Consider the following 58,145-nt stretch of genomic DNA (forward strand, 5'->3'; position numbering starts at 1 on the left):
GACCTCCCCTTATGTACCCGAGAACTCCAATGGGACAGTGAAGACTTGATCAGTCCCCGAATCCCAAGGATGGCAAGATGAGGCTGACCCAAGTAACTGGACTCTGGGTTGACTCAAACAATCAGATGAGTGCATGTTATTTAAACACTGTACCATAAAAATAGAAGCATAAATATATATCGATGTGTTCAGTAGAAAGTAGACATATATTTGAAACAAAAACGTAATTTTCTGATCACAGAAAACTTGATCATACACATATATTTACATGAACAGTGTACGGAAACAATAATGAAAACACACCACCAACCCTCACAGCTCATGCATGTGGTAATAGCTTGAATAGTTCTCTATATACAAACACTGTTGTGTTGAATTTTGCTGTGTCAAAGTTACGATTGTTTTAAAGTAACAGTTCCATCCCAGTGTATTAGTTCTTTATTCATCCTATTTGGTTGTGTCGAACCTTTGATAACTTGAAGTATTCAACTTCAACTTCAACACAGTGGTGTTTGACTGTATACATAAAGTTGGGATTAATGCGGCTGTGAACAATATTCCAGTTACCATGGTTACATCACAGCAACACAGAGACATGGAAAAACATTGCTTGTCTATAAGTATAAATTTTGCAAATAAATAATAAATGCTCTGTTCAATAAAAATGTGCTCATTTTGAAAAATATTTATCAGTATCTTTTCTTTAAATAACTATTTTTATAGCAATTTTTACGAAATAAAAGCAAACAAAACCAACAGGCATTTGAAAAAAATGCTCATTAACTCATATGTTACTTACTCAATGTTACTGTTTGTTGTTCTTTATCGTTGTACTTAATCTCTAATTGGGGTGATAAGGTCTTCAGCAACCCATTCTTGTGGTAAAAGGCGACTATGCTTGTCGTAAGAGAAGACTAACGGGATCGGGTGGTCAGGCTCGCTGTCTTGGTTGATGCATGTCATCGATCCCAATTTCGTGGATTGATGCTAATGATATCAACCACTGGATTTTCTGGTCCAGACTTGATTATTTACAGACCACGTCATATAGTTCGAATATTGCTGAGTGCTGCGTTTAACCCAAAAAAACAAATAATCTCTAATTATCCCTGAATGTATCATTTTTTTCTTTCCACCATTTTAAAATATTGGTAAAAAAATATAAAAACATATGATCTGACTTTTAACAGGCTTAGAATGAGGCAGTGGTGATATAAGTCTTGAGGTAACTGGGCAGAGGAAGCTGTTTGACATCTCTAGCTGCACACGTAACTTGTTTCAAGATTGTAACTTTACAAAGATGTCTCAGTGATCTTATCCTTAGCTTTTCAAACAGTTGCACAACCCCATATGCAAAGTCTACTTCCTTAGGCTTGTTAGAATACATGAGCGGGGGCAGGAATCTCTGCTGGACAGTCATCATGGCATGATGCAGATGCTCTATGTCCATCAGACTACCAATCAGCTCCACCACATTCAGAGAAGTCTGTTTCTCTACAGCTGCCACCAATGGGTAGCACCCGTTCATATATGGACGGTCGAAGTCGGTACCATACAAACTAAACAGGTGAATAAATTTGTGTTTCATATTTTTATCTTCTATATCATTGAGATGGTTCATGATGAAGTAGGTGAAGATCGGCAGGTCTGAGCATCTGCTGGGAATATTGGGGTTGGCGCCGTTGGACAATAGTAGTTCCACTGCCCGATATACAAGCAGTGGACTGTTCCACAGGGTGGTCTGGGTGTAAGGAAGGGAACTGTACTGCAGTAGGACTTCCAACACTGTCTCGTTGAACGCTGACATGGTGGTTACTTTGTTTGGGTTCATGCCCTTCTCTAGAAGCAGTTCCAGACAGGTGATGAGATCGCTCTGGTAGGTGCTCATAGAATAATTATCCCCTTCTGGGTTGCACTTCGAGGACGTCATTTCACCGATCGCATTGGATGCTTTCTTCCAGTACCGCATCACATCAGTTCGACTGATGCCAATTTCCTCAGCAAGGATATGAAGTGCAGATTTACCATTTTTGTCTGTGATGTGTACATTGACGCCAAATTGTATGAGCAGCTTTGTGTTGGCAATGTAGTTGTATGGGTGGAGTTTGGATCGGTACAGGATGTGAAGACAACCTTTCGATTCTGTAAGAGCATTGACCGATGCTCCACATTCCAGAAGGTGGTGGATTGTGTCAGTGTCGCCATTCCATACCGCCACATGAAGTGGGGTCTTGCCATTCTTATCACTAAGGCTGATGACGTCACGGAAAGAGTTCTTCAGCAGCAACTCAACCAAAGGACCACATCCTATAGAACATGCCTTGTGGAGCATGGAGGATGGTTCTCGGACTCCGGCATACAAAAACCTCAGAGCTAGACACTGAATAATGATATTGTTCAGGAAATAAAAGGCAAAATCAACATGGCCACCAGAGACGCAAAATTCAAATGGCTTTCCTCTCTTGCTCTGTGTCAAGGGCAAGGAATAGTACATGCTGCTTGTCTTTGATTCCCCAGTCCTTACAGCTATAGACACATAGGCAACTTCATTCAACGAAAAGGAACTTGGTTTTTCTAAGAGATACTTGATACTATCGATACAACCAACCATGCATGCAAGATGTAGGGGTGGGTTAATGATCATGTCACTGTTGCCGTCTTGATCAGTGGACAGATCTTCCTGAGTAATATCTGGTTTATCAGAAAGGCTGCAGCTTCTTACTGATGAGGATGTGTTTATTATCTGCTTGTGTCTGTTTCCTGAAGCTTCATCTTCACATGTTTCCTCAGCTATGTTGAGTACCTGCCCAACCGAATCTCCAGAGTCCTTTATATCTCGATCCTCAGTTGTTTGGCATCTTCTGCAGACACACAAGGCTTTGTCAGTGTCGCAAACAATCTGTTTCTTATACAAGGATCTGTCAGACAAGAAGAAGGGGCTAATTGTTCCAAGAGACTGGACCAGATCAGCTCGTTTATACAAAATGGCAAGTTGGAATACATTGATGGCCAGAAGCGGATGCCTCCATCTTGTGAGATCTTCCAGTGACATGCCACTGTTGTGGAATGCGGCCATGACATCTCTATCACTTGCACCACTGATGATGGCCTCAGAGATCATCTCCATGGAGACACATGCTGCAGGTGCCATCATCATGACCAGTGCTGGAATATAAATTAATGTGTAGTTTGATAGTGTTAACTGATATACTACCACAGACAATGGGTTGATGAAACTTAACATCATAATTTACCCACTAACTTGATGACAGACCCTTTAAGACTAACAGACTGTTTTGGGTGCAACTATATAATTACTCTGAATGCTGCAGATAATATTAAAATTAAATCGCTATCAATCTCAACGTTCCCAGGAACAATGAGTGAGTGAGTGAGTGAGTATAGTTTTACACCACTTTTAGCAATATTCCAGCAATATCACGGCGGGGGACCCCAGAAATGCGCTTCACACATTGTACCCATGTCGGGAATCGAACCCAGGTCTTCGGCGTGACAAGCGAACGCTTTAACCACTAGGCTACCCGACCGCCCCCCAGGAACAATGAAATATATCTAGTAACATCATCTTCAAAATGTTACATGTACAATGTGACCAAATAAGCAAGATGAAAGCATGATCATATCTTTGTGCAAAGATTAAATAACAACAGGGCCAGAGAAACAGACAAACAAGAGGTCAATAGTATGAGCATACATCCATGTTACATTTTGACTTCATGTTTCAAATGAGTATATTTTCATCCCTCTATCATGATAAGGCTCCGTGATAAAATAATAATTAGATTTCCATCCAATGTTCTTAAGACCCGAGAGGTAGGAGGCCATTTATTTTACATATTTCCGAAAATGCTTATGATTAAAGGGGAAGTGTACATGCAAAAATCACTTTCTTTCTTTTTCTAAACAAAACACAATTTTAGAATTAGTTAGTATCTGTGTTTGAAAATATACACTCAATTTTTTTCAGTGAAAGTAGGAAGCTCACAATAGTGTGAAAATGATTACCGTTATGAGGCCTTCGTTTTTCGAGCTAAACAGGCCTGAGTTATACCCCTTAGATTATGACGTAATTGGTGCCAATTCAACTGGGTCCCTGTCTATTCTCAACGCAAAAGATATCAAGTACCAGTTTGCGGTAAAACAACATGGCCTACGACACACTCCTGCGCAGTGGTGACTCAGCATAACACTATGCTGGCTGGCATCTGAGACGCTAGGATCACACACCTGTACCTACACCACGTGAAGCGGCTCTAACAGAGCATGATGACATCATAATGTTTATCAATTGGCACCAATGACGTCATATTGCAAGGGGCATAAGCCATGGTGTTTTTGTTATGGAAATAGAATCGTGTTCATCTGTGGTCACCTCACCTCGTATTTATTTTAAAAGAACCATCAAATCTCAACCATAAGCTTCGCCGCAGAGGTAAACAAGAAAAAGGTGGCCGGAAATTACGGCGCTACACGGGCTTGAACTCGCCAAACGTTTCTGATTGGCTAAAATATATAATAGTGGATATAAATATAAGCACACAGTGAAGGGAGGGAAAATTCAAAACCGTCAAAGGTAAGCCTGCTTGCAAAACGTTTGGGTTGACAAGGAAATCTACAGCATAATTAAGCATTTTGAAGCAGATTATCATTGAAAGTCTTGAATTTCCCTCCCCTCACTGTGCTGATATTATGATACACATTTTAACCAATCAGAAACGTTAGGTTAGTTCAAACCCCACACTCCGTCGCAGTGGTGACTCAGCATAACACCACTGCCACAGGCTAATTTGCATATCACGTGATCAGACTTTTCTCTTGTTTGTAAACAAACACGCTTTTTCAGAAATCAGTATAGAACGGACCAATGCAAGTATTTGGGGGCGCTTTACATATTGTTTTGCATAACTGTATATAGATATGCTACTACAACTGCGACAGTGAGTTGCATGACAATATATATATTTATGCATCAAAGTTACCGTGTCGCTAGCTCTCCGTTGGGCTTCGATGACAGCACGTGGAGCCGTACAACCAATGTAAACATAGGATAACTACGCAAAAGCAAGTAGATTTTTACGTATTTGCATACTTTCTCAATGAAAGTTAACCATTCTTTGACATTTGTTTATGAAAATGTGTAGACTTGTCAAACATGAAACGGATGAAAAGCATATGCAATATCTTGAATGGACTGTGAAAGATGTGACGAATCGTCACATGGCGCTGGCCTGTGGCAGAGGTACTATGCTAGCTGGCTGTCGACAGCATGGAACTCTAGGTAGGAGAGTGTTCAAACCCGTGTTGCGCTGTAATTCCTTGTTTACCTCGACAGTGAAGCTTATGGTTGAGATTTGATGGTTGTTTTAAAATAAATACGAGGTGAGGTGACCACAGATAAACATGATTGTGTAGCTTATGGTTTGTTTAGCAAGTTCCAATAGGTTGAAATAAGTGACATTCATATTTCATGTTATATATCGAGCTGTGATTCGAACCGAGTGCGAAATCTTGAATAAGAACCAAGATGGCGGGTGTCACCCCTTGTCTATATGATAGAGGGGTGTGAATTTTTTTCTGTACGAATATATTATGCTATACACGCTATCTTCGAGTTCCTGTGGTCCGTGTCATGTTCGCTTCAAATCTGAATACTGATCTTTGATCAACAGGTAGCCTACTACTGCGATCAAGTTTCAAAAGGAATTCCATTGTTGTCATTTATTTAACTTCATGGTATGCTATTTCCCAAACATGTGTACAAATGGCGGGATATGCTAAATAACTACTGCAACCAAGAACTCTTACCTTGAATAATATGAGGGAAAGAGGCGACTGGCAGCTGTTCTCTCGCTCGCAGCTGGTTAGACAGAGTTACCTCCCTTGGTTAAACCACTAATAATACAAGATTTGCAGGAACACAATGGAAGGGATTCTAATGTCGAGTTAATTGGAACAAACGTTGGCATTATTTATACATATTGTCTATCTCACTGTTCTTGCTCAGACATGTAGCGTGTATTGTTTAAATTATCAGGTTATGATAACATAGGGTAACACGAAAATGTATCACAGCGAAACGAAGGTTAAAAGAATGTGAATCATGAGTTGAACATCGTTCACAATACACATTACTATATAGAAATACGTTATCATAATGATTTGTAAGGAATTTGAAAGGATTATTTAGCGTGATGGGAATGACTGCACACTAAACCGAAGTGCATATTAACATTATTGTCTTCACTTCTACTTTTTGATCAACCCGATGTTAAAGGGACGTAATCCAGAAGCGTGTTTGTGTTTGTATGCCCAAAATGCAAATATTGGTAAGATTCATACGATTTTCTACGGTTACGAAAACACTGATACCTAACGAAAGTTGATGGTGATTGTTTAAGGTTGTTGGTTTGCCCTTGATCGTAGTTTTTCTCGATGAATACGTCTGACAATCGCCAATTAGGCCTAGATCGCCTGAGATAGAGAAGTTCTTGAAACATTGGCTAAAAACTTCATCAAAGATCTGCTCACAATATTTGTCGTATTTGATTAAGCATTAACGGCTATATAATGAATTCACCATTACTGAGATTGATCCACGAGCCTCTGTCTTTCCGATTGTCCACATTCCTTTGAGATCTTTGCAATAATTATCGGCCCCATATCAACAGCAAAGTGCCAGTTGAAATTCCCGGCAAGACTGAAGGTTCCGCTCCACAACGCGATTTTAGCACTACGCCTACCGTAAGCCTATGTGTAAGTATTTGAGTTATAATCAGCTTAGCTCTTAGATCGCTTTGTGGCAAGGGGAACTGTGTAGTTTGTTGGGTGCAGCTTATGCTGCTATAATATTGACTCCATCTGCAGGCTGATCTCCACTTGGAGAGTAGAGGCTACTGCACTTCTACAGTAGGGCTACAAATTTACGGATTTTAATTTGCATTGTGTGGAGGATGGAACTGATGTTGCCTGATTAATGCTGTGCTTATTGATCAAATGAGCCAACACTTTTCCACAGGACCATTGGCATTATCACAGATAATTAGTGCTCATTTACCAAGTGATCAGCACCTGATTGTTTGCCTTTATGTACAGTAGCCTTTTTTCTGTTAAATTCAAAACTTGATAAAATTGTACATATTTTCATCAAATTACTTTTGATTAATTTGCTAAAAGGGGTTATTTAACTAATCCAGAAAGAGGGATATAACTCCTATGATCATAAAGCCTAGCTTGATCACAAAGGGCTCCAAGGGCTCCAAGGGCTAGGAGTAGGTTTGGGGTAACCTACAGTCTCTGCAGTGGTTGGTCAAACTCGCCTTGCTAGCTTGAACATTCTTGAAGCTTGGTTAGGCTAATGTCCTTTTCTTATGTAAAATATTTTCTCCAAACAATTTTGGGAAAGACTGGTCACAACTATATTTGTAGATAGTGCTATTTAAGTTTGATGGATCACACTTCATGATCTTGTGCGCCTCTTCAATCCATAGGTGGGGTAGCCTAGTGGTTAAAGCGTTTGCTCGTCACGCCGAAGACCCGGGTTCGATTCCCGACATGGGTACAATGTGTGAAGCCCATTTCTGGTGTTCCCCGCCATGATATTGCTGGAATATTGCTAAAAGCGGCGTAAAACCATACTCACTCACTCAATCCATAGGGTTGGAATCGGTTACTCCCAACTCCTTCACGCTTGGATCCCGCTGCTTATCACTATCAAACATCACTCCTAATATTTCTGCAAGTACTTGCCTGAAAACTACTTGCTAGCTTTTCCATTGTTCATGTTTTTCTCCAGTCACAAAACATAATGCTAAATATGTTTTCATTATGCTATTAGAACAAACCTATATTAACCAATTGGGAAAAATAAGCCCAAACTGGTTGATAGCAGTGACCTTTTGTCAGATGATTGTCAGATGGATTGTTTGGATCATGGAGAACATGGATCAAGCTGTTTGTAAAAATGTCTCCCAGTGTGCACTGTAGGCATTGTGTTTCACTTATACATTTTAAATTGGCTTCCAATAGTGTAATTTTTTTAAAGACAATCTTTTCCATTATCACTCCTCAAAATGTGGACAAAGATTTATTGTCATCAAAAGTGAACAAAAGTGAACTTTGATTAAGAATTCCACCTTAAAAATGAAAACCAAGACCGTATTCGCCATATTAACATGATTAAGCACCCTTTTCCAATACGCATAATATAAGTAGTGCCTGACCAACTTCAAGACCAATCTCTAAGTAATCATAATGTGTGCCCCCTACTGAGGCTGAACATGTACATGACAGTCTGTATTTTTTGTTTATGTTAAAACTTTTGTGAAAAAAAAAGAGGTCAGAATAGGTATATAATTGCCTTGTAAGTATTATCAAACACATTTTAGTTTTGTTGACGTTTTGTTGAGTTTGTTCACTACTGTTCTATCTCTGAAGTCAAATTTAACTTGTGTGTAGTTTCAATAAAGCACCCTTGGCACATATTACAGCAAATACGGTACAAATGTTTTGTTGGTTTTTTTTTTTAAAAAGATGGTGGACTCCAATTACGGGGTTGTTGCTGAGTATCAGTGTATTTTCTCAGCCTTAATCATGCTAATGCTGGTTGTCATAACTATTTCAGATGTATTAGGATCATACACAGATTTATTTAAAGGAAGTGGACAGCATCAATAATGGAGTTTCCTGGCATGCCCCCAACATTCCCTCGGCCTGATGGAATACAAGGGGAGATAATCCCACCCCCTCCCATGAACCCCAACATGATGGGGGGTGAAGGCTACCAGGACAACATGGAACACATGTACCCCCACCCTGGGGGAGAGAGGTCCGAGTACACTCACCATCACAGCGTGTTCATGGACGGGGGAAGTCCGTATGGGGTGTCATGTATGACCTTTGACACACAGGAACTACTTTGGGCAGGAACACAGAGTGTAAGTTTGCTTTTGTTAATGACCTTTTGTTTGCTGTCATATAGCTGAAAAATTGCTAAGTGCAACGTTAAAAAACAAACAAATGTAACAAAGTCTGATGCTTTTGGGCTGTTTGTCAAACAATGAAGTTATCTCATTATACAGTTCATGACATTTTCTCAGTCATGTTAATGATCTTCGTAATGTTTTATGTTCTAACTCTGAAAGCATTGAGGCAGACCGAGAGTTTGTCTGATAAAATGAGTTATTTCACACAAACATGCTGAGCATTCTGAGTGAAAAACTGATTTTATGTTTTTAGATTAACATATTGTACATCATCACTAAATGCATTATAAAATGAATAATTGTCACCATTCTTTAACTCCCTTCTTTGGTAATGTATTGTTCATTGACAGCGTACTTGTTCATTTGGAGATTCTGTTAGGGTCCCGTTCCACAAATACGACTTAGCACTAACGTAACTGGCTAACTGCCATTCTTTTACGTTAGCTTATGACAGTTGTAGTGCTACGATCACTTTGTGGAGCGGGGCCCAGGTCCTTCATACATGTGGTATCTCACCTGCTTGTCATAGCAGCTGACTGAAGTGGGGATGTGATGGTTAGGTGTTTAGACTTGACTCACTATATGTCCTTGTACCTCAGTGATGTTGGACTTGATCATGTTATCAACCACTAGGTATGAGTATTAGCCTGGCTTTCGAATTGCAGTTTATTGGAATAATGATTAATTTTTCAATCACAGGAATCAGTTGTTAATTTCTGAATTTCATAATTTCAATTCGACTTGTCACTTTTGTAAATGTTGCCAATAAGATGAAAATATGCATGATATGTGAAAAAAACGCCAAATTTCCAAATATTGTCATTTGTATTTCAAATCATGGTTTATCATGTTTATATACTGCTCTCCTCTGTCAAGACAGGTTTACCTGGCCTAAGTTTGATTTTTGACAAACCACCATGATATCCCTGTAATTGCTGACGTAAAACAACATTCAGTCATTGTAAGTTCAGTAGGGAGAAACGATGCAGCAAGGTCACGATAGGATATGTATCACGATACGCATATTCACATCAAATCACATGGAAACTTCTTGACTTTTAATATTTCAGGGCAGGTTCCAAAGGAAGAGCTAGTGGTAGACACATGTTCAAAGTGGCTATATTCAGTAGTGAACTTGAAAAGCTAATCACAACACATTTTGCAATATTTGACTGACAATAACACTTAAGTGGGGGTTATTAAAGTGTATCGTCTTGTATGAATACAGAAAAAGACGTATCATGTTTTGTATCATCGCATGTAAACTAGGGGTGTCACGATAAATCGAAATATCGATATATTGCTATTGGTAAGCACATAAAGTCAATAAATCGATTGTTAAATCAGTTTCCAATCAATAGTATTGTTTTCAGTTAGGAATATCGATAGTTTTGATTGTATTTACCATATCAATAAAATACATGCAATGCTGTTCAAATTTGTTTTTCTTTTGATCATGACTGGTAGTAATTTACACATGGTAATGTGGTAAAAACAAATTTCTTAAATTATTAGGGAAAGAAAAAACAAATCAGTCATATCTCAAACTTTACTTTTTATTTGTTGTTATGGTTATCACATTCAAAGGAAACTTCAGTTCTAAGGTTCAATTCAACTCTAAAATCCATCTAAAATGATACACTGAAAACTATAGATATTTATCGCAATAGTTACCGCAGTGGTTTCTTTCAATATCAATAGTTATCGCAATAGAGATTTCCAGACCATAGTCACCCCTAATGAAAACCCACGCTGCATCGGTGCACCGATGTATTGTTTCACCCCTGTAGTCTTGTACTCACTATCCCGTGTCATTTGTTGCCACTTCTGTTTACAGGGCCATGTGACCTCCTACTATGGGTCTGACATGCAGAAATACACCTCATTCCACGTCCACGCATCCAATGACATCCGACAGATTCTGACCTTGGAGAATGGCATCCTGTCTCTCACCAAGAACAGCATGCGTCTGTCAGTTCGGCGGGGCTTCTCCATCATGAACTACATGTAAGTCCAGAGAGGGACCAGTCATTGCCGGGATTGTGAACATGAGTGTGTGTTCCTGTTTTGTCCCCCCCAAACACGGGGCTGGCAGGGGTGTGGAGACTCAATGTCGGCCATATTGACTCATGTGAGATTGTCTGACTGACTGAGTTGTGGGGTTTTATATCGTGCACAGGCCAGCCAGGCCATTAGTGGATTGGTCGAAAAAGATTTGTCAAAAAAGTTAAGGCAACCTGGGGGAGAGCTTTTAGGGTTGCTTAATTACATTTGGATAATAATTTGGAATTTTGAAAAATGCCATGCCAAAAATGGGGAGGATAGGGATGTGATTGTCATTCAGACAGACAGATATATATATAGTAGGAGTTAAATTTTAAGATAGAAACTCTAGTTTGGGTCACGCTGCGATATAACTGGAATAATGTTAAAAGCGGTGTTAAGCCCAACTCACTCACTCTAGTTTGGGTTAATAATCTACTGTTAATCTTGAAATTATTGTGAAAAATGTGAGTGATCTTGCTCACGTTATTAAAGTGACACATTTTGACCTGGAGCATATTGTCATTTCGGCAGGGTTGGTTTGTTGATTTACGCCACACTCAGCAATATTCAAGCTATATGACGGTGGTTCACTTCGGCATGGACGGAAACAATGACATATATAACAATACTCACAGTAATGTAAATGAGCTACTAGATTTTGACAGTACTTCTCATGTGGTAGTACATGTTCATCAAGCAGTTATGAGAGTCACCAACTGTGTATGACAGTGTCTTTTTCCTTGATAACTTTGTCAAATAATTTTATTATTACAAGCAAAACAGTGCTTACAGATGTAGAGAAAATGTCCAGTACAATAACAGCGGTCGGGGTGAATGCATTTCACGGCTCATTTATGTTCAAAGGTTAGAAGCTGTGACAGACGACTTTTTAGGTTGTATAGGGTGTAAAGTAGACCCTGCTAATGTCATGTAACTTTTGTGGTAATTTGTCTGGACTTCTGTTCAACAGAGGTGATGGGAATCTTCAGGACATGCAGTGTATGATGGCAACCGGCCCTCACTCAGTGCTCATGGGGGGACACCAGACCAAGGTCATTGAGGTCGACCTCAACAAGGGCATAGAAGTGAACCAGGTAACGTTACAGGGTGAACATGTATCTTCAGTAACTGAGATTTGTATAAACTTGTGTGTTTACTGTTTGAACATGTTGAAGGCGAGGTGAGATGAAGTGGTGTTTAATGTCGCGTTTGAGGTTATTGCACTGATATCATGTATAACAACATGTCCTTGTTCTAACGTTATGAGGGGGCACGGGTGGCCCAGTCGTCTAAGGCGCCGCGATTCGCTGTGCAGAGTTGCGTCCCTTGGGTACGCCAGAAACCTAGGATTGTGGGTTCGAATCCCGGTTCGCCCCGATTATGTTTCTAGGTTTGTCAGCACCATACCCGTGCTCGTGGGTTTCACCGAAGTGGTAAACGTCTGAGACCTGCATCACTTGGGGCTTTCCTCCCACATTAAGCTGACACGCCGTGATATAACTGTAATACTGTTAAAAGCGGCGTTAAACACAACTCACTCACTCACTCTAACGTTATGAGATACCATGCTGCATTTGCACACAGTTATCTAACTCTGTGCCAACCAGTCCTTGCTTTTTTCCCCTTAATGCCGAGGGCCAGGCAGAGAAACAACAGGTTTAATGTCTTTTGGTAATGTCTATGCTCTGCGGGCAGATGATCTATCCACTATACCATAGAGGCTGTCTTTGTGGGGAGTGAAGCAGATTAATGGAACAGTGTTTAGATGAGCACATCAGAAATGGTCAACTCTAACAGGTCTCTTTTTTGTGGTTTGCCTGCAAATTTACAGAAACCTTGTCGATCGGGACAAAGCAGTCTCACTGATGTCACCAAGCTTCCAGATTGAAACAATATTGTCTCAGGTTTTTCAAAAACATACGTCCTCTGCAAATAATGTGTCGTGAAAAGAATACTTGTTTTGTAATTACTAATTTGATGAGTGTTGCTCTTTCAGTTTGAAGTGAAGGAGCCTGGATGTGCTATCTTCCGTCATTCCAGCAAGTACATCTGTGCAGGGGACACCAGTGGACGGGTGAGTGTGTGTGTGTGTGTGTGTGTGTGTGTGTGTGTGTGTGTGTGTGTGTGTCTGTGTCTGTGTCTGTGTCTGTGTGTTGGGGGAGTGGAGAGTCACACTCACAAGCAGGAGGTGACTAGTCAGACTCGACTCAGGTAAGGTATATGCAGGAAATGTGGATACACGTGATAGTCAGTCTTTACTGTACATGACTTTGACCCTTTTGTTGCAGGTGACCTTGTATGACCCCCAGTCAATGAAGGCTGAGCATGTTTTGGAAGCTCACACAGGCACGCTGTCAGACTTCGATCTCCATGATCACCTCCTTGTCACCTGTGGCTTCTCTAACAGGTAGGCACAAGAAAACATCCATGCAAGTCATACACTGCAGTTAATAAGACCAAATAGGCTCTTTCTGTGACTAAGCCTCTGCTAGTCCTGAAGCATCTTCCAGAGGCAAGAGCACCCACTAGCCTTTTTATTAAAGTCTTGTTCCTACCCTTGCCACATCAGGCCCACTTTCCTTAACATCCACGACTGGTACCAGTTTATATCAAAGTGATTTACCGCTGTCTATCTTTGTTGAAACAAATATGTCTTTTTCATCTTTTTAACCCCCCCCCCCCCCCCAAATGATTGCCTATGTTTTCGTGTCAGGGATGAAATTCCGAATGTTTTCGTTATATGGTGGACTAGGTCTTCGCCACCTTTGTAAAGCTATATGAGATAAGAACAGCGATTTGATTGGATATCACGTTTTCATTACAAGGGGCACAACTAGTGATTGGTTATGGTGTGGCAATGGGAGAAAGGGGCTTTGATATGGGCTGGTGGACACACTTGCCTCAGGAAGATGGTCCTGGAGTAACACTTCCGTTTTGCATGTGGTTGCACAGTTTTTCTCACACCAGTGAGAATTTACCAGTTAGAATAGCTCCCTAACATCCTATGCTGGTCATAAGAGACGACTTAATGGATTGGGATGTGAGACTGGTGATTTGGTTGATAGCATGTACTTGAACCTCAATGACGTGGATCATCTCCCACGTGGATCATATTAATCGCTGGAATAAGTGGTCCAGACTTGCTATTTTACAGGCATGAGATGGGTTGTGACAGAGATGGGTGCGACAGATGGGTATGACAGATGGGTGTGACAGATGGTTGTGACAAATGGTTGTGACAGATGGGTGTGACAGAGATGGGTGTGACAGAGATGGGTTGTGGGATGGGATGGCATGTAGCTGGAATATCACTGAGAGTGGCATTAAACAACTAACACAGAGTTTTCTCCAAACTTCATCATTGTTCGTTAATCACAATAAGTTTTGCGAAATGATATTTCTTTGAAGACTAAAAGAAGGTGTGATTCTTGTCTGAGAATACTCAGAACTTTCTTGTCAGGCAGACAGACTAACACAGAGTTTTCTCCAAACTTCATCATTGTTCGTTAATCACAATAAGTTTTGCGAAATGATATTTCTTTGAAGACTAAAAGAAGGTGTGATTCTTGTCTGAGAATACTCAGAACTTTCTTGTCAGGCAGACAGACTAACACAGAGTTTTCTCTAAACTTCATCATTGTTCGTTAATCACAATAAGTTTTGCGAAATGATATTTCTTTGAAGACTAAAAGAAGGTGTGATTCTTGTCTGAGAATACTCAGAACTGTCTTGTCAGGCAGACAGCCTAACACAGAGTTTTCTCTAAACTTCATCATTGTTCGTTAATCACAATAAGTTTTGCGAAATGATATTTCTTTGAAGACTAAAAGAAGGTGTGATTCTTGTCTGAGAATACTCAGAACTTTCTTGTCAGGCAGACAGACTAACACAGAGTTTTCTCTAAACTTCATCATTGTTCGTTAATCACAATAAGTTTTGCGAAATGATATTTCTTTGAAGACTAAAAGAAGGTGTGATTCTTGTCTGAGAATACTCAGAACTGTCTTGTCTGTATTACAGGATGGGTAACCTCCAGGCTGACCGGTTCCTCAAGGTGTATGACATGCGGGTGATGCGAGCAGTGGCACCCATCCAGGTGTCAATCGACCCCACGTTTCTCCGCTTCGTCCCCAACTACTCCAACAAGCTGGCTGTGGTGTCCCAGGTGGGTCACTTCCAGCTGGTGGACCCCAACAACACCATGTCCAACTCCAGCATGTTCTACCAGGTCAACACAGGTGGCGCTGTACTCACCAGCTTCGACATCTCGTCCTCATGCAACGCCCTGTCCTTTGGAGACTCATCAGGTAAAGCAGCCAGCCATCTTCTGTTTGGATGTTATTTCCTACTTATCCTGCATTATGTGTTATACAGGAAAAGTATACACATGTAAAATGTTTTTAGATTTAACTAATTATTTTGCTTAATATCCTGCATTACTCCTTAATGCATTTACTACTTACCTAATGGAAAGTAGCGGATGCTTTAAGGAGTAATGCAGGATAAGTATGTACAAATGTAAAAAATATTTAGATTTTACTAAAATTGGACGTCAGACCCCTTTTTTACAAAGTGCAGCATTACCATGGTTACGATTGTTGTAAGACTGACTTCGCTTTGTTGAGATTTGGATCTCCATGGGGACCTGTGGTAATTGTAAGAGGAGTCTTAATTGGGTGCCGGTTCTGATTCCGAGTTAGAACTGATTCCTAGCAATCTATGCTGGTCGTAAGTGGCAACTTAATGGAATGGGTGGTCAGACTCAGTGACTTGGTTGATGGCGAGTCAACATACCATGGCGGCATGGATTTTTGCTCATTATATTGTTCACTGGATTGCCGTTTCCAGATTCAATTAATTATAAGCCACTATCATATATTGGGAATATTGCTGAATGCAGGGTTAAAAACTCACGGACACAAAGGAATTTCTTTCTTACATTTAACATGCTTAATATTTTGCTAAAAGTTCAGGGACTGATGGGACGGTCGTGTAGCCTAGTGGTTAAGGCATCCGCTCGTCACCCTGAAGACCTGGGTTCGATTCCCCACATGGGTACAATGTCCATTCTGGTGCCCCCGCCGTGATATTGGTAGAATATTGCTAAGAACGGTGTAAAACCATACTCACTCACTCAGGAGACTGATTGTTTTGATACTTAGAATTTGTGTGGCACCCCTGACTTCATCTGCTTTGCTTACTGCCACTGTTTCAGGCTACATCCATCTGTATACAAACAGGGACCACCCCACCTTCAACGCCTACTCACAGCCTACAGAGTTCCCTGATCCCGTAAGTATTGGATTATCTCCCTTGTCTGGATATGGTTTCAGTTGAATGTCCATCTATTTCATGAATGATGTTATGTGTTTCATGTGTTTATCAGCGGCCACCCCTTTGTGACCATATTCATGAAGTCATGAAAATTCATGTATAGTTCCTGAATGGTTCTGAATATCAGGAAAATAATTCATGAAGCATGTAATATTCAGCCCCTAGTGGCAGCAAATGTAGGCAAAGACTCCCAATTTGAATGATGGCTGTGACACAGATGGTTGTGACACAGATGGTTGCGACAGATGGTTGTGACAGAGATGGGTTGTGACAGATGGGTGTGACAGATGGGTTGTGACAGAGATGGGTTGTGACAGAGATGGTTTTGACAGAGATGGGTTGTGACAGAGATGGTTGTGACAGAGATGGGTTGTGACAGATGGGTTGTGACAGAGATGGGTTGTGACAGAGATGGTTTTGACAGAGATGGTTGTGACAGAGATGGGTTGTGACAGATGGGTTGTGACAGATGGGTGTGACAGATAGGTTGTGACAGATCGGTGTGACAGATGGGTGTGACAGAGATGGTTGTGACAGATGGGTTGTGACAGAGATGGGTTGTGACAGAGATGGGTTGTGACAGATGGGTTGTGACAGATGGGTGTGACAGATAGGTTGTGACAGATCGGTGTGACAGATGGGTGTGACAGAGATGGGTTGTGACAGATGGGTGTGACAGAGATGGGTTGTGACAGATGGGTTGTGACAGATGGTTGTGACAGATGGGTTGTGACAGATGGGTTGTGACAGATGGGTGTGACAGATAGGTTGTGACAGATCGGTGTGACAGATGGGTGTGACAGAGATGGGTTGTGACAGATGGTTGTGACAGAGATGGGTTGTGACAGATGGGTGTGACAGATGGTTGTGACAGAGATGGGTTGTGACAGAGATGGGTTGTGACAGATGGGTTGTGACAGATGGGTGTGACAGATAGGTTGTGACAGATCGGTGTGACAGATGGGTGTGACAGAGATGGGTTGTGACAGATGGTTGTGACAGATGGGTTGTGACAGATGGGTGTGACAGATAGGTTGTGACAGATCGGTGTGACAGATGGGTGTGACAGAGATGGGTTGTGACAGATGGGTTGTGACAGCGATGGGTTGTGACAGATGGGTGTGACAGAGATGGGTTGTGACAGAGATGGGTTGTGACAGAGATGGGTTGTGACAGAGATGGGTGTGACAGAGGTGGGTTGTGACAGATGGGTTGTGACAGAGATGGGTTGTGACAGATGAGTGTGACAGATGGGTGTGACAGAGATGGGTTGTGACAGATGGGTTGTGACAGATGGTTGTGACAGATGGTTGTGATAGATGGTTGTGACAGAGATGGGTTGTGACAGATGAGTGTGACAGATGGGTGTGACAGAGATGGGTTGTGACAGATGGGTGTGACAGAGATGGTTGTGACAGATGGGTTGTGACAGATGGGTTGTGACAGAGATGGGTTGTGACAGAGATGGGTTGTGACAGATGGGTTGTGACAGAGATGGGTTGTGACAGAGATGGGTTGTGACAGAGATGGGTTGTGACAGAGATGGTTGTGACAGATGGGTTGTGACAGATGGTTGTGACAGATGGGTTGTGACAGATGGGTGTGACAGAGATGGTTGTGACAGAGATGGGTTGTGACAGATGGGTTGTGACAGATGGTTGTGACAGATGGTTGTGACAGAGATGGTTGTGACAGAGATGGGTTGTGACAGATGGTTGTGACAGATGGGTTGTGACAGATGGGTGTGACAGAGATGGTTGTGACAGAGATGGGTTGTGACAGATGGGTTGTGACAGATGGTTGTGACAGATGGTTGTGACAGAGATGGGTTGTGACAGAGATGGGTTGTGACAGATGGGTGTGACAGAGATGGGTTGTGACAGATGGGTGTGACAGATGGTTGTGACAGATGGGCGTGACAGAGATGGGTTGTGACAGATGGTTGTGACAGAGATGGTTGTGACTAAGATGGGTTGTGACAGATGGGTGTGACAGATGGGTGTGACAGAGATGGGTTGTGACAGGTTGGTGTGACAGAGATGGGTTGTGACAGATGGGTGTGACAGAGATGGGTTGTGACAGATTGGTGTGACAGAGATGGGTTGTGACAGATGGGTGTGACAGAGATGGGTTGTGACAGATGGGTGTGACAGAGATGGTTGTGACAGATGGGTTTTGACAGATGGTTGTGACAGATGGGTTTTGACAGATGGTTGTGACAGAGATGGGTTTTGACAGAGATGGGTTGTGACAGAGATGGTTGTGACAGATGGGTGTGGCAGAGATGGGTTTTGACACAGATGGGTGTGACAGAGATGGTTGTGACAGATGGGTGTGACAGAGATGGTTGTGACAGAGATGAGTTGTTACAGAGATGGGTTGTGACAGATGGGTTTTGACAGATGGTTTTGACAGATGGTTGTGACAGAGATGGGTGTGACAGAGATGGGTTGTGACAGAGATGGTTTTGACAGAGATGGGTTGTGACAGATGGGTTGTGACAGATGGGTGTGACAGAGATGGGTTGTGACAGAGATGGGTTGTGACAAAGATGGTTTTGACAGAGATGGTTGTGACAGAGATGGGGTGTGACAGAGATGGTTGTGACAGATGGTTGTGACAGATGGGTGTGATAGAGATGGGTGTGACAGAGATGGGTTGTGACAGAGATGGGTTGTGACAGAGATGGGTGTGACAGAGATGGGTTGTGACAGATGGGTTGTGACAGAGATGGGTTGTGACAGAGATGGGTTGTGACAGATGGGTGTGATAGAGATGGGTGTGACAGAGATGGTTTTGACAGAGATGGGTTGTGACAAAGATGGGTGTGACAGAGATGGTTTTGACAGAGATGGGTTGTGACAGATGGGTGTGATAGAGATGGGTGTGACAGAGATGGGTTGTGACAAAGATGGGTGTGACAAAGATGGTTTTGACAGAGATGGGTGTGACAGAGATGGGTTGTGACAGAGATGGGTTGTGACAGATGGGTTGTGACAGATGGGTTGTGACAGAGATGGTTTTGACAGAGATGGGTTGTGACAGATGGGTGTGATAGAGATGGGTGTGACAGAGATGGGTTGTGACAAAGATGGGTGTGACAAAGATGGTTTTGACAGAGATGGGTGTGACAGAGATGGTTTTGACAGAGATGGGTTGTGACAGATGGGTTGTGACAGATGGGTTGTGACAGAGATGGTTTTGACAGAGATGGGTTGTGACAGATGGGTTGTGACAGAGATGGTTTTGACAGAGATGGGTTGTGACAGATGGGTTGTGACAGAGATGGTTGTGACTAAGATGGGTTGTGACAAAGATGGTTTTGACAGAGATGGGTTGTGACAGAGATGAATGTGACAGAGATGGTTGTGACAGAGATGGGTGTGACAGAGATGGTTTTGACAGAGATGGGTTGTGACAGAGATGGGTTGTGACAGAGATGGGTTGTGACAGAGATGGGTGTGACAGAGATGGGTGTGACAGAGATGGGTTGTGACAGAGATGGGTGTGACAGAGATGGGTTGTGACAGAGATGGGTGTGACAGAGATGGGTTGTGACAGAGATGGGTGTGACAGAGATGGGTGTGACAGAGATGGGTTGTGACAGAGATGGGTGTGACAGAGATGGGTTGTGACAGAGATGGGTTGTGACAGAGATGGTTGTGACTAAGATGGGTTGTGACAGAGATGAGTTGTGACAGAGATGGTTGTGACTAAGATGGGTTGTGACAGAGATGGTTGTGACAGATGGGTTGTGACAGAGATGGGTTGTGACAGAGATGGGTTGTGACAGAGATGGGTGTGACAGAGATGGGTTGTGACAGATGGGTTGTGACAGATGGGTTGTGACAGAGATGGGTTGTGACAGAGATGGTTGTGACAGAGATGGTTTTGACAGAGATGGGTTGTGACAGAGATGGGTTGTGACAGAAATGGGTTGTGACAGAGATGGTTGTGACAGATGGGTTGTGACAGATGGGTGTGACAGAGATGGGTGTGACAGAGATGGGTGTGACAGAGATGGGTTGTGACAGATGGGTTGTGACAAAGATGGTTGTGACAGATGGGTGTGACAGAGATCGGTGTGACTAAGATGGGTTTTGACAGAGATCGGTGTGACAGAGATGGTTGTGACAGAGATGGGTTGTGACAGAGATGGTTGTGACAGATGGGTGTGACAGAGATGGTTGTGACAGAGATGGGTGTGACAGAAATCGGTGTGACTAAGATGGGTTTTGACAGAGATCGGTGTGACAGAGATGGTTGTGACAGATGGGTGTGACAGAGATCGGTGTGACTAAGATGGGTTTTGACAGAGATGGTTGTGACTAAGATGGGTTGTGACAGAGATGGGTTGTGACAGATATGGTTGTGACAGAGATGGGTGTGACAGAGATGGGTGTGACAGAGATGGGTTGTGACAGAGATGGGTGTGACAGAGATTGGTGTGACAGAGATGGGTGTGACAGAGATGGGTTGTTACAGAGATGGGTTGTGACAGAGATGGTTGTGACAGATGGGTTGTGACAGAGATGGTTGTGACAGATGGGTTGTGACAGAGATGGGTGTGACAGAGATGGTTGTGACAGATGGGTTGTGACAGAGATGGGTTGTGACAGAGATGGTTGTGACAGATGGGTTGTGACAGAGATGGGTGTGACAGAGATGGGTGTGACAGAGATGGTTGTGACAGATGGGTTGTGACAGACATGGGTGTGACAGAGATGGGTGTGACAGAGATGGTTGTGACAGATGGGTTGTGACAGAGATGGGTGTGACAGAGATGGTTGTAACAGATGGGTGTGTCAGAGATGGTTGTGACAGATGGGTTGTGACAGAGATGGGTTGTGACAGAGATGGTTTTGACAGAGATGGGTTGTGACAGAGATGGGTGTGACAGAGATGGGTTGTGACAGAGATGGGTGTGACAGAGATGGGTTGTGACAGATGGGTGTGACAGAAAGTTGTAACAGATGGGTGTGACAGAGATGGTTGTGACTAAGATGGGTTGTGACAGATGGGTGTGACAGAGATGGGTTGTGACAGAGATGGGTTGTGACAGAGATGGGTTGTGACAGAGATGGGTGTTACAGAGATGGTTGTGACAGAGATGGGTGTGACAGATGGGTGTGACTGAGATGGGGTGTGACAGAGATGGGTGTGACAGATGGGTGTGACAGAGATGGGTGTGACAGATATGGTTTTGACTAAGATGGGTTGTGGCATTTCCCAATTCATGCTATTATAGACATAACTAACAATATGGCTTTGTGGAGGGGATTTGTATGTCACTGGTAACATGACTAGTACAGAGGAAGTGGTTCCAATGCATTGCTGCACATCATTGCTTTGAAGGCAGTGTAAAGGTTCATGAGTTAGTTGATTGTCATCATACTCTGAATGCCTGGATCATTGCTCATAAAATCAATCACTGGATACTCTGGTTCAGACTCCGTTATCTAAAGGCAGCTGTCTAATAGCTGTACATTGCTGAGTGCAACATCGAACAAACAGTATAATTTCTATGTATATAGGTTGAGCCTGTCCAGAGCATCCACATCAACGACGAGCTAGCTCCGGTATCCATGGTCCCCATGGTGTACCCCCCATCTGGTCAGCTGCTGTCTGATTGGCAGACCAACCTATCGGCCAGGAAGTATCGGTAGGTCACACCTCTCAGTGCCTCAACATTTTCATTTAAATCCCCCAGTTTATCCTTTCAACAGACAATATTTAAAACAGAATTCTTACTTTTCCCAGAACCTGCATGAGGCTTATCTAAACCAGGAAAACAGCTTGGACAGGTGTAAGAACACAAAATGAATGTATGTGGAGTTTGAACTCAAACCGATGTATTCTTACACACATTTTCAGTCTCATTGAACGATTGACCCTTGAAGACTGAAGTTAGGATTGGTCTTCAGCAACTCATGCTTGTCATAAGAGGCAACTACCAGGAAATGGGAGGAATGTGTGGTCGCTGACTTCGTTGATGCAGTCAACATATCCCAGCTGTGTAGATCGATGCTTATAATGTCAATGACTGGATTGTGTGGTCCAGACTTGATTATTTACAAAGTGCACTCATATGGCTCGCATATTGTGCAGCATTAAACAACAAACAAACAAATAAAATCTTTTAACACCTCTCTTCAGAATATGTTCAGCCAGTTTTGTAACATTGTTTCTCTACCCATGCAAGGCTAGTGTGTAAAGAATGTCACATCAACTTTCAGGAAGCCTAAGCCTATCGACCCCGAGATCCTTCGTACCATGAAAGTCTATCACAACGTTGGCTATGCTCCCAATTCTGGAAAGGAACGCAGGAACCAGATACCCTACAAGCTGCCGAAAGAAGTGCACATGCAGACAACTGGAGGAACAACTCACACTCGCAAGTCAAGTGTCCCAGAATCCCCTCTGGGGAGAGGTTAGTGACTGATCAATTCGTTCCAATCCTTGATTATGAGAATATTCTATGTCCATTCCGTTATATTCCATTCATACCTTAACACTCCTTGGGGATTCTTGGTTAGAATTGAACCCCAGCAATACATGCGACTCGTAAGAGAGAACCAAATGAATCAGATGGATAACTAGGTCAAGGTCGTTGATGTGCCCTGACAGCATGGATCGTTGCTCAGAAACCTATGATTGTGGGTTCGAATCCCGGTTCGCCACGATTATGTTTCTAGGTTTGTCAGCACCATACCCATGCTCGTTGGTTTCACGAAGTGGTAAACATCTGAGACCTGCATCACTTTGGGTTTTCCTCCCACATTAAGCTGACACAATATGAATCTCTGGATGTACACTGGTAGGAACTGAAAAGAAGAATTATAAATAACAAAATATATAAATATTTCTTTGTTTCATCAAATATGTTCAGATGACAATCAAGACTATCTTTTTTTTCAGGTGAAGATCCGTTTGTCACTGTACCAAAGAAATACAGACGAGTCGAGATGAAGTATTCTAAGCTTGGTTTGGAAGACTTTGACTTCCGACATTACAACAAAACTCACTTTGCTGGTCTGGAAACCCATATTCCTAATGCCTACTGTAACGCCATGTTGCAGGTGAGGTCAGGCTGGGGTGCCGCCCTTTCATACAGTCTTATTGATATAATCAGTTTCAGTGCAAAGCCTTTGGTTTCACCTCCACACCATGTAGTTATTCGCACTGTTTGCACTTTGGAATTCTGATATGAGGCGGGGGCACGGGTGGCCCAGTCGTCTAAGGCGCCGCGATTCGCTGTGCAGAGTTGCGTCCCTTGGGCACGCCAGAAACCTATGATTGTGGGTTCGAATCCCGGTTCGCCCCGATTATGTTTCTAGGTTTGTCAGCACCATACCCGTGCTCGTGGGTTTCACTGAAGTGGTAAACGTCTGAGACCTGCATCACTTGGGGCTTTCCTCCCACATTAAGCTGACACGCCGCGATATAACTGGAATATTGTTAAAAGCGGCGTAAAACCCAACTCACTCACTCACTCACTGATGTGAGGCAAAACGAAGGAGCTGTGTTGTCACACAAAGTTATTTTCAAAGTCAAATGGATAAATTTGTAACAAAGTTTTTCAGGTTGTATGATCATCAGATGTTCAGGTTCAGTGGCTGGGTTGACAGTGTGCTGTCCTACCCTGTTGGGGTGGATGGTTCACAATATAAATAACTGGATTGTCTGGTCCAGACGTATTGACAGGCTGGTATAATACAGCTGCAACATTGCTGCGTGCGGAGTTTAACAACAAACAAGCAAACGAGGAGCTTAGTTGTGGAAGCTCGGAGCCCCTGGTCAGGGGTTCAAAGTTGGGATCATGCTGATTTTGACTGATAAGCTCACAGCTGTCATCAATTGGATGAAACAATGCTTATGCAGTAAAAATTAACTCACTCATCATAGGGATAAATGACTTCAACCTTTTCCCTTGACTTTAAGATTTCTCTTCAAATTAAGCATGCTTTCAGTAGGTTTTGTAACTTAAATCGCTCACTCATTAGGCTGTGTATTGGCATAAGAATTGTATTGATTTCATTTTCTGCATACTAAATGTAAAGTATTACTGAGTATGGTCGGTTGCCGCTGCTTTGTAGTCATGGATACAGGGGAGATAACAACGTGTGAGAAAATTCACTGCCGAGTTTCTGCCGTTTTTTTATCAATCAGTTTCGAGGGAAAACAGCATTGTGAATGAATTACTGTGTAGGTTTTAGGTTAACAATGTAGATAATAACAAAACTTTAAAATATTGCAATGTCCATTGTTTGAATTTGTGGTATAGCGGTAATGCCATGACGTCCTACTGACTCTCTCACTCTCCTTCCCTTCCTGTAGGTTCTGTACTTCCTTGAGCCCCTGCGATGTCACCTCCTCAGTCATCTCTGCCACAGAGAGTTCTGTCTGTCCTGTGAGCTCGGCTTCCTCTACCACATGCTGGACACACAGAAGGGCCAGACTTGTCAGGTGGGAACTGTCTGCTTGTCTTCACGTTGGCCATCTTTTGACTATCAGTGTAGGATGCATTTACAATTATGTTTACTCTCTCTGTTACAGGCAAGTAACTTCCTGCGAGCATTCCGCACCATTCCGGAAGCTTCGGCTCTAGGTCTGTGTCTCAGCGAGGCAGAGGAGGCTGCTGGGAAGGTGAATCTCCCGCGACTGATCCAGAGCTGGCAGAGATTCGTGCTACAGCAGGTCCACTCGGTCAGTACCAAGTCTGTGTTGTCAGGAAGTGGGGTAGTAGCCTGGTGGTTGAAGTGTCCACTCGATCAGTGCCAAGTCTGTGTTGTCAGCTAGTGGGGTAGTAGCCTGGTGGTTGAAGTGTCCACTCGGTCAGTGCCAAGTCTGTGTTGTCAGGTAGTGGGGTAGTAGCATGGTGGTTGAAGTGTCCTCTCGGTCAGTACCAAGTCTGTGTTGTCAGGTAGTGGGGTAGTAGCCTGGTGGTTGAAGTGTCCACTCGGTCAGTGCCAAGTCTGTGTATCAGGTAGTGGGGTAGTACCCTGGTGGTTGAAGTGTCCTCTCGGTCAGTGCTAAGCCTGTGTTGTCAGGTAGTTGGGTAGTAGCCTGGTGGTTGAAGTGTCCACTTGGTCAGTGCCAAGTCTGTGTATCAGTTAGTGGGGTAGTAGCCTGGTGGTTGAAGTGTCCTCTCGGTCAGTGCCAAGTCTGTGTTGTCAGGTAGTGGGGTAGTAGCCTGGTGGTTGAAGTGTCCTCTCGATCAGTGCTAAGTCTGTGTTGTCAGGTAGTTGGGTAGTAGCCTGGTGGTTGAAGTGTCCACTTGGTCAGTGCCAAGTCTGTGTTGTCAGGTAGTGGGGTAGTAGCCTGGTGGTTGAAGTGTCCTCTTGATCAGTGCCAAGTCTGTGTTGTGGGGTAGTAGCCTGGTGGTTGAAGTGTCCACTTGATCAATGCCAAGTCTGTGTTGTCAGGTAGTGGAGTAGCAGCCTGGTGGTTGAAGTGTCCTCTCGGTCAGTACCAAGTCTGTGTTGTCAGGTAGTGGGGTAGCAGCCTGGTGGTTGAAGTGTCCACTTGATCAGTGCTAAGTCTGTGTTGTCAGGTAGTGGAGTAGCAGCCTGGTGGTTGAAGTGTCCTCTCGGTCAGTACCAAGTCTGTGTTGTCAGGTAGTGGGGTAGCAGCCTGGTGGTTGAAGTGTCCACTTGGTCAGTGCTAAGTCTGTGTTGTCAGGTAGTGGGGTAGTAGCCTGGTGGTTGAAGTGTCCACTTGATCAGTTCCAAGTCTGTGTTGTCAGGTAGTGGGGTAGTAGCCTGGTGGTTGAAGTGTCCTCTCGGTCAGTGCCAAGTCTGTGTTGTCAGGTAGTGGGGTAGTAGCCTGGTGGTTGAAGTGTCCACTAGGTCAGTGCCAAGTCTGGGTTTGTCAGGTAGTGGGGTAGTAGCCTGGTGGTTGAAGTGTCCACTCGGTCAGTACCAAGTCTGTGTTGTGGGGTAGTAGCCTGGTGGTTGAAGTGTCAACTCGGTCAGTGCCAAGTCTGTGTTGTCAGGTAGTTGGGTAGTAGCCTGGTGGTTGAAGTGTCCACTAGGTCAGTGCCAAGTCTGGGTTTGTCAGGTAGTGGGGTAGTAGCCTGGTGGTTGAAGTGTCCACTCGGTCAGTACCAAGTCTGTGTTGTGGGGTAGTAGCCTGGTGGTTGAAGTGTCAACTCGGTCAGTGCCAAGTCTGTGTTGTCAGGTAGTTGGGTAGTAGCCTGGTGGTTGAAGTGTCCACTCGGTCAGTACCAAGTCTGTGTTGTCAGGTAGTGGGGTAGTAGCCTGGTGGTTGAAGTGTCCACTTGGTCAGTGCCAAGTCTGTGTTGTCAGGTAGTGGGGTAGTAGCCTGGTGGTTGAAGTGTCCACTTGGTCAGTGCCAAGTCTGTGTTGTCAGGTAGTGGGGTAGTAGCCTGGTGGTTGAAGTGTCCACTCGGTCAGTACCAAGTCTGTGTTGTGGGGTAGTAGCCTGGTGGTTGAAGTGTCCACTTGGTCAGTGCCAAGTCTGTGTTGTCAGGTAGTGGAGTAGCAGCCTGGTGGTTGAAGTGTCCACTTGGTCAGTGCCAAGTCTGTGTTGTCAGGTAGTGGGGTAGTAGCCTGGTGGTTGAAGTGTCCACTTGATCAGTGCTAAGTCTGTGTTGTCAGGTAGTGGAGTAGTAGCCTGGTGGTTGAAGTGTCCACTTGGTCAGTGCCAAGTCTGTGTTGTCAGGTAGTGGGGTAGTAGCCTGGTGGTTGAAGTGTCCTCTTGATCAGTGCTAAGTCGGTGTTGTCAGGTAGTGGGGTAGTAGCCTTGTGGTTGAAGTGTCCACTTGGTCAGTGCCAAGTCTGTGTTGTCAGGTAGTGGGGTAGTAGCCTGGTGGTTGAAGTGTCCTCTTGATCAGTGCCAAGTCTGTGTTGTGGGGTAGTAGCCTGGTGGTTGAAGTGTCCTCTTGATCAGTACCAAGTCTGTGTTGTCAGGTAGTGGGGTAGCAGCCTGGTGGTTGAAGTGTCCACTTGATCAGTGCCAAGTCTGTGTTGTCAGGTAGTGGGGTAGCAGCCTGGTGGTTGAAGTGTCCTCTCGGTCAGTACCAAGTCTGTGTTGTCAGGTAGTGGGGTAGCAGCCTGGTGGTTGAAGTGTCCTCTTGATCAGTACCAAGTCTGTGTTGTCAGGTAGTGGGGTAGCAGCCTGGTGGTTGAAGTGTCCACTTGATCAGTGCCAAGTCTGTGTTGTGGGGTAGTAGCCTGGTGGTAGAAGTGTCCACTTGATCAATGCCAAGTCTGTGTTGTCAGGTAGTGGGGTAGCAGCCTGGTGGTTGAAGTGTCCACTCGGTCAGTACCAAGTCTGTGTTGTCAGGTAGTGGGGTAGCAGCCTGGTGGTTGAAGTGTCCACTCGGTCAGTGCCAAGTCCGTGTTGTCAGGTAGTGGGGTAGCAGCCTGGTGGTTGAAGTGTCCTCTTGATCAGTGCCAAGTTTGTGTTGTCAGGTAGTGGAGTAGTAGCCTGGTGGTTGAAGTGTCCACTTGATCAGTGCCAAGTCTGTGTTGTGGGGTAGTAGCCTGGTGGTAGAAGTGTCCACTTGATCAATGCCAAGTCTGTGTTGTCAGGTAGTGGGGTAGTAGCCTTGTGGTTGAAGTGTCCACTTGGTCAGTGCCAAGTCTGTGTTGTCAGGTAGTGGGGTAGTAGCCTGGTGGTTGAAGTTTCCACTTGGTCCTGGTGGTTGAAGTGGCCACTTGGTCAGAGCCAAGTCTGTGTTGTCAGGTAGTGGGGTAGTAGCCTGTTTGTAGAAATGGCCACACAGTCAGGGCCAAGTCTGTGGTTTCAGGAAGTGGGGGAGTAGGCAGATATATATGCAGGGTTGGGATAATGTCTATAATCTGATACAACCAAGTTCAGTACTTGAACCCTGCTCACTGCCGCCCTATGCACACAGGAGACTGCCGTCAAGCTGGAGTCAGACACCAAGTCGGGCGCTGCTGCCCCTGCCGAGACGTCCACAGAGGCGGCCACTACGGAGAAGAAGGAGCAGACTCCCAGCAAGTCCAAGAAGAAGAAGAAGAAAGGGAAGAAGAAGGAGGAATCTAAAGATGAAGCAGAGGCGGGAGATAGCAATGGCGAAGACAAGTAGGTTGATTCTCAGTTAACGTAGGTGATAAATAAATTATTCTCCATCTACGTTGTAAATTGTTGATCTGGTACCATGCAAATTAGATTTTCTATTTGGAAAACGTATGCATAACTCCTAGTGGCAATCAGAACTGATTATACAGTGATAATAATCACAAGCACCAAAAATGTGTGTGCCTGCCTGTGTGCTCTTTTACAAGTCTGGACTAAAGTACTCACGGAAATGAAAAAAAAACTGTTTTTTCGACCTCAGATCTTAAATAAATGCAGTTAATATACAAAATATGTAAATATTCAAACAACTAAATTAGTACTAATTGGGCCGTGGCACAAATACAGCGTATCAAATGTTTTTATGCCTTTTTACACGTAAAAGTGTGTAAAAATGTGAATAAAACAGACTATTGTGAAACAGGGCATAACCAGGTGTAAGTAGATCAAAGTGACCTATGACACCTTGACGACAGGTGAGAACAGGTGCATAATGCCTATAGTCTGTTTCTGCTATGTCAATTTGGACTTAGTTTTATTTTTGAATGTTGAAAGTGCCGACAAATTACCTCCCGTAAAGTACATTTTGTATTGTTCACTGAGATCAAACTAGCAAATCCAGACTAGTACTTTTCGAGTTGTTTTGTTATTTCCTATTTACAGCTACGTAACACTTTGTGTCGATTTTTAAATTGAGAAAAACAGGGTTTTTTCATTTCCATGAGTACTTTAATGCTGTTCTTGCGGTGCTAGCCCACTGAGATACAATGCCACAGTTTAACATGAGTACCCCTCTCAAACACAGTATACTGACTCCGAGCCGATGAGTCCTTGTTCCAACCCCTTAATGCTGAACACCAGACAGGGTAACAACAAGAACCATCTTTCAACGTCTTTTGGTGTGATGAAGTTTGGGAAAAACATAGGACGTTTTAAATATAAGTTCATTGTATATGGTGAGCATCGTAACAAGAGTTAAGGCGATCATCCACCATGTCATCCTCATCTCACAGCAGACTGTTCATTGCTCATGTCACTGTTATGCTGTGAATGTTTTTTTGCATTATTAGAGTTGTTTTTAACAATGCATCAGCAGTATTTGATGTGTTTGATTAATGCACTGTGCTAGTGCTAAGCCTTAGCTTACCATGTTTGTCCAAGAAGTATTAATGAATGTTTTCAATTCATTTTAACATGTACAGTTCCATAATGATAAAAACAAGTCATGTTCAAAACTGTTCTACTCAAACCTGTTTGGAGTATATTTGACCATGTTGACCCATTAGCCATTGAATAATGTGTGATGGTCTGTAAGAAATAACATATTAGACAAAAGTAGAATCATTGTCTACATTTGGCTTACCTGGTTTCTTATAGTTGAATTGGCCACAAGTTGAACGTTACATTGTTGGCAGAACAAATAATCCAATGTTACGTGTTCCCTGAACAAGTATGCAGCATGTACAGAAACTAAGAACTAAGGTTGACTTGTTTCTATCATATCACAAATCATTTGCTTTTTATTCATCCTTGTTTCCCATTATCTTGTGTTGCTCAGCGTGAAGGCTTCTGAGGACGTCTCAGAAGAGCCAGCCAGGTAACTAGTTCTGTCATGTGCTCACTAACATCTCAAGCAGGTCAGGGTGGCGGTGTAACATCTCGAGCAGGTCAGGGTGGCGGTGTAACATCTCGAGCAGGTCAAGATTGCGGTGTAACATCACTAGCAGGTCAAGGTGTCAGTGTACCATCTCAAGCAGGTCAGGGTGCCGGTGTAACATCACCAGCAGGTCAGGGTGACGGTGTAACATCTCTAGCAGGTCAGGGTGCCGGTGTAACATCACCAGCAGGTCAGGGTGACGGTGTAACATCTCTAGCAGGTCAGGGTGACGGTGTAACATCTCTAGCAGGTCAGGGTGTCGGTGTAACATCTCTAGCAGGTCAGGGTGACGGTGTAACATCTCTAGCAGGTCAGGGTGGGGGTGTAACATCTCTAGCAGGTCAGGGTGTTGGTGTAACATCTCGAGCAGGTCAGGGTGGCGGTGTAACATCTCTAGCAGGTCAGGGTGTTGGTGTAACATCTCTAGCAGGTCAGGGTGTTGGTGTAACATCTCTAGCAGGTCAGGGTGACGGTGTAACATCTCTAGCAGGTCAGGGTGACGGTGTAACATCTCTAGCAGGTCAGGGTGGGGGTGTAACATCTCTAGCAGGTCAGGGTGGCGGTGTAACATCTCTAGCAGGTCAGGGTGACGGTGTAACATCTCTAGCAGGTCAGGGTGTTGGTGTAACATCTCTAGCAGGTCAGGGTGACGGTGTAACATCTCTAGCAGGTCAGGGTGACGGTGTAACATCACTAGCAGGTCAGGGTGACGGTGTAACATCACTAGCAGGTCAGGGTGACGGTGTAACATCTCTAGCTGGTCAGGGTGACGGTGTAACATCTCTAGCAGGTCAGGGTGGGGGTGTAACATCTCTAGCAGGTCAGGGTGACGGTGTAACATCTCTAGCAGGTCAGGGTGACGGTGTAACATCTCTAGCAGGTCAGGGTGACGGTGTAACATCTCTAGCTGGTCAGGGTGACGGTGTAACATCTCTAGCAGGTCAGGGTGGGGGTGTAACATCTCTAGCAGGTCAGGGTGACGGTGTAACATCTCTAGCAGGTCAGGGTGACGGTGTAACATCTCTAGCAGGTCAGGGTGACGGTGTAACATCTCTAGCTGGTCAGGGTGACGGTGTAACATCTCTAGCAGGTCAGGGTGGGGGTGTAACATCTCTAGCAGGTCAGGGTGTCGGTGTAACATCTCTAGCAGGTCAGGGTGGCGGTGTAACATCTCGAGCAGGTCAGGGTGGGGGTGTAACATCTCTAGCAGGTCAGGGTGGCGGTGTAACATCTCGAGCAGGTCAAGATGGCAGTGTAACATCACTAGCAGGTCAAGGTGTCAGTGTACCATCTCAAGCAGGTCAGGGTGGCGGTGTAACATCTCAAGCAGGTCAGGGTGACGGTGTAACATCTCTAGTAGGTCAGGGTTGCGGTGTAACATCTCTAGCAGGTCACGGGCATGTCGTTTTACCATCACAAGAACAGATACAAGCAGTGTGGCTTGCACATCATCATTTTTGTTATCAATTGCAAAATCAATGTTGCTGTCATCACTGACTCATTAGGTCATCAATGTTGTTGCTGATATCACTGACTCATTAGGTCATCAATGTTGTTGCTGATATCACTGACTCATTAGGTCATCAATGTTGTTGCTGTTATCACTGGCTATTTAGGTCATCAATGTTGTTGCTGTCATCACTGGCTCATTAGGTCATCAATGTTGTTGCTGTCATCACTGGCTCATTAGGTCATCAATGTTGTTGCTGATATCACTGACTCATTAGGTCATCAATGTTGTTGCTGATATCACTGACTCATTAGGTCATCAATGTTGTTGCTGTCATCACTGGCTATTTAGGTCATCAATGTTGTTGCTGTCATCACTGGCTCATTAGGTCATCAATGTTGTTGCTGTCATCACTGGCTCATTAGGTCATCAATGTTGTTGCTGTCATCACTGGCTCATTAGGTCATCAATGTTGTTGCTGTCATCACTGGCACATTAGGTCATCAATGTTGTTGCTGTCATCACTGGCTCATTAGGTCATCAATGCTGCTTCTGACATCTCTGGCAGATTAGTTAGACAAATTGTTGTTTGTGTTGTGGGTGAGTCACTCTGTCATATGCATCCTCATTGTTGTCATCTTTTCTTGGGCTCTGTGCATGGGGGTTCGCACCGAAGACCCGGGTTCGATTCCCGACATGGGTACAATGTGTGAAGCCCATTTCTGGTGTCCCCCGCCGTGATATTGCTGGAATATTGCTAAAAGCGGCTTAAAACCATACTCACTCACTCACTCACTGTGCATGGGGGCATGTATGTCCCCGTCGTCAATGGTTCCACAGTTAAATGTGTCAAGACTGTGTCGCTTAGGCTTGCTTTCACCCATAACTATCCTGTCATTAACCAGGTCCTTTCCTTCACTAACATATCACCCTCATGTCTAGGATATGCACCACTGTCATTGTCCTCTTTGTCTACATATTACTTGTGAGGGGATTCCAGGGTAGAATTGTTCCCCATCAACCTGTGCTTGTTGTGAGAGACGACTTAATGGATCAAGTAAGGACATTGCTGATAATGTCAATCACTGGTTTATCTGGTCCAAGCTTGATTATTTACAGGCCATCATCATAAGATGGAATATTGCTGGTGTGGCTTAAAACAACAAACAAGCATGAAGCTTATAGGTCAGAGAGGAACTGTGACACTCTGTGAGTTCACTCCGAGTCTCGTTGATTAGTTTACACTGGTGTAACGATACAGCAATCAGAGCTCCAGATAACTTTTTGAGCAAATGAGTTTTTACTCTAGGGTTTCTATTATTATTGAGTTATTACATTTTTCATTTTTCACTCATCCATTCATCACTTTATTTTTCCCAAAATTAGTGAACATTTTAAGATTTTAAAAAATGAAATAATGTTTTAGATGCATATAACGGTTCTAAATATGGGCTTGACTCGTAAAGTAAATTAGCTCGTAATTGTGTTTTGGAAATTAGCTCCTTTGTACGCATGCTGAAAAAGCTTCATTGGATATTTACACGTGCTGTTTTTATACATTTGAGTTTTTCATTTAATGCATGCGTTTCTGTACGCAAGTAATTGGGTTTTGAATATTTTGGGGGGCTATTTTACGCAAATATGCTGCTTATCTGTAGCTCTGAGCAATACAGTACTGTACCCCGATACGAGGCCAACAATACAATCAAGGATGTACAACCCCTCTATCATGGTATCGGGATACATATGATACATTATATTACCAGTTAATAATGTGAGTAATAACAAACTGTTAAAAAACCAGCACCATATTTTGTATTTCCCGATTAGCTATTAATAGCTAACATTCACAGTACTCTCCAATCTCATTAAAATCACTGCCTCTAAACCAAGATCTGAGGACATCCAATTATGGGTCAGAACAACCTTTCGTGAACTTGACCGACCACTGAAATGACTAACAAGAAGTCAACATCAGCCAATTAGAAAGCAGCTTTCTCGACTTTACGGCACTCGTTTCAACCTTGCGACTTCCATTTCAGACTATGCTTGAAAAATATGTTAACACAGTTCTCAATTAAAATTTTGAAAACTGAACAAACGAACATTCCAGAATGTCTCATACATGGTTCACATCGTATGGCAGTGCTTCCTACGTACTGTGCAACGCCTCTTCCGTTCAAATATTTCTACAATAGAAGCGAGAGATAGACGATGATTTTGACGGAATCAGTCGTATGGGCTGTAACTGTCGTTTGGAATACCCCGTGTTAACGTTTTCGAGTTTGCATGATTCGAAAACACATGCAGACTGTCACTTTCATGATTTGGTAAGAGGCGCTTTGATTGGTCGGATGAAAGGTCGTTCTGACGTGACCTGTAATGTGATGTCCTCAAATCTTTGTTTAGCAATAGTAAGATCTAAGATCTGATTTTATGAGATTGAGTACTCTCTAGCCTATATGTCTCTTCCCTATTGCATCTTTGATCTCTGAAATTTAAGACCGAATTATTCAGGGCTGTGATTCAGCTGCAAAAAGAAACATCAACTAATGAAATAGAAGTGCTGTATCGGGATACGAATCACATCGCATCCATAGTATCGGGATATGTATCGTATCGCGACCTCACTGTATCGTAACACCCCAATTAGTAATATTGATATGACAATGGTATTAATGATGTGTATGATTTAACTGTGAAAAAAACCATACTCCTACCTTTATTACTGAACAGAGAATCACTGTAAGTCAGTATGTGCTAACATCTATCATATATATTCTACCTGCCCGTGTCATTCCCTTATTCTCTTCTATCAGGAACATATTTTCACTCATCATCTGGTACAATATATTAACTTAATTCTCTTATTTGGATCAATATATTCTCTTAGTTTCCACATTTTGTATATTTTTTTCATGTATTCTCTTCTTTTGTCACAATATATGTGGGGGTACAGGTGGCCCAGTCGTCTAAGGTGCCGCGATTCCCTGTGCAGAGTTGCGTCCCTTGGGCACGCCAGGAACCTATGATTGTGGGTTCGAATCCTGGTTTGCCCCGATTATGTTTCTAGGTTTGTCAGCACCATACCCGTGCTCGTGGATTTCACTGAAGTGGTAAACGTCTGAAACCTGCATCACTACAGGCTTTCCTCCCACATTAAGCGAACCTGCTGCAATATGACTGTAATACTGTTAAAAGCGGCATTAAACCAAATACAATATACAATATATTAATAGCATTTCCTAATTGTATGATATATCAATGTACTTTCCCTAGTCATACAACCCCTGAAGATCCGGGGTAGAATAGGTCTTCAGCAACCCATGCTTGCCGTAAAAGGCAACTATGCTTGTCGTAAGAGGCGACTAACGGGATCGGGTGGCCAGGCTCACTGACTTGGTTGATGCATGTCATCAAATCCCAATTGCGTGGATAGATGCTCATGATGTCAATCACTAGATTGTCTGGTCCAGACTTGATTATTTACAGACCGCCTTCATATAGCTGGAATATTGCTGAGTGCGACGTTAACAACAAACAAACAAACAAATACCTAGTCATACTGCCTGACATGGCTATTTTCACCAGTAATAATGTCTTGCCATGAGCATTCTCTTGGTGAATGAAAATTGGCACATAATAAACTGTCTGCCAGCACCATAGCTCCTTTTTTTGGCTGTCTTCCCACTTAACGCCCCCTGTCACCTTGGAGATGCTGGGTTGGAATTGGTCCCCAGCTACCTGTGATGGTCATATACCCATGGGGATTTCGGGTTGGAATTGGTCCCCAGCAAAATGTGGTGGTCGTAAGAAGCAAGGGGCACGGGTGGCCCAGTCGTCTAAGGTGTCGCAATTCGCTGTGCAGAGTTGCGTCCCTTGGGCATGCCAGAAACCTATGATTGTGGGTTCGAATCCCAGTTCGCCCCGATTATGTTTCTCGGTTTGTCAGCACCATACCCGTGCTCGTGGGTTTCACTGAAGTGGTAAACGACTGAGACCTGCATCACTTCAGGATTTCCTCCCACATTAAGCTGACACGCCGTGATATGACTGTAATACTGTTAAAAGCGGCGTTAAACACAACTCACTCACTCACTCACTCACTCACTCACTCACTCACTCACTCACTCACTCACTCACTCACTCACTCACTCACTCACTCACTCACTCACTCACTCACTCACTCACTCATAAGAGGCAACCAAATGGATCATGTGGTCAGACTTGGTAACTTGGTTGATTGCGTGTCTTCATACCCCGATGGTGTGGATCATTACTCACAATATCCGTCACTGGATTGTCTGGTCCAGAATCAATTATTTACTGACTGCTGTCATATATCTGAAAAATTCCTGAGTGTGGCGTTAAACACCACACACGCACTGGACACACCAAGATATAATTGGAATATTGTTAGAAATGTTAGACCCCAACTCATTCACTTTTGCAGAAACACAGCATTGATAGGTAGCTCTGGTTATTTAGTCGTACAGTTGCACAAGTGTTCCCATATAGAGAGGTTACAATATAATGCCATGTATCGGGTGTATGGTGGCACATACTGTCTCTTCAGATTAAGCCTGCTTGATCTCAGGTCAGAGTCATACCAGAGGCAGTGGGTCAGCAAAATGTTCATGATTGGTTCTCCTCCCATGTTAAGCCAACATGCTGTGATTTAGCCTTAATAGTGTTCCAATCCATCCTGATTAGGTTTCTTTGTTTCCCAGCACCATACCCGTTCTTGTGGGTTTCACCAAAGTGGTAAATGTCTAAGAACTGCATCACTTCAGGCTTTCCTCCCACATCAAGCTGACACACTGTAATGTAACTGGAATACTGTTCAAACCCAACTAACTCACTCACTTCATTGCGTTGGCAGGAAAGAGGAAGTATCGAAGGTGACAGAGCTGTTCGGTATCAAGACGAACTTGTCCTTGAAGTGTCGATGTTCACAGGAGACGAGCCGTGACAACGATCTGACTCTCATCAACCTCTCCTACCCAGACTGTAACATACCAGGTATATGATATGCCTCTCTGTAACCATGGTAACATACCATGTATGTGATATTCTACTGTTTGAAATATTTTATACATTTGAGTTTTTCATTTATTGAAAGTCTTTGACCTACACATACCCGTGAAAATCCAGATACACATTTTTCCACTGTTTTGAAGGGATTTGAAAATTGAAAAGCAGAGCTTTGCCCAGGAACTGGTTTGCAGAAAACTAAATTGTGAAATCCATAAATGACCACACAAGATCAATGGATAATCCAAACGTTAAATTTAGACACACAGTTTCAGGCTTACAAGGGGCAGATAACCTTATGAAGTCCTTCTGGATAGCCCTTCTGGATAGCCCCACTTGCTTCAAGTGGCTCAAATCCAACAGAATTGATATTTTTTTCTATTAGTTTAATGTTTTGCTGCCACTGATTAATACTGCAAATATATTTACACTAAAACTACATTAAACTACGGTTATAACGAACTCAAAGGGACCACTTATTTTCGTTCGTTACTACCATACCTCATTATAAAAATATATATATATATAGCATATATACAGCAAGTGGCTGGGACCAAAAAACCTATTCATTTTATCTGCCAGTTTGTTATCAACGTAGTTTACTTTATTCCACATAACAACATATGTGAATTTTCTTGGTTTAGGATGTTGAAATATTGCGTATATGATCCCTACAAAGTTTCTTCAGGATTACAATCTGATTTCGGCATTGTTGCCACAGGTGCAATAGTAAAATATCAGTAATTTATATATTTTTGGGGTCCATGCATTTCACTCCTCATAAGTAGGACGCTAAGGTAGGCTATTTGTCATATGTTATGATACTGTTCCACTATAGGTCAAGGTCCCAGGAAGTACAAGTTTTCTGAGGTGATACAGCACAGCCTGATGGGAGAAGGCACCATGCAGGCCTGGTGTAACGAGTGTGGACGGTACCAGCAACATGTACGTACAGCCACGTTATACATGTCACAGTCAATCTACCCGTCAAGATCCGGGGTAGAATAGGTCATGAGCAACCCATGCTTGCCGTAAAAGACGACTATGCTTGGCGTACGAGGCGACTAACGGGAACGGGTGGTCAAGCTCGCTGACTTGGTTGATGCATGTCGTCGTATCTCAATTGCGTGGATCGATGCTCATGATGTCAATCACTGGATTGTCTGGTTCAGACTTGATTATTTACAGACCGCCATCATATAGCTGAAATATTGCTGAGTGCGCCCTGATGTACCATATTTTCTTGTGTATTTCGGGTACCCTAGTTGCTCATCATGCCAAAGACACAGGTTCGATCCCCCACTTGAGTACAATATGTGGAGCCTATTTTTGGTGTCCCCCGCCGTGATATTGCTGGAATAGGGCTAAAAGCGGCGTAAAACCAGACTCACTCACTCACTCACTGTGCATGGGGGCATGTATGTCCCCGTCGTCAATGGTTCCACTGTTAACTGTGTCAAGACTGTGTCGCTTAGGCTTGCTTTCACCTGTTACTATCCTGTCATTAACCAGGTCATATCCTTCACTAGGCTAGGGCTAAAAGCGGCGTAAAACCAGACTCGATTACTTTTTCCCAAAGCAATTAAATCTGTCTAGTGTGGTGAATATTGATATGTGCTTGCTATCTCAATCATATTAACATTTGCCATCTTGCCACAGACCCAGCGGAGGGCTCTCAAGAACCTGCCGGATGTCCTGGCCCTCAACTGCCAACTGGAGAACGAGAAGGACCTCAACTTCTGGAGGCTCCAGCATGAGGTGAGTTTAAAATAAAGAATTGAATTGCAAGGCTGCGTTTAGGACCCACAGATTTTAGAAGCTGCAGGCGCTGACTAAAATCTTCAGGCTCTCATTAAAGAAAACTGCAGCTTATTGTGACAAATAAATCTTTACGTATATTAAGTGTTTGGATGATACATCAACTTCATATTACAGATTGTGAGAGCAGAAGATGAAGAGAACCAGGTGCATCCTGCTACGTCCTCTCGTCGGATGGCGAAGAGCTGTCGCTATGGCAGCGCATGTAAACGCAAGGACTGCAAGTTCAAGCATGACCCTGAGCATGAGTAAGTGAACCGCTCTGTCCGCCGCACCTGTCAGGTGTACACAGGGATCCCATGTTCCATTACCTCACATCCTCGTCCCAGTCACCCGCACCCTGTGGGTGTTCACCACCTGACATCCTCGTCCTGCTCACCTGCACCCTGTGGGTGTTCATCACCTGACATCCTCGTGCCGCTAACCCGCACCCTGTGGGTGTTCTGGTAGACCAGGCCTCAGTACATGCCTGTTGTACTAGCTGACAAATGAGGATCAGGTGGTTACATAGGTGATCTGGCTGGTTGTGTGTCATCATGCCCCAGTAGCTATAGCATGTTGCTCCTTCTTTCAATCACTTGATTCTCCAGCCCAGGATATATACAGGCTGCAGGGATAAAGTGATGTAACACTCACTCATTTAAAGGACAATGGGCAGGGTTCGAAATTGAAAGTCCGCTAGTCTGAGAATGGTAAGATTCAGGATTGACTAGTGACATTTCCTTGTGGACTACCACTTTAACATTAAACAGATGACCATTCTGCAGCAGTCATTATCATTAATTTACTTTGTTACCCAGTGGTTTTTGCTTGGTAATATGATCTCCGTTATCTGTCTTAAAGATCCACCATCCCAAGGCCCCTCTGCATAAGGACCAGCATTGAACCTGTTAACGGAATGTCATTTTGTAACTTGAAACTCCACAATCTCTGCTCAGATCCGAGCACATTCTGACCACTGGATGATATAGTAAAGTTCTAACCCTCACAAGTAGCCTGAGGCGCTGGTATTTGCAGAGCAGAGTTCCTCCCTTAAAACTTCCCTTCTGATCACGGGGACCAGTGGGTAGCCTAGTGGTTAAGACGTTTGTCACGCCGAAGGCCCGAGTTTGGTTCCCCACATGGGTACAATGTTTTTGTCACCACCCTCATATTGCTGGAATATTGCAAAGTGCGGCATAAAATCATTCTCACTCACTCACACACTATGATCATGGGCTCAAATGCAAGTGTAACCCTGGTCATGTTTCTAGGTTTGGCAGCACCAAATACACCCATGTATAGCATGCTCACAGGGTCTGCTTGCTACTGACTAGTCCCTGGTCCCTTTGTTGTTGGTTATCACATGTGTCACTGAACACAGTTTCTAGGTTTGGCAGCACCAAATACACCAATGTATAGCATGCTCACAGGGTCTGCTTGCTACTGACTAGTCCCTGGTCCCTTTGTTGTTGGTTATCACATGTGTCACTGAACACAGTTTCTAGGTTTGGCAGCACCACACCCATGTATAGCATGCTCACAGGGTCTGCTTGCTACTGACTAGTCCCTGGTCCCTTTGTTGTTGGTTATCACATGTGTCACTGAACACAGTTTCTAGGTTTGGCAGCACCACACCCATGTATAGCATGCTCACAGGGTCTGCTTGCTACTGACTAGTCCCTGGTCCCTTTGTTGTTGGTTATCACATGTGTCACTGAACACAGTTTCTAGGTTTGGCAGCACCACACCCATGTATAGCATGCTCACAGGGTCTGCTTGCTACTGACTAGTCCCTGGTCCCTTTGTTGTTGGTTATCACATGTGTCACTGAACACAGTTTCTAGGTTTGGCAGCACCACACCCATGTATAGCATGCTCACAGGGTCTGCTTGCTACTGACTAGTCCCTGGTCCCTTTGTTGTTGGTTATCACATGTGTCACTGAACACAGTTTCTAGGTTTGGCAGCACCACACCCATGTATAGCATGCTCACAGGGTCTGCTTGCTACTGACTAGTCCCTGGTCCCTTCGTTGTTGGTTATCACATGTGTCACTGAACACAGTTTCTATGACATCAAGCCCTGCTGTGAGTTACTATGTCTCCCCCTTCCCCCATTGCAGTAGCATCCTGGATGAGCTTCTGGAACAAGTGGAGGATGAGGAGACATCCCCCAAGTGGCTGCCCCTGGGGCTCAGGATGGGACTGAACGATGATGGAACAGTCAGGATCACAGAGGTGTCGGACGAGGTCAGTGTAATCCCGACGTTAATTATGAAAGGCCATTTAGATTGCGCTATATATATATGCTACACAGGGCTTGTTCAGAACACTACACTGTTATTGCCCCTGCCAGTGGATCAGTCAAGCTCCTCACAGCGGTAGCCAGTTCATGGAGCTATCTATACTATTGCTGCCTAGCTCCTTCCTAGCATGTGACACCTTCGTTACCCTCTCAGTAATATCGCCGCCATCTGTGTAGGCACGGCCATTACAAATATCTTGAAATTTGCCTTCTAACCCCAAATGTAGTAATGTTGATACTTTTGTTTCTGTCTTTGGCAATGCAGTCATAGTGAAGTTTTAAAAGGTTTACTACTGACCATATTTCCCATGTAAATTTACCTTTTTGTTTGTTTGAAAAGATTTCCCCCTTACATTCTTACTATATCTAATTACAAGATACTTGTAATGAAACAGAAATACAAATTTACAAACATAGAAATTAATTTAGCTGGGGTAAGAGGATACAGTGTCATTGCAGTCATCACTTGTTTTTAATCAAAACGGCCAGTCAGTTGCGAGTTCAACTCCAAGCATGATTATGGCCACCTATCACAGTGGGGAGCTTTGACTGGTGGCAGCGGCAGTATGGAGAGCTGCGCGAACAGGCTCCCACTGTGAGGAGCTTGTGGATCAGTGTGCACTCGATTTCATTCTCAGCTCCCTAGGGAGCACACAACCCTGTGAGATGCTAAAAGGTTAACAGTCATGTTATCATTTCATCCTACTGGGTACCCATTCACTGCTGGGTGAACAAGGCACGTTATATCTTTGCCTAAGGAGATTCCACATGTTACTACATGTGTTTCTGTGTGGGGCAGGACTAAAGCCATAGAAATTCTCAAGTCAAGCGGTCACCCATCTAATTACTGGCCACGACCAGTTGTTTAACTTTGTCTTATTTGTGACCTGTGTGTTGTACACACGACCATGTGTGTCATTTTGTTTGTCTGTCAGGGATGAAATCTCAAATCTTTTTGTTATCTGATCTGATCTATGGTAGTCGCCAGCTTTGTGAAGCCATGTGAAAGAAGAACAGCAATGTGATTGTCTGATTGGACATCGCATTTTCATCACAAGGGGCACAACACCGTGAATGAGCTTAGAAAAAATTGATATAGGCTAGGGAACACTTGGGAAGATGAGAAAGTGCCGGAATGCTCAGATGAAGGTTTACAGAGTCCACTGTAATTGCAGAGTAAAACATTTCCTATCATCCTCTAAAATGTTCTTTAAAGAATCGATTGTAAGACATTTTGATTCCAAGACAGTTTGTTACATGCGCAACTCATTTCCAGGAGCCGCTGCCAAAGATCGAGGATGAAAAGGTGAAGCACTACGAGCTTTACGCCACTGTCACCCACGTCCACGATAAGACGGGCGGCAACCTGGTCAGTCACATCTTGGTGGGCGAGGAGTTCCACCAGCGCAAGGAGAAGGTCACCTGCACTCAGTGGTACCTCTTCAATGACTTCTCCATCACACCTATTGAGAAGGTGAGTGTTGAGTTACAGCATCAGGATAACAGCTTAAAGTAGTTCCGAAGCAACCTATGCTGGTCGAAAAAGGCGACTAATTAAATCGGATGGCCAGGCATCGTTGCACATAACATCACTCCAGGGATTGTCTTGTCCTGATTCATTTAGATTATTCCTGATAATAATTTGTTAAAGCATGTCATACTTTCAACTTGTGAAAATTGATGTTGATCTAGATGGTGTATGTTGTTATTTAAGGTTTTTTGTTTGTTTGTTTTTTAACGCCGCAGTAATATTCCCGGCTATATGACGGCAGTCTGTAAATAATCAAGTCTGAACCAGACAATCCAGTGATTGACATCATGAGCATCCATCAATCCATGCAATTGGGATATGATGACATGCATCTACCAAGACAGTGAGCCTGACCACCCGATCCTGTTAGTCGCCTCAAGCATAGTCGCCTTTTACGGCAAGCATGGGTTGCTGAAGACTTATTCTACCTCAGATCTTCACGGGTCTGTTATTCAAGGCAAATCATGTGTAATCTGAATGGCCGCTTACTCACTATAGTTTGCAGCCTCAATTGGTTACACTGTGTGTAGTTTGTTTGAACCCAGATGCATGTGTTAATCACGAACTTCATGTTGACAGTATGAGGCGATTCACTTCAACCTGGATTGGAAGGTTCCATGTGCCATCTACTTCGTCAAGAGGAATCTCACCCGGTACCATGATCTCACAGGTGGGGAACCCTTTACTGATATTTATTTCATTCTCATAAAGGTTTGAGTTCTGCATTCAGCCATTCACACATGCAAGTGTTGGCCTGCAGTTTGAAGACAGGATCTGTTTATTGTTGTGAGACAAATTCTTCCATTTAGTTGCTTTTTTGTGGCTGAAAGGTAGTTTTCTTTGGAGGTGGTATTGACAGGTTAATTTTTACTTTCTCGTGCACAATATCACTGTTTGAAACAATTTTGAAATGTTACAAGACAGTCGGGCAGGTGACCCATAAGTGTTACCTTCCCATCTTCAAAGTTACACGCTCGCATTCAGACATAAATATTGAAAAATCACAAAATATATGAGACAAATTGTGTCTTGATTCAGTTGAATTAATGCAAACAATTACTTGAAACTCTATGATGAGTTATAATAAAACTGAATACGTAAGTAGTCTTAAGCTTATCTGCCAGACAGTTGGGCAGGTGGAGGAAACTTTCATGCAGTCCGACAGAAAAGTTACCAGCCACGGGCAGGTGGGCAGGCAGTTATTTCCGACACTATGCAATATTAGCAATATTCTAGCTATATAACATCACTCTGTAAGTAATCAAGTCAAGGGCGGGGAGTGGCTGTTGATGCTCTAAGTAACGTGTCCCGTAAACTTGTATTGCTAATATGAACAGTAACATTGGCACATTTTGACTACGTTTGTTCACTCCCGTCAAGATATTGCTTGAAGTGAAACTAGGTAATGTTGGTTGAAAATCTGATGTGCATAGGGCTTAATAAAATAAAAGAATTGGTTTTCACGCAATGGCTTTTGAAAATAAAGTGTGGGCGGGTTGTCTTTATTTTTTTGGGGGGGTTCTTCAAAGTAGTATGTAACCAAATATATTTGTTTAACCAAATAAACAGTAGTGTACAATCAACCTGGGAAAGGGCCTCCCTACATCATGTACATAAATGCATTTCTGGATGAGGAAAATACTGGAATACAGTACTTGACTACCATTGGACTTTTTTTGTTCCTTTAAAAATGGAAATAAAAATGAAACATGCAACGCACTTAATGATAATGCAGGCAGTGCCTGAAGACCAATACCACTATTTTTATTAGTCTAGTATTGACAAGATAATATGAAGAAATGCTAATCACATCTGTTATGACTGTGGCGTTGACATTTCAGTAACAAATCAGGTTGGATCAGATTGTATCTTCAATGACCTGTCGCTGATGAACCCAAAGAGGCGCAAGATGACATTCACACCGCTTCAGCCAGATGATTTGCCAAAGGCCAAGGAAATCGTTGGTCTCGATGCTGAGTTTGTTTCACTCAAGGAGGTGAGAAACTCATTGATTATTTCAATGCCTTATTCTCTTTCATTGACTCATGAACTCATGGGTGTTCCGGGTAAGAATATAGATTCCCAGCAACCCATGCTTGGTGTCCAAATGGATCGGATGGACGGGTCGTTGACTTTGTTGATTGCATGTCATCATATCCTAATTGTATCAATCAATGCTGTTGGTGTCAATCACTGGATTGTCTGGTCAAGACTCAATTATTTACAGATGGCGGCCATATAACTGATATATTTTTATTGCAGCGTTAATCAACAAACAAAAACAAACACTGGTTTGCCTAACCTTGGTCAAAATAGTTTAACTGCGGTCTGTGTGAAAAACGTTTAGTCCACCAACCCAAACAAGGCTCTTAGCATCGTTTTCAGCAGAACTTATGTTGATTTATGGGCTAATTATTAGCTGAGCTAATTAGACCGAGTTCTACTAGACTAGTGGCTAAAGTCACAGACTGTACTATAACATAGCTGGAACATATTGTCTTTGGCATAAAACATTCATTCGCTCAAATTCAGGATTATAACCAAATCCTTCCTTGTCCTGCAGGAGGAATCTGAGCTACGCAGTGACGGCACTCGCTCCACCATCAAACCGTCCCACATGGCTGTCGCCAGGATTACATGTATAAGGGGGTAGGTGCTTCATTTCTCTCTCAGATGTTCCTTGGGGAGGCAGTGGCCTCGTGATTGACGTGTTTAAAACCTGTGCTTAGTACCCACATGGGTTTAATGTGGCTCCTCTCCATGGCACACACTCCACTCCATGCCACTCCACTCCACTCCAAGCCACACGCTCCGCTCCACTCCACTCCCCGCCACACACTCCACTCCACTCTGCTCCACTCCGCTCCGCTCCACGTCACACACTCCACGCAACTCCACGCAACGCAACTCCACTCCACTCCACTCCACTCCACGCTGAACACTCCACTCCACGCCACAAGCTCCACTCCACGCCACGCCACGCCACAAGCTCCACTCCGCTCCACTCCGCTCCACTCCGCTCCACTCCACTCCACTCCACTCCACTCTGACCCACCATTGTCATCATGTCCAATCATTCTTTCAAGAACTGCCTCTGTATTGTAGTGTAGTGGAAAGAGCATCTGCTTGGAATTGTCCATTTCCCTGGCCAAAAGATAACCTTTTTAAAAAAGTTCTTGTTATGCTGGCTGGCACTCCGCATGAAGGTGGTCAACCAAGGAATGATCGGCTCAGTCAGTACAATGAGTCTGAGTCGGGTATTCATATTAAAACATGGTATCATACTAAAAAAATGGCATAAGTCTGGACTAGTATGAAAATCAACACACACACATGCATATTGCTACATGTGATAAGCCAAAACTGTGACCGCATTCCATCAACAAACATTGTTGTTTTTCAAGTCGCTTTTTTATATATTGTAAATAATGAATATGAAGCTCAATCACTGTTGCCATGGTGTTGTTATTTGTGTCACGACACTTCTGTTTGACAGACAAGGACCTCAGTTTGGGGAGCCTTTCATAGATGACTACATCGCCAACCCAGAACAGGTGAGACGGATGTTAGCTGTTACTCTCCTCAGTGAAAAAAAAACAAACAAAAAACCATGCACACACAAACACAATATATTCACGGCTGTGAATCTTCCGCAGATCCGCAGATTTTAGTGACCACAAATTTGTTAAAATCTGATGGCTTCCCCCATAAACACCACCAAATTATGGACCATGCTCCATTGCAAAGAGGACCGCCTCCGTGGTCTAATGGTAGAGCGTCCGCCCGGAGAGCGGAAGGTCCGGGGTTTGATCCCCAGCCGCGTCATACCAAAACAAGTTAAAAGATGGTACTTGTTGTTACCCTGTCTGGCGCTCGGCATTAAGGGGCTAAAACAAGGACTGGTCGGCTCGATGTCAGTATACTGTGTCTGAGTGGGGTATTCATGTTAAACTGCAGCATGGTATCTCAGTGTGCTAGCACTATAAATCGGCATCAGTCCCGACTAGTACAAGCAACCACACACACACATACACGTGCATGCATGTCGCTATATAAGTGCAATAATCTTGGACGTGACGTTAAACCCCATTTCACCTCACCTCACCCTTTCAATATTATGTCTTCTGTTGTCCCCCAATAACCATGACTTGGTGTCCATGTTCAGGTGGTCGACTACCTGACCCAGTATTCTGGTATCAAGCCCGGTGACTTGGATGCTGCGGTCTCCACCAAGCATCTCACCACCCTCAAGTCCACCTACCAGAAACTACGCTACCTCATTGATGCTGGGGTTGTGTTTGTGGGCCATGGACTGAAGAAGGACTTCCGCGTCATCAATATACTGGTGAGTTCCCACTTGTTGAGGGCGGTCGGGTAGCCTAGTGGTTAAAGCGTTCGCTCGTCACGCCGAAGACCCGGGTTCGATTCCCGACATGGGTACAATGTGTGAAGCCCATTTCTGGTGTCCCCCGCCATGATATTGCTGGAATAATGCTAAATGCGGCGAAAAATCAAACTCACTCACTCACTCACTCTCAGTTGTTGATGGGAGCTCAGAATGGTAGTGAATCAAAAAGGCTGTGGTCTTCTTCATCCTGTGCCACAAAGTTGGATATTGTGGTGATATCATTGAGGGAATAGTGTGTAAATAGTGTGAATAGTGAGGAGAAAATTCAAAACTATTGTCTAGACTTAGTATTTTACAGAGTTATGGCCCTTGTCTTATGGTTTTTGACATGGTCCACTGTCAGCGTTAGAAGCTAACATTTTAGTCCCCTTGTCTTTATAATGATAGTATTTAGCAAAACCCTTAGAAATGGCAAATTTCTACCAGTCCTTATGACTATTGGGCATTTTGGCAAGGACTACAGGACTAGTGCCAATTTCTAACGCTGACTGTACTCCCAAATGGCACATTTTCTCAGAAACCTCAATGAAGAGGATTACATGCTGACATCATGAAGTGATGAATATATGGTTTCAAATCTGAAAGCTGCCATCAAGAATTTAACAGTTATTGCTCTTGTTATTTATTATTTTAAATGAGTTTGTTTACACGTGAATGTATACAAGGATAGTAGAGCAATGCCTGTATCTTCAAGTTGTTGTTCATGATTGACCACCCATGAAGATCTGGGGTGGAATAGGCCTTCCAAATGTGTGGATCGATGCTCATGATGTCAATCAATGGATTGTCTGGTCCAGACTTGATTATTTACAGACTGCCATCATATAGCTGGAATATTGCTGAGGGCGGCATTAAACAACAAACAATCAGTCAAACAATCAATCATGATTGACACTATGTTGTTGATGTTGCAGGTGCGGAAGGACCAGGTGACTGATACAGTGGAGCTGTTTCACCTCCCCAGACAGAGGATGATCTCACTCAAGTTCCTAGCGTGGTACTTCCTCAGTGAGTTTGTTTGTGTGTTATATACTATTTGTGATATTTGTGATGTTATGATAATAAAATTGAAACTGCGCCAGTCTAAGGGAGAGAATTTATGTATGTCAACTTTTTTATTATGAGGAACACGTTTCGGAGTACATTCACCTGATGAAGGAGTAAGTAGATACTCCAAAACATTGTGTTCCTCATAATAAAGAAGTTGAAATCCATAAGTTCTCTTCCTTATGTGGGGGCGGTGGGGTAGTCTGGTGGTTAAAGTGTTGTCATGCCGAAGACCCAGGTTGGATTCCCCACATGGGTAGAATGTGTGAAGCCAATTCTGGAATTTCCAATTTCAAGCCACCACCTTGATATTGCTGGAATATTGCTAAAAGTGGTGCAAAACCATACTCACTCACTCACTCACTCACTCACTCACTCACTCACTCACAAATGAGTGTCAAAGCTTTGCTCCAGTCTAGGTTGACTTATGCTTGTTTGTGTGTCATTGCCAGAAATTAATATCCAGTCGTTTACTCACGACTCTGTGGAGGATGCCATCACTGCCCTGAAGCTGCAGCAGAAGTACAAGGAGTTGCAGGACGAGGGGGAGGACAAGGTTCAGGGCACCATCAAGGAGATGTACGAGTTCGGACGCAAGTGTCAGTGGAAGATACCTGATGTGGATGAAAACTATGATGAGCAAGTGGCTTTCCTGTAAAGGTGGACCTCCTGTGGTCAGGTAGCCTTACTGTAAGATGGTTGATTGCAATGAGAAGGTGAGCGTCTTGTGGTCTGGTGGACTTCCTGTGGTCAGGTAGCCTCACTGTAAGATGGTCGTTTGCAATGCAATGTGAGCGTCTTGTGGTCTGGTAGACTTCCTGTGCTCAGGTGGCCTTCCCAAGAACAAGTAGAATTCCTCTCAACTGGTAAACATCTTGGAAGCAGGGGCTGTCCTGTCAACTGGATGACATCCTGCAAAGCATGTTCCCTGTGGAGCATTTGCTGTACATTTTAGTCAGGCAGCTTTGGGTTGGAACAATTAACCCATGGCGATGGCCTTACGTGTTGAACATACTAATGTTGCGAGATATGACAAACTTTTCATTGACTAGGTGGAGGTTGTGTGTAAAAGGAGTTTGTTACATCCCATCCAGTTCTCCTTTAGTGTAAGACATCCGATCCAGCGTGTCTGTGTGGGACATTGCTGGGAGGGGCGATGTACATGTGATGACTAATTTCTAGTAGGACTAAGATTGGTAGATACTCAACAATGGGGTTGTTTAGTGAAGTTTGGTTGAAACTCATTAATAAACAAGGGGTGAGTTGTGATAGATGAATGCATGTGTTGCATGTTATTGGTAATTGATTGAAACTGTTTATTGTCAGTTTGCTGTAACATCAGCCAAGAGTGAGATGAGGTACATATTTAGTGGATGGTCGTCACAGGACTAGTGGAGCATGGCAGACTTAAGAACACAGGTGAAGGTTGGAAGGATACTCATCCTTTCGAACTTCTACTCAAGTAACACAATGTTGAGATGCCACTCCTCCAACCATGGTGGTTAATTCCAGAGGTAAAAGCGTTCCTTGTAGGGTTTGATGCCCCACATTTGACATAGGTGAAAGAATTCAGCCGATTCTTGTGTCACCTGCTGCATTATTGCTGGTATATTGACTTTTAAGCTCTACTCTCTTGCTACCAATCCACATAAAACCCATCCTCCACCTCGTGCCAGAATGTAGGGGTGCATCCCACAATCTTCAGGTATCTATGTCGTAGAGTATCACACAGACTTTTCAACAGCTGTAAATCATGTCTGTTAAGTGGAATGCAGTCAGACTGCCAGGATATTTTGAATTTCATTATCTGAAACATAAATTTTCATATATATATTGCAGTTCAACCATTGCCATATGGAAATGTTGGTAGCTATAGAAAGAACTGTTTCGATCAAACACATGTAACTGTTAGTGATATGTAGAGAATATTGCAATGAATTTCTTCTTCATCATTGAAATTGCATCGGGTTTTATTGACTTGATTGGGGAGTTATGTAGGCTTGTGGTTAGAGCGTTTTCTCATCAAGCTGAGGACCCAAGTTTGATTCCCAATATATGTACAATGTGTGGAACCAGTTTCTGGTGTCTCCTGCCTGAGTGCTAGTGTTAGTGCTTAAGACCATACTCACTCATCACCCACTGAGGGGGCGGTTGGGTACCCTCGTCACGCCGAAGACCCGGGTTCGATTCCTGACATGGGTACAATGCGTGAAGCCCATTTTTGGTGTCCCCCGCCATGATATTGCTGGAATATTGCTAAAAGCAGCGTACAATCATACCCACTCACTCATCATCCACTGAGTCTGACATTTATTCACTTGTAAGCGTTATGGTTACTTGTTACTTGTTAAACAAGGATGTCTTGTTCACACATCAGTATTGTCAGTCCACACAGGATGCCATTCAACAGACTTACATGTCCAACATGGTTCTAGGGGCCAGTTGGCCCAGTTGTCTTAGGCGGGATAAGAATTGGGTTCCTTTGGTGGGTCACAAAACTATGATCGTTGGTTTGAATTCCAGTTTGCCCTGATTATGGTTCTAGGTTTGTCAGCAATATACCCATATGGGTTTCACCAGATTGGTAAATGTCTAAGACCTGCATCACTTTGGGCTTACCTCCCATATCAAGCTAACATGCCATGACATAACTCAGTCAGCAATCTAAACTCATTTACTCCCTGAAACATTGTTCCTCTACAAGTTACTAATTGCAGTTAGGACATCATGTTCATGAGAGACTGACATGTTGATATTCATAAGATGGGTCCTGGGATTTATACTACTCAAAAGAAGTTAAGGATCACCTGTTTATATCATATTACTGCAGGTAATCTCTCATTTCAGGGTAGATTAAACATAGTAATATGAAAGAATCGATGATCCTTAACGTCTTTTGAGTAGTATATGTGAATTTTTTTTTTGAAGTTTTTTGCTCAGTTTTTAAAATAAATCAATAATTATTGTGTTGGATCACAAAAAGAAAGGTGGGTTCTCTTTTCAGGGAAAACAAACAATGACCAAAAAAGTAGTCCCTTCCAATAATCCCTGGCTGAGAGTATTAAGTAATCCATCCCTTCAGTTTAAAACAACAATGTTGTGTGAAGTCGTTGTTAGGCATTTAGAAGTTGGAAGAACATGAACACATGACACTTTTATAGGGATCACATCTTCTTTATAATGACTTTTCAGGACCACTTCTTGCCCCTTCATCAGGAGAATACTGGGTGAATGTATTCCGTTTCTGTTACCCTGCAGCCCTATGTGTTGATGGTGTACATACTAGGACTGGGACGAACCCAAATTTACTACTCGGGTACGAGACCCCTTATTACCTGACCCTTCCCGGGACCTGCTGTAGGTCTCAAGAGTTGGGTACAAGATGTTCGATTGGGAATAGGTTGAGGGTTGCCCTGACAAAATGTATTTGGATACACATTTTATACGATCTAGTCATGCATACACAGAAGTTGACTGAAGTTTTATCTTTGTTCAAACCTATAAAGGTGAGAAGGAATGGGTTCATAGTCAGAAAGAAATGCAAAAGTTATTGACTTGTAATGTAACCATGGAGTTCTAGATAGTTTTTGTCGTTAAACAATATAATACGTGACTAGCAAGGGGTTCAGGTAGTCCTGTGGGTGCCTGGGTCCTACTCGACCCAGGTGGTACCCAAGTTACCAGGGTCACCCGTCCCAGCCCTAGTACATACAAAAACAAAGGACATGACAAGAATGTTGTAAACTAAGTGTGTGTGTGTGAAAGGGAAATATATGACCTACTAACTTGAAGGGGGGCACGGGTGGCCCAGTCATCTAAGGCGCCGCAAGTTGTGTCCCTTGGGCCGCCAGAAACCTATGATTGTGGGTTCGAATCCCGGTTCGCCCCGATTATGTTTCTAGGTTTGTCAGCACCATACCCGTGCTCGTGGGTTTCACCGAAGTGGTAAACGTCTGAGACCTGCATCACTTTGGGCTTTCCTCCCACATGAAGCTGACACGCCGTGATATGACTGGAATACTGTTGAAAGCGGTGTTAAACCCAACTCACTCACTACTAACTTGAAACTCCCATGTAATGAGAACTACTGTAGTTGTGTTTTTACCCCTTGATTTAAGTTATACATAGGAGTAGTTTTAATTTGAAACATCACAGACAGCTGGAGATGTGTCCACACTAACCACACCCACCTGTACATTTGCTTCAAGATCAAAATATTTTTGTATGTTGTTTGTCATCATGATCATGTTTACAACACTGCCAGTATTGTAATGAAAATGGAGAAATAAAGAAATAACAAAGGGATATTGTTTACTATCATGTTTGTTTGTTGTTTAACACCGCACTCAGCAATAATCCAGCTATATGATGGTAGTTTCTCAATTATCAAATCTGGACAAGACAGTTCAGTGATTGACATCACTAGCATCAGTGTACCCAATAAGAATACGATGACATGCATCAACTGGTCACTAGGTGGGACCACCAGGGTTTGAAATTTGGAAAAACTGTACCCACATCCTTTAAAAGGTGATGTCCAGACTAAACTCTTCAGGGTACCGTTTCTCAAAGCAATTTGTAAATTTACATGCTCGTTGTGTTTACGCCTTGTTTACGCCATGGTCTAAGACTGTTTCACAAAGCTATACTAAAACTGGCGTAACCGCAGCCACCTAACACGCCCGTAAGGAAGCATGGAGGACATTTGCGAAAAGAAATCAAGGAAAAGAAACTTTTCGGACACAGAAGTTGAAATTCTCACTGAAGAAGTTGGCAGCAATTTCGTTTTCATCCTGCATCTCTAACAATCGAAAAGCTTACGACTGCTTTGTGAAACGGTACCCAGGCCCTCAATTAAGAAAACGTGCAGCTTATTGTGACGAATAAATCGACATGTAAGTTTTCTGCAGCCATATAGACCCATACAAATTTGAAATTACAGGCCCAACACGAAATCTACCTGCCTTCGGCCTGCGGGCAGGTGCTTATTTCGAACACTGCACCCGATCCCATTTGTCGCCTCTTAAGACAAGCATGGATTGCTGAATTCTAACCTTGATCATCACGGGTGTTGACGTTCTGCACTAGCCATCATCCTTAAGGGTTCAGGAAATGAAGCTATCTGATCAGCCAGTCGCCATCTAGTACAAAAACAAACGTCTCCTGGCTGGCCTGAACGAAGCATCATACCCTCCTGCTATTATGATGTCTTTAGTTGCCGTATCATATTAGGTAAACATAAAACTATTGGGCGACTCACCATATACAGCTACTAAAGACACCAAAACAAATGTGTTATGCCGCAAAGTTTACACTATCTGGTATCCATATCGCACATGTCATGTCAAAATGAAAATCTGACACTTACAACCGTTGACGTTAAGTAAAAGGGAGACTACTCTTCAAACCTTACCTTTCAAAGTCTGAATCCCATCTCATGGAGAGCAATAATTAATGTAGTCCGGGAAACATTAATTGTGTCTTTAACTTCTTACCGAATTCTACTTTAAGTCTAAGGTACTCTATGCTCATAAAGCTTGTACACTATAGGCCTAATCACCCAGTATCAAAGCCGTCTGATATCCTTTTACGTCCCGGTTTTGTTTTTGAGACGACCCCTATACCTGCCCCTATATTTATATGTCATACCGCAGACTTGTTGGTATGATTTTGAAGTTCCAAGCTTGGCCAGTTCGGTAACACACCCTAGCTATAGTAATATGTTTCCCCTCTATCTCAAGTGAAAAGAACTTGTATCTACTTCCTACTACAAACTCCTTGTCGTGTACCGTGGCTATGGCTATGCAAGTGTAATGTAACATGCGTCATGGGAGTAGTGTTGACAAAACAAATGCAGCGTCATTTGGTTATTTTATAAGAAACACATCTAGAATTTTCTCCAAATGATTTGTTTTATGTTCCGGAAGTGAATTCTACCTACGTTTGACCCAAGTCCAATTATTTGCCATGGAAACACGAACAATACAAACAGTACATCTGTATATTAGGAATAGTAAGTAGACACCAGTTTAGCACCTGCCTGACTTTTATGAGTTCAGCTCCACAAATGAACCCTACACACATTTGACCATATGTCGAAAGCGATCCCCGGCATTTTTAGTTCAAATCTGAGAATTAACGCCAGTTCAACCGACGTTGCAAAGAGACATCGAAGTCTGGAATAAACACCGGGTCAAAGGACCTTCAGAAACAAATGCAGGCACGGTGTTTATTAGAGGATTTATGGAAACCTTTGATGAGATGCAACAAGACGACGCTAAGACGCTCTCTGTGTGGCTTCATCACAACACTCGGTCAACTGAAGAGAGAAAGGGAGTGACACAAATATTAAAATGTCGCACCTTGTAACATTTACATGATAACAATACATAATATATGTACTGTTAAAAAGTAATATCCAGTCGATAACATGTACTGTACACAGTTAAACGTTTATCAGCAATAAATGTAACCATTAATGAACATTTTTTTTTTAAATCACAGTTTATGACCCAAGCACACCTAGAAATAATGGGGCGAGGAGATTTAACTTTTATAAAATGTTGTGCATCCGCTTCCTCTAAAATATTATACATCAGGATGGTTGTACAATAGATTGAATTCATAACATGGTGTACACCCCCTTCCAATACAATATATATATATAGGCAGCGGTTGTACAACATAACAATATATACATACCATCGCTGCCGATATAACCTTTGTTTACATACGTTATGTATACGTTAAGGGCCGTGGGGTTTACTCGTAGTTCAACGTTCGATCGTCACACCGAAGGCCCGGTTCGATTCCCCACATAGGTACACTGTTTGAAGCCCATTTCTGGCCTTCCCCGTCGTCATGTTATTGTCATATTGCTAATATCTGCGTAAAACCATACTCTCTCACTCACTTACTCCCTCGTCAGTGGTATTTGAAGCGTACGTAAAATACATGTTCTTGCAGGAAGTGCCGCTGAAGACAACTGTCTCCCTCTCACAATATAATAGCGAAATGACTTACTAAAATGCTGGGTTTGGGGTATTTTTAGCATAATGTAATGTTCATAAAGATGAAGCATAATATTGCAAATATTAAAAGCATATAACATGAGGTTTTAAGCGAACTGCTCGTAATGTAATTCGAGCAATTTATGGGCTGCACTAACACTGAATTGGTAAGATTTCAGCCTGTAACACCCCCCCCCCACCCCCACCCACCCCCCACCCGCCACCACCCCCTCCCCCACTACCACCACCAATAAAAAACAGCAAAAAGTATTGAAGTATTGCTGAATGACGCACAACAGAGGTAAGTTCACGAGGATACGAAGATGTTAGGTGAGGGAGAATGGGGTATAACGTCGCGTCCAAGATAACTGCACTTGTATAGCGACGTGCATGCACGTCTGTGCGTGAGTGCGGGCCGATTTTATTGTGCTAGCCCACTGAGATACCATGCCACAGAACACCCCACTCAGACACAGTATACTGACTCCCGAGCCGACCAGTCCTGGTTTTAACCCGTAATGCCGAGCGCCATGCAGGGTAACAACAAGTACAATTTTTTAACGTCTTTTTGGTATGACGCTCAATAGAGTCGATATGGGATATCGTCAAAGGCGACGTTGGACGACTGAACACAACGTTAACTTGCGGGATGTTGCGGGTAAATGAATCCCTTGGTCGGGTAACGATGCGTTGCCAAAATCGTCAACCAGATATAGTCAAAATACTGGTCACGTGATGGACATAATCAAGCAACAGTCCCACCTATAGTTGTGACTATCAGCAGTGACACAAGCAATTCCGATGACGAGGGCTGTGACATCATCGATTCGGATTGCGAGTAAAATTATCATGAGACGCCCCCTTGTCTATGCTGTTTCTCCTACCGTTGTGCACCCCTCCGTTCAAGATTTCTTAAACAACTTTTTCCAGCGATTGGAGTGAGTGAGTATGGTTTTACGCCGCTTTTAGCAATATTCCAGCAATATCACGGCGGGGGACACCAGAAATGGGCTTCATACATTGTACCCATGTCTGTAATCGAACCCGGGTGTTCGGCGTGACGAGCCAACGCTTTAACCACTAGGCTACCCGACCGCCCCTCCAGTGATTGGAATAACTATACCAAACAACAGATATTGTTGGGGACATGGTATTCATTGTCGTGTACCGTATTTACATTTAATAGACTATTCCCGATTTTTAGTAATTTTGAAATTCATCGTACTCATTTGGAGCCAGACGGAATGTAGCGTTAGCTGTCGGCGCGGACTTTGATGGTTCGAATCCCACAAGCGACACATCGTTTCCGTCAAATTGTTCTGTCATCAAAATAAATTATTAAAAGAATATGTCAGCGCTAAGGCTTAACTACAATAAAAATAAATAATTCAGTTTGTTAATCCCCGGTTTGAAAAAATGCAACCATCCAGAATCCCTTGACGACGATTTATTTGGTCACGCTTACAACGCAGTCTACACCTTGGCCTAACGGTGGAACCTTACCGAATTTACGGCAATCCCTCTCAGTCTAGACCAATGCCGGTTTTATAGTGCTAGCCCACTGAGATACCATGCCACAGTTTAACATGGATACCCCTCAGACACAACATACGGATTCCGAGCCGACCAATCCTTGTTGTCTCCCCTTACTGCCGAGCGCCAGACAGGGTAACAACATGTATCATCTTACAACGCATGACGCGCCCGGGGATAGAACCACGTGACCTCCCACTCTCCGGCCAGACGCTCTGATCCACTTGACCATGGAGGCGGTCTTCGCCATGATCGATGGTTCCACACTTCTGTTCATATTTCCCAAATACTTCGCTCAAAACAGAGTATACTTTACTTTTAAGTTTTATCACAATATACTTTTTATGATTCATAATATATCCCAGGATTATGTGAATAAATATCATAACTTCATGTCTATAATACAAGGGCTTATATAATACAAAAATGTCGTAATGTATCTAAAAATAAATACAAATTCTGCTTCTTCGTTGTAATATCATGTCTCGTAAATTATGTTGTACAAGTATCTTTTGACAATAAATAATTTTTTTTAATGTGTGGATTTCGAGCAAAATAGTTATCTACTACCCATGCCAGTCTAATATCAGATGGACCTGGTTCGATTCCCCGTACGGGTACAACGTTTGAAGCCTTTTTGGTGACATTGCTGTAATATTACTAAAAGCGGCGTAAAACCATACTCATTCACTCACTATATCCGACGGTCGCAATAGTTGACGAATATTGGATATGTCTAACAGTAGGTGCTCAATCAGCAGTAACGCTCTATTATTATTTATTGGCAAGTCATTATACACGTAGCTATAATTGCCAACTTTGTTGCCTTTATTATCATATTCAGAGATATATCGATTTCCAAAATGGCTGTATCACATTGCCGATGTCATCAGTCGCCAGTTACAGTAGTATAAAACTATTTCTAAAACTATTTCTAATATTGGCCAAATCTACACGTTTTTATAGTGCCATGGCGTAGCTCAGTGGCCAAAGTCTTCCACCCACTTCTGGCCCATCGTGATGTGAAATATTGCTAATCACGGCGTAAAATTTACTTACTCAATATGGCGGGGGCACGGATCGCTGTGCAGAGTTGCGTCCCTTGGGCACTCCAGAAACCTATGCCAGTGGGTTCGAATCCCGGCTATCAGTCAGAAGGTTTATATGTGAAACATGGTTCCAAGGGCATGGGTGGCCCAGTGGTTTAGGGTGCCTAAGAGTTGTGTTCCTTTAACGTGACAGAAATCTTGGATTGTCGGTTCGAATCCCTAGCTTTGTCAGCACTATACCCGTGCTCGTGGGTTTCACCAAAGTGAGTGAGTATGGATTTACGCCGTTTTTAGTAATATTCCAGCAATATCACGGCGAGGGACACCAGAAATGGGTTTCACACATTGTACCCATGTCGGGAATCGAACCCGGGTCTTCGGCGTGACGCGCGAATGCTTTCACCACTAGGCGTCCCGACCGCCCCTTTCACCAAAGTGGTAAACGTCCGACACCTGCATCACTTCGGGCTTTCCTCCCACATTAAGCTGACACGCCGTGATATAACTGGAACACTCTTCAAGGCGGCGTCAAATCAAACTGACTGACTGACTCACTCACTCACTGAGTTATCATATATTTTTATACACATGTATATAACAAACAAATGTATGATTGGTATATTTTATTGTAAATCATAATAATAGGAAGACATTCTAACTAATCAACAATCACTATCAGCAGTTTGTAATCACACAAATACTGATTGTTTCTCAATACTGACAAAAAAAATGTGTTTATATCACTGGAATGTTGATTACAAAACACCACAAAGGCTTCTTCGTCGATATAATACAAGGGAGATAACCGAAGAAGCGTCAGCGACGTGAACATCAGCCACCACTCGCGTCTCTCCGACCTCATCTTGTAGGTTACG

At 43.3% G+C, this 58,145-nt stretch overlaps 2 protein-coding genes across 5 annotated transcripts; one reads left to right on the plus strand and one right to left on the minus strand.

The window, feature by feature from the left end:
- Nucleotides 1-974: 974 nt before the first annotated feature.
- LOC124146740 (ankyrin-1-like) lies at nucleotides 975-6,031 on the minus strand. The gene is made up of 2 exons (XM_046517184.2): nucleotides 5,827-6,031; nucleotides 975-3,165 (listed from the first exon to the last, which is right to left on the minus strand). The coding sequence occupies exon 2, from the start codon at nucleotides 3,155-3,157 to the stop codon at nucleotides 1,193-1,195; it is 1,965 nt and encodes a 654-aa protein (XP_046373140.2). The 5' UTR covers nucleotides 3,158-3,165; nucleotides 5,827-6,031; the 3' UTR covers nucleotides 975-1,192.
- A 253-nt stretch (nucleotides 6,032-6,284) lies between these two features.
- LOC124146742 (PAN2-PAN3 deadenylation complex catalytic subunit Pan2-like) lies at nucleotides 6,285-50,589 on the plus strand. Of its 4 annotated transcripts, XM_048390785.1 has the most exons (29): nucleotides 6,306-6,347; nucleotides 6,690-6,774; nucleotides 8,642-8,954; nucleotides 10,840-11,009; nucleotides 12,019-12,142; nucleotides 13,045-13,122; nucleotides 13,337-13,455; nucleotides 15,069-15,355; nucleotides 16,264-16,340; nucleotides 21,917-22,044; nucleotides 22,619-22,812; nucleotides 23,301-23,461; nucleotides 24,720-24,848; nucleotides 24,939-25,088; nucleotides 28,264-28,454; nucleotides 30,007-30,045; nucleotides 36,438-36,577; nucleotides 37,428-37,534; nucleotides 38,249-38,347; nucleotides 38,525-38,655; nucleotides 40,511-40,637; nucleotides 41,969-42,166; nucleotides 42,803-42,893; nucleotides 44,065-44,219; nucleotides 44,787-44,872; nucleotides 45,720-45,777; nucleotides 46,389-46,568; nucleotides 47,546-47,639; nucleotides 48,131-50,589. In XM_048390785.1, the coding sequence occupies exons 3-29, from the start codon at nucleotides 8,694-8,696 to the stop codon at nucleotides 48,334-48,336; spliced, it is 3,780 nt and encodes a 1,259-aa protein (XP_048246742.1). In that variant the 5' UTR covers nucleotides 6,306-6,347; nucleotides 6,690-6,774; nucleotides 8,642-8,693; the 3' UTR covers nucleotides 48,337-50,589. The 4 variants fall into 4 exon arrangements, with proteins under 4 accessions (XP_048246748.1, XP_048246742.1, XP_048246751.1 ...); XM_048390791.1 differs by lacking the exon at nucleotides 6,690-6,774 and having other exon boundaries at nucleotides 6,285-6,347; XM_048390794.1 differs by lacking the exon at nucleotides 30,007-30,045.
- The last annotated feature ends 7,556 nt before the right edge of the window (nucleotides 50,590-58,145 follow it).

The sequence above is a fragment of the Haliotis rufescens genome, unplaced genomic scaffold (genome assembly GCF_023055435.1).
Source record: "Haliotis rufescens isolate VD_foot unplaced genomic scaffold, xgHalRufe1.0.p SCAF_10, whole genome shotgun sequence".
Classification (NCBI taxonomy): domain Eukaryota; kingdom Metazoa; phylum Mollusca; class Gastropoda; order Lepetellida; family Haliotidae; genus Haliotis; species Haliotis rufescens.

What these genes read in the sequence shown, in the direction of transcription:
- LOC124146740 (XM_046517184.2), bottom strand. Translation starts at nt 3,157, where the DNA reads ATGATGATGGCACCTGCAGCATGTGTCTCCATGGAGATGATCTCTGAG.
- LOC124146742 (XM_048390791.1), top strand. Translation starts at nt 8,694, where the DNA reads ATGGAGTTTCCTGGCATGCCCCCAACATTCCCTCGGCCTGATGGAATA. An exon ending in AGAAGGGCCAGACTTGTCAG is followed by an intron (nt 24,849 to 24,938) that starts GTGGGAACTGTC and finishes TCTCTGTTACAG; the next exon opens with GCAAGTAACTTCCTGCGAGC. An exon ending in GTCTCAGAAGAGCCAGCCAG is followed by an intron (nt 30,046 to 36,437) that starts GTAACTAGTTCT and finishes TTGCGTTGGCAG; the next exon opens with GAAAGAGGAAGTATCGAAGG.